The following is a 72,089-nucleotide window of genomic DNA, read 5'->3' as shown; positions in this document are numbered from 1 at the left end:
GCTACTTGATTTTTTGCTTCTATAATTACAGACAAGCCATTTCCCCTTCTCATTTTCTCTGTATTTGTGCCACTCATATCCATTTAAATACAACCTAACTTCACTTAGGGCTATGGTAAAGTTTCCTCATAAGAAAGTGTCTGTTGCTGACCTCAAGATGTGACTGGAACTGAAAGTCCCCTGTGGCAAAGCTGCAGAAACAGGACCTTACTTGGCTCACTTACATGGTGCAGTCTGCTTACCCTGTCACCCCTTTAAGCTCAGCACCTCACTGCAGTTCCATTTCAAAGTTTAGGTAATTAAATGTTCTTGGATAATTATGTGAGTGCATGCTGCCATTTCCTTAGATATTTCCAACAAAATTTTAGCATTCAATGGAAGTGGCACATCTGTTTTTGAAAACAATTAAATTATTAGTCACAGAGTAATTCTGTTAGCCCTACAGATGACTTGAGAATTTTGACATATAATCAATAAACCTGGAATGTGAGAAATGGAAATTGGATTTGGAAGATTAACAAAGCCTGCCATTGAAAGATTGATTTTTGCATAAGAGTTTGCCTTAATCAGAATTCCCAAGGGGCCCAAGTAAATGTTTCCCAAGGGGCCCAAGTAACAGCTAGTTAATATTGGTCAGAAAGAAATAATAAGAAAAAAAAATTGAGAAATGGAGTTCTCAGCTTCCCTTCCAAGGGCACCAAAAATTGTCTTATTTCACAGATTCTATTAAAATAAAAAGCATCTGTTTCCTTGTAACTATGTTGCAGGATATTGTTAATTTTTAAAGTTTCTTTTAGCCAGAGTTCAAAATAAGAGCTGAAAACACAGATTTTTAAGGGGAAAAAACCACTTCTAATCTACTAAAGGCTTAGTTTACTAAAGTAAAACAAGACTCAAGATTTCTGTCACAGGGAACATGGGACATCAGCACTTGCCCAGCATATCTTCATATTTTGCAATATTACTGCCTTTTTACAGGGATTCTTCCCAGTATTAGAACAGGACCAGTCTGTAGATTTTGATTAGGACCTCTTGCTCAAATTTGTTGAGCATCGAAATCATAGACCTTTTAGAACTATTTGTGGTGTTAATTCAGAAAACTTAATGAGTCTCTAATGGAACATTTTTAACTGCAGTATGTTTCTGTTATCATACCTTCCTCTGTGTCAAAGCATAAGCTGTTTCAGTAATAAATGATAACTGCAGGCATGATCTGGGAATGTCCAGGCTGCTGGAACCCGACTGCCCATGCTCCTGAAGGGCGAGAATGCCTTTGTGTGTTTGGGTTGTTGGAATTAGCATGTGCTGCATGCAATTTCTCAGAGCGCTTTGGCAGCTCAGGGTTTTGGGGTCTTTAACAGGCGATTTATATGGAGATTCAGATTTGGGACCAATATTTTCTGAATGTAGAGGCCTTCAGTGTACAACTGAAATGGTTTAATTAGCAGTAGAGGTGCAGTTGAAAGAGGACCAAATTACTCAATGATTTAGAGCAGAATCATTTAGTTATTTGATTTACAGCATGGAGGAATTGCTCTAGTCAATGAACAGGTTCTGAGGTTTTTTCTTCCATTTTTTTGAAAACTAATTTTTTTCAAAACTTTGTCACTCATAATAGCTATTTGAGGAAGGAATATCCTCGTCAGTCAAATCTCCATAAAAAGTATAGATTATTCTGTTAATTTTGTGCTAGACTGATAAATATGAAGGATCTTTCCTCAAATCAAAAACATATTTTAACAGATTGCTAATCATCTTCAAGAAAGGATTTGGGAAACAACAGAAAAGACTATGGTGTAAGGGCAATATTTTAAGCAGATAAACTGTTTTAAAATAATCTTCCCTTTATTTTTTCTTAATCTAAGACAAACAGTATGGGAGTTTTATCCACCAACTCTATAAATAAGGTCTCTGAATTTCTTCTAAAAGCAATCAAATTGCCTTTATTTAGCTGCCTTCTGTGTCAACAAATACTGAATTATGCATGGAGGCTATGATATTGTGATACTCACTTTTAGTGACCTTATAAAAGCCAGAGAGAAATCAATACAGATTGCAGTACTAAAAATGCTGGAAAGCTTGGTAATCTCAGTAAGCAGCCAAAGTCACGTTAAAAAAAATTCAGTGTCAAATTTCATTTTTAAGATTAAGTGAGCTGGTGCTTCAAAAACTTGGTTGTTTCTTTGTGGTCTTTTTTTTGGTTTTTTTGGGGGTTTGGAGAGGGGGTGTTTTGGTTTGGGTTTTTTTCTTCTTCTTCTTCTTCTTTGAAGAAAGATTGATCTGCATTAAAAACTTAACAAAGACATTAAAGACATTTTTGACAAAACTTTTTTACTCTTGGTCTCCATCATCACTGCAGCCTTGAACTTATCACTTTATCTTTGCTCTTGACTTAACTGATTTCCATGTTTGCCTTTGTTTCATTCCAGCACTAAGGAAAATGAAAAAAACTCCAGATACTCCAGGAAGTATTTCCCTACCAAAGACAAAAGGTGCTTACCTTTTGGGAGTCAAACTTTACCTCTGTCACAACAGTCAAATGAAAATGCATTCTGAAGGGTTTTGTTCCATTAGTTTCTTTTCTCTCCTTTCAAATACATGTTTTTTTCTTTGTCCTCCAGATCTGCTGCACCAATTGGTTCCACAATTGAAAAAGTCTCAGTGGTGAAAAGTTAATCTTTGTTTGCTTAATCTGGTTACCTTTGGATTGCAATGGTTCCTAGTTACTGTGTTGTAAGATAGTGAATACACATTCTGTGTACATTTTTCCTATTATAGCTCATGCATTCCTATCATATACTCTAAAATTCTTTTCTATTTTCTACTCAGCATTTGGTCTGTGTAAGCCATTCAATTTTTTTGATCTGCCTTTTTGCCCTTCTCTGTACTTTTACTCATGCTGTTAAATCCTTTGGGATGAGATGGCCAGAAGTGTGTTCAATATTCAAGACATAACACAGCCTTAGACAATGGCACAGTGATGTTCTGTGCTTTGTTATCTAATCCTTCAATAATAACTTACAATATTTAATCTGACAACTCATTAGCTTTTGAGATCTGAATGAAGGTTTACAATGAATTATACACAAAAAAATCAAATATATCTTTAAAAAGCTTTGTCCATATTATAATGCAATAATACTCATAGATCAGAGCTAAAATTTCACAACCACCTGCTCAGAATAGCTAATATATCTCAACAGAGCTCAATATCCATATCCATGGAATGATTTTCAAAAGTCCAGCATTGAAATAAAAGAGATACCTCATTTGATCCAGAGAAGTGAGAGGTGAATTAGAGATGGAGCTGGAAAGAAGGAAAAAAATAAAACATCACAGATTATGTTAGCTGTAAATTAAATGAAAAAATGCCTGATTTACTAAAGAGAGTGGAACATAGATGTTATGGTAAATTGTTAATTAAAATGCAAAAGATGAGTCTGACTTCAAGAAATTATGAATATTTTGAGATGATTATGATGCTTGGCCATTTGAAACCTTTGTGATTTATTCAGCAAAATTTCTAGCTTCCAGTGTACAGCTGAACTCAAATTGCTATCCTTAGACTTCTTTCCTTCCAAATGGTTCTCTTGCCAGTTGGCTGAAAAATAGATGTTGCTATTGTATTTTTTTAATGCACTCAGCACGGTGGCAAGTGCAGCCAGAGAGGAATGACAATTTGTGAGACACTCGCCTGAAGCCTGAGGTGCAGACAATGGTGACTCAGGCTGTTCCCCTGCAGCTCACAGAGATCCACCAGTAAATTCTGTGAAACTTAGTAGCATTCATAAAAGGCCTCAGACATTAAACATAATTTAAAAGCATCTCCCTTTTCTTATTTACTTTTTCCCTCATTTTCTGGCATTTTCTGTTTTTTAGGAAAAAAGAGGGAGCAGTTCAGCATTTAGGAAGTTTACATCTATCCAACTTTGATTTATGAATCAATCAATCACAGGCTTTTCTTCCTTTTTTTGTTCCCGTCCCAGAAACCAATAATCATGCAATGAGTCAGAGACCTCATTCCTTCACTCACTTTTTATTATAGTAACTGCTTTGAGTTTGGCAAATCAAAACTGTTGTAAGAGCGTGGTTGGTAGTCATTATGTAAGCAAAAGCTTTGTTAGAACAGTTCTGATAATTCTTCCAAGTAATGGTGATATAAAATGAGATATAAATAAATATGTCATAGGTAGCTTAGTTGACTATTAGAAGAATGATGCAAAAGTCCCAATTAATTGCATACAAATACTTTACTTAAAGAAAATTTCTTGCAGAAGTCTTCAAAACTTGATGCCAGGTTCTTAATGAGGATTACTAAATAAAGCAAATCTTCATGCACTTTAATTGACACCAAAAGCTTTGTGTAAGCAAATAAAATTGATTATTTTCTTGGGAAACCTGAGATGGTTTGTTTTGTATTTTCTGCCAAAATACAGTTTTTTCCGAGCCAAACTGAGACCTAACTGAATAAAATTTTTGGTGTGGACTTTTTGACTTGGAAAGAAGGTATCAAAGCAGTGATTTATCCTATGAAGGACCTTGTCTTCACTTAACTATTAAAGAAAATGAAAATAATGAAGAAGGTTTGCCATAGAGCTACCAAGGTCTGAACGTAACATTTTGAAAAGACAGATGAAGTAAACTAAGAAGTGCTTGGGTATCTTGTATTTCCCACTGTAATTATTGCTCTATTAAGGGTTTGCCTCATGAGCAATCACTGACTGCTCAGATCTTCTAATGAATATTTAAAATATATGGCAAAGAGATGTTTCAGTTATCACTAGATCTCTTTGAAGGTATAAGCAAAATAATTTGTCTGTCAAAATAGAAAATAATGGAGAAGATTGTTTTCTCCTTGCACATCATGAAAGCATTGATCAAAAAAAATGTTTTAATGAACAAGAATAACACTTACCTTGACATTTGCTGGCATATTAAAGATTTCATGAATAAATAGTGGGAAATAAACATACCTTTAAGCACTCCAATTGAACTGAAGCATGACATTTTAATTTCCTTAAACCTTGGATCTTCTAGTGATTTGCATCAATGACACATCAGAGCCTCTAGGACTCTGTTCTTGGGTTTGACTTTTCATGGTATTTTGTTTTTACGAACGACACTTTACAGTGTTTTTGAGAATTCAGTCAATTTGCAAAATCGATCCCATCAAGATTTTTCCTCCCCGTGCCAAACAGCACCATGCTATAGCACTGCTGCAGAGTGCACCAATTCCTGCAGGAAGCAGGTTGGGAAAGCTGATTGATAGAGTCAGAAAGCCTCAAGATTGGTGCATTGAAAATTCATGCAGATTAATTTGTTTATCTGGTATACTGTATTCCTACGTGTTTATTCAAGCATAGATCCCAGATCAGAGCCAGCCCTGCAGTCTGGGAACAGAGTAACACTCTTTTCCTCTCCTTACTTCCATGAAGTGTCTGGCTCTCCACCCAACATGACTCTTTGGGCCACTAAATTGGGCGCTACACTTTCCTTCACAGTTTGTCTCATTTCACATCCCTCGTCCCTCCCTGGCAGAAAACACAGTTACACCTTAGAATGATTGCATTTGATGGTTTCTTTGGGCTGATGAAATAGTGAGGCAATAGACAGGTTCCACATATTTATCTTCTTAACGTAGCACTGAGCCATCAGCCTTTGGCAATAAGAGCAATCAAGAGTCTGGCCAGACATTTGGCAGGCATGTACTGTATCAGAAGTTATACACTGCTCCAGGCAATGGAGGAAAACATAGACCAGAGAGGACATAGACCGAGCAACTGAGGAAGACATAGACCAGAGGAGTCCATCTCCAAATCCCTGATCAAATGCCTTCATTGCAAATCTTGGAGAAATTACATTGATCCGAACATATGACATCATCTTCAATGCCTAGTAAAAATATATAATTGGAGCTTTTTTTTTTTTAACTATTGAGAGAGCTGATCAGAATATTTGTAGTCTGTGGTTTTTATGGAAAATATGTCCCAGTTTTCACTACAGTTCTGGTAGTTCAAAATTAATTTGTTACTTTGGAGGGCTTTTTTTCTGAACAGCTTTTATAAATACTTTGCAGGTTCAGCATCATTCATCCTCCCCCAAGGCAGACAGGCCTCAAACTCAAATTGTTTTTATGAGGTTCTCCCCATTCTACTTGGACCCTTTACAACTTCTTTGCTTGTTCAGTCCCTAATTCTAGAAATGTGAGGTACCCCTCAGGGATCTACAGAGTGTGCAGCAATGATGTTCAGCAGAAATGATGAAGTTTCATGCAACGTGCCCTGAGAAACTGGCTTGAATGCTGAGGAACTTGAACATGGATTTTTTTTTTGTCAGCTACAAGGTTGTTTTTTTTTCTTGAAAGACACCTGTGTTTCATGCTGTCCCAGTTATAAAATGCTTCAAGATGAACATCACCTTAAACTACACATTTTTGTATTAAAACAGAGGATTCTTCAGTGCTTTACAGATTGTGACCTTTCTTCAGAGCAAATAATGCCATTCTTCTATTCTTTGTTCTCAACTTTGTTTTCAAGGCTGCATCCAAAGTGCTTGGCTTGTTTACCCTGTTCTTAAGACTCCTTTTTTGCTTCTCAGGAGATCAGAAGCACTCAACTGAATTTCCTTTAGTGATGGAAACTAGGCAGAATTTGTTGCTTTATAACAAACAAAAAACCAGAAAAAAAACCCCACCAGAAAACAAAAACAGAAAAGCAACCAACTCTTTCCATCTTTCAAAACACAAAAATAAGCTTTATCCCTCAAGGCACATATTAAATTTAATAAGTTTAGCCTTTTACTCAATATTAAAGATGTCAAAAAATTTCCTCCCTCCCCAATAAATTTTATGGCCACAGAAGAAAATCTACTTAATATTATCTAATATACCTTTTCAGAAGCTTAGGTCCTTGCTTATGTATATTACTGAAGACCATATTCAAAATTACAAGTCTAATCATCTCCAGTTGCATCTGCCATAGCATCCTCCAGCCCATATTTGTACTGATCTATCATCAAATTCTGGAGGCAGTGTTAAAGCAAATTGATCAACAAGTCCTCTAAAAATGCATTGAAATTCAGATCCTCTTCTGGTAAGTATTACCAGACACAAAACAGCACTTGATAGAACACATTTCAGCACCTCAAGGTATTTTCAATAGCAACAGTCACATTCATTTGCAGTCTCAGAATGAGGAAAACATGAAATTGTACTTCTTTCATTAAAGTTTGAAAAGGAATGATCTTTTGACCACTGAGAGTAAAACCAAGTGGCAAAATAATCCTCCACTGAGAGGGTTAAGTTCCCTGTCTTCTGCTCCATCCTCTCTCCTATATTCTCTTACTTTGTCCCCCAAAAATTACTTTTACCCTCATAAGCAATCTGCTATGGACATAAAAAATCAACTTTCAGACACACTAATGTGTGTCAGTATCCTTAGTGCAACACCAGTCAGGGATTTGCTGTATAAGCCAAAGCAGAGCGCCTAGCATTCTGCTAAAATTACTTGTATGCTCTCCTGAGAAGCTGCAAATTAAATCCATCTATATATAAATATATATATATACACACACACACACTTTTACAGCTGGAGAGAGAGAGACTGTCCTCCCCCTTTTTGCCTAAAATATGTTGGGTTTTTTTTCTCTTCACTCTCCTTTCAAAAGCAACATTTTGCAGAGACTCAGGCTGAAATGTAAACTCTTTTCTGGCTAGCAGTCTTCTAGGAGCTCTTGAAACTTTCTCAAGGACAAAGTTAAGGGTATAAGTAATTAGGCACACACTGATAACACACATACAAATCAAGATGCCCTACTGAGCAGCCTCTCTCTCCATTACTGTTTTTATCTTTGTTGAATTTAATTTGGGTAACGTTTTACTTTGTTGGTTTTAAATCATCTCCACGAGCACACAACTCCTTCAAGATCCTCAGGTAATCCAAACTGTAGCAATTAGTAGCTATCAGCTACCCATGAGGTGGCTGGGATTGATACAGAACTGAATTAGGGCTGCTAGCAAATAGGCAGTGAAATATGGAACTTCACCAATTTACAAAGAAATCAGAACAAGGTCATGATCAGTAAGGACAGCTCCAAATCTATTGACATTCTCACTAATTACCACTATTATCCATCACAATATTGTCCCAGTGTTGTCCTGAGTACACTTGTTGGAAATTTATGCCATTATGTTCTTTGCCAGGCTTTCCTTCAGTATTTCATTTGAGCTGCCCAAGGCAGGATTCCTCTCCTCCCTGCTCTGCTTGCAGCACAGTGCCCAGCACAGGAGGGTCCCAGCAGTCTGGGATATGCAAATGTTGCCACAGTACTTGAAGAGAAGAAATAACAACAGAAAAGAGTCAAGAGAAAATCCTGGTGCTCCTGCTGGAAAACACCATCTCGAAACATTGGAAGGGAGGGAGTCAAGCTACAAACAGCATGGTTTGGAGCTAGCAAACCAAAAGTACATGAGCCTATCTATCACTGAAAGGAAGAAGAGTAAGAAGAGAGAAGAGTAGGAAAATGTGACCAAAACAAGCAATATCTCTCTAATACAGGTCCACCTCAAATGTGACGGCACTGGTTGAATCCATTCAAACTTGAATATTGATGATTCCTAAGACACGTCCTGAATAGATTCACATTCACTAATCAGAGCTTTATAATTCTTTATTGCAATAGATTTAGCTTATCATTCCTGCCTTCAACCAGATTTGCTTGTTTCTAACAGCCCTCTCAAATGTATCAGGCTATTTGCATAGCTGGAGCTCAAAATTAATTTTCCAAAAAATGAAAATATTAAAAAACAAAAAACAATAGAATATGTCAGAAAATCAGTACTTATACACAAAAGGTAAAACAACTTTCTGAAAAGCAATCTCAGCTCTTACATCAGATTTCAGACCTGCTTCCATGAAAAATGCCAGACTGTGAGGTTAATACAAAGATGTTGATTTGTCATCTTTGAAACTCCCCAGCAGTAAACAATCCCTGTCTTAACATCTCTTTTACAGAAGGGTCAACATCTATCCCTGTGCCAAGTCTTTGATGACTGTAGCATTTAATTAGATTTTTAAAGCTTAGGCACCTTAGCAAAACAATTTACCACACACATAGATCACAAGATAAAATCCTATCCTCACAGCCTCCAATTTAATCCTTTAGAGGGCATTTCTAGAGGTTGGCAGCTCTGATCTTTGAGCATTGGTTCCCTGAACAATGACTGCTTCATACAGGATTCTTTCTTTTAAAGAGTATTGTGGGGTCATTTGTAGACAGGCTTGTGTTTCAAGTAAGAATATCTTTGTTCTTCTTTGACTCAGTTACTACATCAAGCCCCTGTCAGTAATGCCAGTGTGCTCTATCCACTCTTCTGGCGCCTACACAGGATTTCCAAGTGTTCACTACAGATCCTACTCTCTCATTTGTGTTAAACAGCTTCAGAGGGAAACAGACCTCATAAGACCATTCCTACAGACAAAAATGCTATTTATTTTCCACTCCTGAATGTCTGGGAAGCAATCACCAGCTGTTAATTACCATGGGAGTCCTCTTCCCTTTTCAGGGACACAGCAAAGCAAATCTGGATTCCATCCATCCCACGCCCAGTCCAGGGGTGCTTCCTCTCACCTTAAACTGCACCATCCTGTCCTGTACCAATGTGTAAAGGACTAGCAGGCCCACAGTACTCATGTCATTTTCTTACAAGAAAAAACAAAGGAAAAAAAAAATTCAAGCAAGCAACACTGCAAAACTGCCATCTTCTGTGATGAATTCTGAGTCTAACAGAAGGAGTCCAAGATAAGAAACAGGAAGCTCATACTGTAGCACAGAGAAATCAACACGGTCAAAAATACAAACTTCCTGAATTACAGCAGCAAAGCATTGGAATCAATTCCCAGGGAAAGGCATAGGCAGCCCTGCCACAGGATGCATTTAAGACACAAGTGGAGCTGATTCTGCACTGGAACAAGGGAATAGATGTCCCTGCAGTCCTGCTCTCTGTGACTTGGTGAGAAAGGGCTAGAAGACAATGCTGATCAAAATGATCAGCGGTCTTCTGTGAGAGAAAAACATTTTAGCAGACCTTCACCTGGCATTAAAGTGTAACACAAGTGCCTAGTCTCTTTAACAGCCTTGGTCATGATTCGATATTAAGGCAATATGATGGAATGTTCTTGGTTAAAAAAACATAACTATTTCCTACACACTGTGTTTATGAGCATTTTCAGAAACTGCAAGTTTTCTTTCCCCACAGGGAAGACCTGCTGTGATTTATGAACTGTAATAGTGAGCTTAATTGGGAAGGAAATATCATTGTTGACAACTTTGTCTTCACCGAGTAACTAATGGAATAAATCTGCAGGGAGCATTTATTCACTCCCCATCAGGGCTTCGGACAGTGGCTTTTGGAGCCACATAATTTCTAATGTCTCTGCAATACAGCTTCCACACTGAGGCCATTGCCACTGCATCCATGAACAGCTCTGTCCTCAGAGCCGCAGCCTCACCAGCAGCAGGGCTGCTCAACTGGACGACAGGGGCTGGATAACAGAGGGTAAAATAGCTGGACCACAGTGCAGATATCCATCTACATAATGCAATGGTGTGTCACACAGGCATCTCCAACCCTATGAACCTTGAGTCCAATACAAGGTCCAGATCAATCAGCAGATTGATCAGATGGGTCTAGGGCAATTTGGCCCAGGGATAAATAGCTTGAGGCAAGCGCTACATGAACGGGACATGCCAGAAACTGAATATGAACAGCACCAGAGACAATCAGCCTGGCTGTCTGTCAACCATATGCCTTTACTGATTCTAGCTGGGGAGGGGTGTTGTTAAATGGGTCCAGCTGGTTTGGCATTTGTTGTTTATTTAGTCACAAAACATTAATTTAGAAAGCAGATATTTAAGCTTTCTCTTGAGCATATTTTCATTACCATTATAGCTCCTGCTAGTGTACTTCCCCTCCACTATGACCAATTTCAGTCACTCAGGACTGAGTTCACAGAGCCAAGGGACCCACATCAGATACATCCATGTTATAAGAATGGGGCTCAAATGAATGGTGTATCATTTTCCCTGTCCAGAGGGACACTATCTCACCACATGTCTAGAGTCTATCAGGTTGTGTAAGGTGATGCAGAGGACATCCTAAATCAAAATTCAGTGTTCATAGGCTAGACCCTGCAGATTCTTAAGTAAACAAAGGATTCCTTGAACTAATGGACCACTCAAGCATGTAGACTCACATAATTGTTTGCATGACATCAGTCACAGGCATCTCTGAACAAACTCTGCACCACTTGTATTGACAAATGCCTCATAAATAGCACAGACTGAATGTCACTGTCATTCTGGGCAATACATTCCTGCCAGCCTGAGGGCAGAGATTACTGTCATGATCTGCAGTTCCTCTTCAGACTGGGGATTTTTGGTTTCCACTGGTTTCCAGCCTGCATTGTAAAAGAAGGCTTATACAGGATAAGTGAACTTTTACAGGGGAAGAGAAGAAGAACTTTTAAGTGGTGAAGACAGACATAGAGCCTAGAGCTTCTCTACAACCAATTTATAGAAAAGGTTGTAGAGAAGCTCTAGGGTCTATGGAGTACTCCTATAGCTGCTCTGATTCCCACCCCACTGAAGATAGGAATGCCAACCTTTCTTCATATTTGAGTGACCAGGTGAATAATTTTTCTTCTTAATGAAAGGGAGCAGAATGATTCTGTTTCATCCTATTGCATTCTGATTCCTAAAACTATCTTACTGCTCTCTAAACAGTACTGATGTACCTACTTCTGGGTGTCACAAACAGCTCCCTTTCATTATGCAATTTTTACTCTGAGACTAGGACCATTTGTGGTCATTCTAATCTTTCCTTCTCAGAAGAACAAAAAATTTTTCTTTCTGATGAGGGAAAGCCTAAAAGTCAGTTTTCACTGTTATTACCTTTTGTACTATCCTGTCAACCCTCTGAAAAATGGAAAGATTCCCTTCCATACAATTCAAGGCTCAAGGCTGACATTCTTTGCTCTCTTTTAACATCCTAATATATTTGGCAACCCAAATTCACTGATTACTCATTTTGGCCTTGAGTTTAATGATCTGCTGATATTTCTTTGGGTTTTTTTTCAGCAGAGAGTACAGCACAGAAGTAAAGGTACTTCATTGTCTTTTGATATTCCCCTTCAGTTTCTCAAGGTTGTTTCACTGTACAATTATAACAAGACAACAAAAGAAAGCCTCTTTACAGTGTTCAGAAAAACTAGAAGTAGTTTCTGTGTGATCACAAAAGCCAGGTATGGAACTCACCAATAGTTGTTTACCAGATTGAAATAGTTTTCAACATTTTTCAATTTACAGCTTCTGTGCAGACTATTATATTGCTAATTTAACTTCAGTGGCAACAGGCTTCACTTGTTTTGTTACATATAGAAACACCTAGAACCAGCCACTGGGTCCCAGGTAGAAAACAGTGCCAAATATTTGTATTTCTTGAGCACTCCTCATACATTACATGCCCCTCTTCACTATTTAGCAAAGCACCTCTCACTCCCAAGGAATTTCAGAGGAAAAAAAGCAGAATATATACATGTAGGTTAGCTACATGCAAAATGGTTGTAGTGCAACCTTTTTCTCCCTTAAAAGTGATAAATAACTGTAGCAAAAACCTCTAATAAAATGCAGGGAGACCACTGGCGTTCTATTGCACTTCCACATCCAAGCAAGAAATCAAAGGATTTCCTAGTGAAATTATATCAGAGAACTCTTCAGTGGAATTATAGAAGTTTCTTGTCCTTTCCACATACTTCTGCAACAAGTTACAGCTAGAAAATGCACATCCATTGAAAGGCAAGCAGGCAGGGGTATTAGCATTCCTTACATTCATACCAATAATGTCAAAGACCATCAGTGATGATTCAGATCCCATGGCATCCCTTCTAAGAGATTTGCCAGCTTGCACACATAATTATATACAGACACTCATGTTTACAAAGGGGACAATAATTACTCATTTGATTAGCACCTCCCCTGGATTCTCAGAGAATCTTCCTAAACAGAGGGCTGTCATCTTTCCCAGTTAGCTTTTCCTCTATCCCATTACCCTCTTCTTCCCCTGCCCTTAATCTTTATTTCAATAACCTTAACTCCTAGAAAGGTGACAGAAGCCAGTGGCAATATTTCTTTCTCCAGCTTCACAATAGGTAATTTCTTGCAATATCATTTTAATAACAGAAGGACAATAAAACATCATGTGAGAAAAAGCACAAAGAGAAGGGAAGAAAGATGCACAAAGATGAATGATAAAAAAGCAGGGTGGGAGTATGTCCCTCAAGTGTTTCTTAGGGCATTTTCTCATTTTTTTTGTGTCCATCAACCCAGTAGGGCAAGTGCCAAATGGAATTCCTTCTTAGGTCCTGAAGCTCTAGGTTCAGTAATGAGCTTGTATTTCGACAGCAACATCCAAGATGTCTCTAACTCAATGTGATATAGGGAAAATGAGCATCTCTTGTTTTATTTCACTGAGATATGGGGCATTCTGCCTGGTATACAGCAAAGCACACCTAAGCTTTAGAGGTAGCATATAAGTAATTTTCACTGAAGAGCTTAGCATCCAGTGCTAAGCTCTTCAGTGAAAATTACTTATACTTTGATCTTCTTGATTTGACTTCATCCATTTGTTATGGTCTTATTTGCAGGGTGGACTGACATCCTAATTACCCCACAACATATCAGAAAGCAATCAGTTAATTCCTCTTAATTGCTCCCTAATTTTTAAATTATTACTTAAGTATTTATAGCTGTTACCCCAGCGTAGAGTGCAATGTTGAGTGCCTCCATTTAATGGATATTTAGTCTAGATTTTTAGGGGCAAATATTAAGTGTCATTCAAAAGCCAACTTGACTTTGAAAGATCACTCTGAGTCAGAGATCCCAGTGGATTGGCTCCAAAGAGCAAAGGAAACATGTGATTACAATCTAAAGAATATTTTAACATTTAAGGTAGGTATTCCCATCATCTCACTGACATTAAGACCGAATAGCTGTAACTGTGCATACAGATTCCAAATTAATCAATATGCCCTCATTAGATTGGGATCCATGCAGCTCCTGCATCCCCCCAGCAGGGAGCCTGATGGTGACAGACACCTGTCACCCCCACCCACCCTGCAGTGCTGCCACTGCGGTCAGAATGAGCCCTGCCCAGGTCAGAACTCTCCCTGTAAATGTGTTTTGTACCTGCCTGTCTGCCCAAGGCCCTCAGCATGTTTCTCACCTGCATCACACACAACCATCATGCCTTTTTCTGTTTCCTTATCCTTGCACAATTCTGCTCGTGTCTTCTCCTGCAGCATCTAAACAGCAACTCCTGCCATCCCCATTCATTTTGATTCCTTTTCCACACTCAAGAGGAATGACTCAGACTTACCCAGCATAACATACCTCATCCTTTACTCACATTATTTCCTCACCTTTACAAACTTATCTGATGCACAGCCCAGGTTTTCATATGGTGCAACGTGTTTACCTACCTTGTATACACAATCCTAAAACAGAGAAGCTGAACAACATGCAGACAGTTGTCTTAAGACAGTAGGACCAGATATAGCAGTTTACTTCCTGGGGACTAAGAGAAAAGATTCTAAACAGGGAGCATAGGAAGGGATCATAACATCCTCTGTGATTTATGATGCACCCTACAGTCAGAAATTAATTCACAAAATGGAAACTGATGTAACCGTGTCTTTAACAATGCTTGTGTAGTCAGAAAAATAATCTCTCAAATGTGTGCAATAACTCCACCTGGTGATTCTCAACATGGTATTGTCAAGTTTAAAGCTGCTTCTTATGAGAAAGAGAGGAGCAGAGGTGTTTCACAAACTAAAGGCCTAATCTGTAAGGTTAGCAGCACAGCTCTCACACAGTACATCCTACACTCTGTTAGCCTTTGTTTGGCTTAACCTGTAGACTGCATTTCGAACTAAAACATGTATAAATAGGAATGTAGTACCCACCCTGCCCACAGAATATACTTTGTTTTATAGTGGGAACCACATACAACCCCCAGGAGATTGTTGAACACTTACTGAAATAATTTCTAACTTAAATTACTACATTCATAAAAAAAGCATCACTCATCCCTTCTTTCAAAACTCATTCTTCCTTTTCTAGGAATGGAGCATAACAATGCAGATGACATTCAAAATGCAAAGCTGAGAAGCAAATATACTAAACCTCCCCCCGTTTAAAGCATTGATTCTCAGGACTGCCCAAGTTGGTCCTCCAGAGGAAATTGATTTTTGATACTGGCACCAAAGACTATTGAGGATTGAAAAGTAGAGCATTGTTATCCTATAGATGTATTAAAAGCATTTTTCATGCCTTTCAGACTAAGAGAAGAACCATGCTAGATTTCCTGCCTCTCACATCATATTTTAAACTAAAAGTTTTCCAGGGCCTTCACAGATCTTTTCAAATAGACAGATCTAATTCTATACAGTATATTGTAAATTTCTAGTTTTCCAGCCAAAAAGTTTTGATGTGTGCACACTGACATACATATATATTTTGTTTTTGAGACTCCATTTCTCCATTTCTCTGTGAGATTCCACAGCCTGCTGGTAAGCAATGATGTCATACTCTTATCAACAATTATAACAAGACTTGCTAAAGCATACAAAAAAATCTTACCTATAAGCATTTCCTAAAATAAGTATAATAGAAGTAAAATGCACTTGAATAAGGCAAGGTTTTCAAAATATTTTCTTCAATTCAAACAAAAATTTTTCCCAGTTTATAATGGGAAAGAAAAAAAATCCTAAAGTGTTATCAAAACTCTTATAGGTTTGCAGAAAACATCAGTATAAAGTTTTTTGAGTAGAAAAACCATCTGATATTAGAAAAATAGAATCTCAAACGCCTTTTGCGAATTAGATCATATTTCAGACAGTACAGGCATGAAAATGGTAAATCATTGCAGTAAAAGATCACTGGACAAATACCTATACTGAGATGAGCTAAACAACACCTGGTTTTACCTGCTACGTGGGGTCTCTAACTTTTTCTCTGCTGGCTTTTTATGATGTAGTCAGTGTACCTCCCAGGGTAACCCCTTCAAAAGCAAGAGATCTATTCCTACTGACTGCTAAAAGATATTTCATTTGGTGCAAATATTACAGAGCTGTGATTTAGGAAAGAAAGGAGCAGGACTTCTGGTAAGTGTGTTTGCCATGAAATTAATAAAGTTACAGAAGGAAGTCCTGCTCAGCTCTGTGGCCATGTGAGTGCAAAAATCCAGTTGCGTTGCTCTGGGTTTACCTTCAAGAAGTGAAAGATCTCACCCTGGAATAAGGTGTACTGCCTCAAAGGGGTGTTTTTTCATCCTGTGTCAGGTTCAGAAACAACTCATATAACAGGCAGTCTGAAAGCCCACCCTGCCCTCTGGAAAGCAGAACACATGGCAAAACAGTCTTAAAAATGAGAGCTGTGCTAAGTCACTGCTTATTTATGACAGAGGAAAGCAAAAGGATACTCTGGGGTATCTGAACTTTATATGGGTACAAGCAGGAGCTCAGCATAAATATAGGGAGCTTGCACACTGACTGGCTAGGGAAGTGTAAAGCTGGCTGGATGGGGAGGAAGAAATATACTTAAGGAGAAGAAAGATGTTCTACTCCATCAAATTCAGGTTTCTGTTCTCTTTTTCACTCAAGGTTGTTGGTTAAATCTGCACAGGTAGTTGAGCTTAATCAAAAGGGAAGCAAGTTATGTAGAAAAACCTTCAATTAAGAAAAAGAAACACCACCAAAAAAAGCACCCAAAAAACTCCTCAACAACCAATCAAAATTTCATTCAGCTTGCTGTAGGATCCCCAGAAATATTTCTAATCTCATGTACTTGTTAGGGAGGGTGGAGGAGGTGGGCAAGAGCCAGTTAATTCTTAGTGGCACACTAAGCAGGTCCATGCAATCCCATCATTTTTTAGATGCCTGTCGTGTTCCTCAGGTGGTGAAGCCATTTATACATCTACCTGAAGTGCATTTTTCTTTTATGGCAGGGACAAATGCCTGTATTTGTTGAGCATCCTAGTTTTTGCTTCAGTGTCATTAATGCTGCCACAAGTCTCTGGTGCCTCCAAAGAGAATGGAGGTGCAGCAGATGTGTGCTTCTTGGAGCCCTGACTACACTGCTGTGAAGGAGCCAGAGGAACAGAGAGCTAGCTGAAACAGCTCTTTCAGAAAATTACTTCTTTTCCTTAATATCATACTTGAATTAGAAAGGAAAAATCAGAATATGCTTCATCCCAAATCACCCAGAAGTGTAGACGGAAGAGCTCTCTGCAGCACAGACCTGTGCAGAGACACTGAATCATGAATATTTATACAGCAGGACTGCCCTGGCTCACTTGCTAATGTGGTTATGCTGTTTCCAAGCTACGTGCAGCATTTCCCTGTTATTGCACAAAGTCATGACCAGACAGTAACTCAGAGTGACAATGCACACAGTAATCACTCTGCAGGGCTCTCAGTGGGCACAGCCATGGGCATACATTGTGTATGAACTGACTTTGGGGTACATGGCATCCTGGATTCAGGAACTCATTCAAAAGTGCTTCCCACCTTTGTCTGATGCACCATTTTCATGCAAATGGCTCTTTGTAACCAACCCACTTTGCTTCTGAATAATAGTAATAGAGATGCTCATTTTTCCCACCCCTACCAATGCCCCTTGTTAGTGCTTCTGCTCCTTCACCCGCAGATTTGTCTCAGTTAAGTTCAGCTGTTCAGAGAAAGAGCAGCAGTTTAACAGCTCACAATCAATGAAGAGAGAGAGGAGTCTCTGGAGGCTGATTCATGACAAAGACATACCTTAGGATGGACTCACTCTCTTTTCCTTCTCCCCATCAATGGCACATGAAGACTGGTATGACAATTTAGACTGAATAACTGTTTCTTGGCTTAAGACAGTTCTTGTGCAGATGATCCATGCATTTAAAACCACTATATTTTTAAAAATCATTATTAGCAGATATGAGAACTTCAGCATAACTGTTTGATGCGCATATCTACTCAAAGTGAACGTATTTTCACCAAAAAAATGGGGTTTGTTTGCTTAGATACCGTCCAATGAGCAATATGACCCTACTCTATAACAGTAAATGTATCCCCTTCATTCACAAAAAGTATTTTTGAATCATTCCACAGGTTCCACCCATTAAGAATCACCATACAGGAAGGAATTCAGTAATAGCAGTCCTGAGCACGGTGGCACTTTTCAAGGCTGTACCTCCTGAACACATTACTGTGCAAATATCATACACATATATTAAGTCTGATAGAAGCATATTTGTTTTTATGACTTGCAACAAGTCCATAATGATTCCATAAAAAGATGGAAATTGCATGCAAGGTCATTATGTCAAGCATGAAAATTTGACATTTTCTGCAGTTAAAAAAATTATTTTTAACATTTGATTATTTTTAAAAGTCATCTAGAAAAACAAAACTCATGATGTCCTTCAGCCATATGAGTTATAACAGCCCATGGAAAGCACTGAGTGGGAATGTACTGAAGAAATTAGTATTCCTGGATGGGGATGTTATATTGTTAGAGGCTGAAAAACCCACACACATCAAGCACATAGTACCCTCACTTTTACACTCATCCTTGTTTTGCCCTTCTTTTCTCACACATTTAGTTAGTCCAGCAGGAGCAAACAGGGAGCTCTGGGTTCCAAGTGTGTAGTGTCACTCACTGCCACTCCCAGCTGCATTGAGCCTGAGATTGGTAGCAATTAGTCACTAGTAGCCCTGCTAAACTCTGATTTCAGAGGAACTGCCACCTCCCACCCCAGAGTGACCCAGGGCCATCACAGCCCTGCAGCTTCTCACAACACCCAGCACCAGCAGCTTCATAGGAACTGTCAAGAGGCCTTGAAAATAATGTTAAAAGACTGCTTAAGGTCTCAGCTCCCACCAGAAAACAGCTTTCTTCTCACAAAAGTACAGAAAGTCTAGAAACTGAGAGTCACAATTTGGAGTAAAAGAGAATCTGCAAAACTTGAGGGTCCATGCTCCCACTCCAACTAGAAGTGAGCTAGAAGCAGCTGGGATTTTTGTCATCCCTAAGAACCACTGTCTTCCTCTGTCTAACAGGTTTATAATACCTCACTTAACTCCTACTTGGAAAGGAAAAAAACAGTCTGACAGATAAGAGCTTACCTGTAATTGTGCTGTTCTATTTCCTAGCTGAGCTTAAATTCACCCTCTCCTTTTTATTTATATATCATCATAGATATGCTTAGCCAGGGAAGAAATCAAATCACAAGGGCATTTTCTTTAATCTGGTGCATCCAGTTATTATTTCATCAAAGAGGATTAAATTCCAGGTGGTTTCACTATCAGGGTATGGGATGCTAACTTATATTAGTACTTTAATTCTCACACCTCTTTTGGGTTAGATTGTTTATAGACAGGTGTAATGCAGAGCTTATGAAGTTTCATGGAACAATGAAGAGTTAAAAAGGCAAATTCAGATGGGTTTTGCACTTTGCGAAACTCCTGGCAAAAATGCCTCTAGTTCAGTGGAAAAGCCCAAGCTCACCCCAGTGTGTTGAGATTATGCCTCAATACACCCTTACATTCTAAAAAGATGTTGTTGATTATCTGTATCCTTGAAGAATTACTGTCACATGCAAGTCTCTGTAATCCATTTATGTACTTTTGCTAGTTTAAAAGGTATAATCCAAATCCTGTAATCTGCTTCATGTGAGTCACAACAATTAATGTCAGCAGAAAGTGCTACTTTCATTTGAGTGAAATTCCAGGGCTGATCTGACTGAAGGAACAGAAGTGGAGAGCAAAGTCTCCTTTCCTTCCACACCCCACTTGATGTGTTTGAATTTCCAAACTGAACTATATATTCTTATATATTCCTTTTCTAAAGGACCCAGCAGTGGAATGGCTCAAGAGCTTCCAGATATGATTTGAGGACATGTTGCACAATAAAAAGAAGATTTTACCCTATAGCCCAAGGGAGCTCAAAGCATTTGTTATGTCTTCAACATCATATTGCTGAATCACCTACAAATCTACCAAAAGAATTGCAAAGGCTCTAACAGAGGCAAGTGCTTTGCAGTATTTTTCCTTATGGTTTAAAATATGACTGACCCCAAATATCATCCCCACAGCAGAGTTTGCAGAGGGAATCATGTCCCTCACTGGCTTGCCTGTCCTGTGTATCACACACAGGATCCAGAGCCTCAGGTGGAGCAGCCCTGCACCCTCTCTGCTTTTGCTCAGGTAAAGGCAGTCCGAGTCACAACTTGCTGAAAGAAATGGAAGCCTCAGAGCCAGACAACCAGAGACTGAAATGGAGCAGGAGGCGATAACACCAATTTGGCATTCACTATTATTTAATTGGGGCAAGTGTCTTCACCAATGGCTCTTTGGAAGGAGGATGAAAAGGAGGCCAAGCTGGCTGCTGTCACCCCCAGCTGATAATTTGTACTGAGAGATAGAAAAATATCAACTGCACTGTTAATTTCTACATTATGGAAATTAATCCTCTCATTTGCACAGCAGGAAGCCAAATTATACCATCACATGCACAAATAAATCTGACATTTTGAGAATTTGACATAGCACCACTGAGAGCTGGTTTCAGCAACACCTCCCACCTCACAGAGAGAGCATAAGGGTGTCTTCTCTCAACAAAGGTACTGACTGAATATCAGCCAGATCCTCAACTGATGAAATTTGGCAAAGATCTCCCAGTTTAAAGAGAACAGCTGTGATCTGCCTCCCAGAAAGCAGATAATAAAGAAAAGTACATTTTTGAGTGGGGCAAAGAACCATTTTTCTAAACTAGCAAGAGAAGTTGCCACAGGACCTACTAAACCTTCACATTCCAGTTTCAGTATATTTCCTCTCTGGGGGTTCTTCCTGTAGCTACCATAGTATTTTTTTGTACAAAAAACATAACATCTCAACAGGCAGCACTAAATGAAAGTAGTAGAAGGGGGAAAGAAAAAAAATTAACTAAAAAACCCAACTATCTGCAGTGATACAGCCTGAGAGTTAAATACTCTGTAAAAGCCACATTGTCTGTCACTTGATTTGAATGACAACTACAAAATGCCTGAGGAACATTAAGTTTTATGAAAGAGAGGATTTCAATAATTCTTAGTTAGCTTGGGTTTATTTACTCAAATGTAATTGTTACTCTGTATTTGAGAATCAAAGACTTTAATATAGATCACAGATTCCCCGGAGGTGGGGAATAATCATCTGCTGACTGATTTTCACTCATCCATTTTTCTCTCCTTTTTGATCTGTCCTCTCCATGTTTTTATTCCTAAATGTCAACTCTAGAAAGTTACTGAAAAAATACACATCAATTATTAAAAAAACAAATAACCATTAAAATGGTTGCACTTTTGCCTAAGTCACTGATTAGTGAGAAGAGCTGAAAAATTCATATTTCAGCAGCGGGTATAAATTGTTGACAATAAAGAGCCTGATTATAACCACTCAACGCATTCTGCTCATATACAAAGCACTCCTATATATTTTATCGAACTCCTAGAAACCAATTAAGTTTAAACTTTCACGTAGGAAACGTACTAAAAAGCAGACCAATCTTTCCCAGCAAACAGGAACCACACCTGCCTACTCAAGAATAGCAGGATTCCCATTCTACACTTAGGAATGGAAACAGTGAATAGTCTCACCTGGCTCCAGGATCTTGGGCCTTGGGAAAACACACACATGCTCTAAAAACAGAAACAAAAAGAGTTAGCAACATCACCTGAAATTCCATTAAGAAAGGCTGCAGAATGCCACTCCCACCCCTCATTTTCTTCCCCCATAGAAGCTATTTAAGTATAACCTTGTTTGCAGTTTGTTCTTTCATACAGAAACATAATTAAGATCTGATCTGCAACCACATGCCTTAAATAAAAGGCAGCTGCTCATATGATCTGCTCATTAAGTGCTGTATTCCAAATGCATACAAAGATGCCAAGGTAATTAACAAGGCACAAAAGCTTTGGGGACTTTGGAATAGAAACTCAGTTGAGACTCATCTTTACATTTACAGGATAATAGCTAGAAGTCTACGAATGTAGATTTCATTTTAAAATCTTTTTGCTCTCAGGGCGACATTTCAGAACTGTTCTTTTTGAAAAGTTACAATTTACTTTCTACTCTTATGGCTCCTAAGGATGATTTTTTGTGCTTCTAGGATCTGTTCCTTCTCCTTTCCTTTAAGCTTCAGGACTTCATGATAACATTTCATAGAAGGATTTAAAGATTTTGAAAGCATGAAGTTTTCCCATGTAGAAAGCCATTTTTATATCAACTACCACATCCAAAAGTCTATTTACCACCTTCTCCCCCACTATTCAGCTTCTTTACTTTTCTACCCTTTTTACTTGATAAACCTTAACTTTTCCAAAAGCCTATCATTACCTTGTATGGAACAAAACTCCATCCCATTCTTATTTCACTTGAATACTCTATTTCTTCTTTGGAGAGTTAAGCAAGCAGCTAAAGCAACTGTAATAACATAGCTTTTTCTGTAAATAGCACTTAGAGGAAAAAAGAAGCTGGTGTTTTTTGATGGTTTTCTACCCTTATTTTTAATTACTTGGAGTCAAAAAATTTTCTTCAGGAGCACTACCCAGAGGCCTAAGTGAAGGGAAATAAATCATAGGAGGAGAATTTAAAAGCCACACCCACATTAAGGGGAAATAGCTTTCTTGCTGCAGATGCAATTGCTTCACCTGTAAAAGGCAAGAGAAAAGGCTTTCTTGCAGACCAGTTAATTGGGTACATTTCACAGCTTTCCCAGTATCTAGCTTTCATTGCGCCTGAAGCCAAATCCCTGGTGTCCTCCAATCTTTTCAGTAGCAGTGTCATCCTTCCCTATTTTTTTTTCCTTATGAAATTCTGAGTTTTCATAACACAGTTGAAGACTGAGTAACTGAATTAAATGTGCTGGAAGCCAAAACTTGCAAAGCAATCATAGTGCTGGCTGGAAAATGTCCTTTTTTTTGTCTAATAATGCAGACCCATAAATTAAATCAAAATTCAGCTAAAGTTTGAAATAAGAGTTTTTAGGGGTTTTTTTTTCTTGCTTTGTGCAGGTAGAAAATTTTGGCTTTCCTGTACCTGCAGCAGACTAACCCACCAAAGCATTTACAGGTTTGGGGGATAGTAGACTTGTGTTTTCCCAGGTTCAGAGAAAGACCTTCAATCAAGTCCTTTTTGTATGTGATTGCCCAGGCTTTACAAGGGAGAAACTCTGTAAATCTATAATTAATACTCTTCCCAGGCTACAGAAAATATCTCTAGAATCTGCTCAAAATCAAAGACCATACTTAAACACAACTCCGCCACTGTATAGCAGAGCTCCTTTTACTCTGTGATGGACCATGGGCCGCCTTACACAGCCCATCCCAAACTCCGTGGCACCCAGGATTTTATCAGAGTGTGGCTGGGTCAGAGAGGGCTGTGAGCTGATGAGGTGCTCAAGCCCAATACTGATCAGGATCCTCCTCTCCATCTCAGGACTGCAAAAGGAGCCCAGCTGAATTTCACCTCGGACACAATTTTTGCAGTCATCCTCAGAAAATTATGAAAGACAAAAGTGAGCCTTAAAATCCTTTTCAAGTCTATTCATATTCCTATTAGCAAGGTGCAGTAATAAATGGATTCCATTCTCTGGACTCAGGAAGGGAGTATCACATGGAGATGAAGGCATTTTAAAATAGACCTAAACTGCAGGATTTCTTCTATTTCCTTAGGGTGCCTGGTCTGAAGGCCCTTCAAAGACTGAAACACAGTTCACAGATGCTGACTGGGCTAAGTTTTCACCTCAAAAAAAAAAGTGAGAAGAAAAATAAAACACTCTACAGTTGTATCTGCTACATAGAGAAATAATAAATATCAGATATAGATTTTTCCTTCAAGTAAAACAAAGGGAACTAGAAAAGCATGAGCCTTGCTGTTATTTCTTATCAAAAATGGTCAAAATTATCCGACCTACAGCAGTAATAATAGCAATAAAAATGATCGTGATGATGATGAAGAATCCATAAGGTTATGCATAATTTTGAGAACACCTGACAACAAAATACATACCTGAGAAATGGGAAACTTGGGGAAAAAGAAAACAAATAGCCATATCATGAAGAATAACCAACAAAGGAGATAAGTCAGCTGGGTGAACAGCGAAGTAAGGAAAAACAATTAATTTATAAAATAGATGGATTTCCAAGGGTAGAGAGGCACGAATGAATCAGCAGGTGGAAGCAACAGTGTTGGGGAGATGACCATTAAAATGTTTAGTGACCTCTGGAAGGATGACAAGCTCAGCCCTTTGTGGCAGTGTCCCCTCAAAGCCTCGGTCGGGCTCTCACTGCACCACGGCTTCCCCGCAGCGCCCGAGGAGCTGCCAGCAGCTCACAGTGGCTGCAGGCAGCCCAGGGCAGAGGGCACAGGTTTGTGCTGTCAAACAGCAGGATGCAATGGGATCAGACATACCCAGCAGCAGTCTCACAAGCCATACATATTTATGCGTTAATGCGGATGGTGGAGGTGGAAATGCAAACCCCACGGAATGAAAACTCCTTGTCCAGAGTTACTTCAGTCAAAAAGCACTTTTCTACTTGTCTAATGCTCTGACATGGCTGGTAGAAATATCACTGAACTTATCCTATTTCAGCCACACAGAATAAGTGTTCATATTCATCACTTTGGTCTTTACTTCAAGAACTCATCCCCTGCATTATATATGAGGAATTTTCTCTGTCACGGTATGTATTCCCCTGTGTCAACTACCCTTTTGTCCCCAGTGGTCTCATTAAAAAAAAAATGTTATCCTTAAGCAAGCACATTAAGAAACAGAAATGTGTGAAGAATAAAGCTGAATAATTCAAACTACTCCTTAAATCTTCATGATGATTTTAAGAAAATAATTTTAATTTGATTTACATCATCTTTAAAGATGCATTTGATTTTTACTTTTCTTATGATAGTTCCCAGATAAAGCACAGAATTGCATTGTCCATTTTAACAAGAAGAGATGCCCCACAGCTTTTTTAGTCCTGTTTTCCCAATCTCATAAAAGCCTTATCTCCAAGGGTAGGAATCCAGTTCTGATCCATCAGAGTTTCTGCAGATGGTGCAAGCTGAAATGTTGGTTTTGGCAAAGGGATATCTCATTTCTGATATACAGAAATAGACTGAAAATGCTCAAGGTATCTTGTCAATGCAACTAAATGTTCAGTAACAATTTTTTGTCTCTTCCAGGTTACAACAAAATCAATGATCTAGAAGGGGAAAACTCACAAGGCCATTACTATTTTTCAGCCCTCCTTCACTGCTTTATTCTCTCATCACTTTGGTCATTCGGTTTCCAGCATCCTCCAGAGTCTGACAGATATTTAAGAGCAGAGAAGTCACAAAAAATCTTATAATAAAACTGCTGATTTCTAAAGAAATACAATGTTCTAGCTGATGGGAGTCTAAGGCATTTCTGTAGCAATGGGTCACCTACTTTAAGCTATTTTCTCTCTTGCAGTGGGTAAAATATAACTAGACTTTGTTGAGGTTACTACCCCTGCAGTAACAGTCCTGTTTCCTCTTATACTCTCATGCCTCATCTTTGCATCAGCAGAAAATCTCATTTCTCACTTCTGTATGTCATTCCCTTTCATGAACACACAAATCCCACAATCTAAATGTGACAGATTTTTTACCTATTCCCTCAGAATATCCAGTGCTGGAGATTTAGTGCTTCGAAACAACTCTGGGAACCTTGCTGCAATCCTCCTTGGTAGGCTGGAAAAATATGTGAGAAGAGACTTGTAAAGATAAATCAAAAGTGTGAGATACTTTACTAAACTAGAGCAATTTTTATAGCATTTAGATGATACTGAAGCACTGTTAACCAGAGTGTAAATGATTGAACAGGTGATGAATCCCTTAGAGGAAAAAGCCATTAGGAGGTTTTAAATCCATAAAAACCCTCAGTATTATGTGCTATAAAGAGCATCAAGATGTCCTTTCCTTCCCTTTTTAACACAGATCTCATCAGAATACTCCTGTACAGGCTTCCCAAGGCATTTTATCAACAGACTCCAAACAACACCTGTGTTGAATTTCAATATGATTTACAAACGAGCATTGGAAGAGAAGCACTGCTGATAGTCTCCATTTCCATCCACGTGAAGATCTCAGAGGATGAGATCCAAGAGGGTGCATTTGGCAACTGCATGGGACATACTTTTCATTTCCCAACAAGCTCTCCAACTAGATTTGATTTTGCAAATCCAGTGAAATCAGCTTCTCCCAAGTTGTGTCTCCATAAGTAACAGCAATTTAGGATATCCATTTGCAAAGGATCAATTCTCTGTCCTCAGGCTGCTTAAGATGGACAAAAGATTTCAACACAAGTTTTCTGCATCTGCAGAAGAATATCTGAGTCAACAAGCTTATTAGATCTCCTCAGCTGTGTCCTTTGAAACTGTCTGACTTTGTTTAACTAATTAAATAACCACTGGAGCAATAACCTGACTTTCCTCTCGCATGCTTGACTCCCCTAACCTCTTACTTGTCCAATGAATGTTTAATTACTGAGGTAAACTAAAACATATGCAAGATGCAAGATGAGGAGAGCTTGCCCACAGCATGTGTGATAGCCAACTTATTCAGGCTGTCTGCTGAGCAACATAGGTTTAGGCATCTACTTCAAATCTTCTAAACTCAAACCTCAACTCATCCTTGAAAGTGGTCTGTGGATAATTAAGAGGAGCAGTCCTGTTAGTTTGTACTTTTTAAACTTGCTTAAGATTCTAAGAGAGTAATTATTACTTTCAACTTCACCTTCAATATGCTGGGATGATCCCATGCAGTCCTTTAGGTGATCATGCTCTGTATTTGGCTCTCAGCTCTACAGATTAACTTTTAGAGTTTAGAAGACTAGATCTCCCTCCATGAGAATCTTTTTTGCAGCCTACCTGGTATATAGTCGCTAGCGCAAAAACTTCCATCATCTGCACTGTCAGAAAATTTTAAAAAATTATATACTCAGTAGAGTAGGTATGGAATGAAAACATCATCAGTGTAGGCCTTCAGGAAAAGACAGTGCTCTTTTGAAAGAAATAAAATTTTAGACGGTAAAATGGCCTTTGGTTTCTCCTCACTGATTCTACAGGTGTTAAGGGTAATAGTCTTCCACCACAGGGACTCTTAAATCAGAAAAAAATTGAGCCATAAACTAAAACTCCATGCAGAAGAATGAAATCAAGCCTCACTCTTTGTTCTTAAATCTGAGACAGATAAAACTGTAAGGAACATTGTGAAACTCTGGGTCATTTATACTAGATATTTTGTATTAGCAGCTCCCCATGAGAAATGAACTCCTCCTAAGACTCAAAGCACAAGAGGCCAGGGCCCAGCAGAGTGCACACTGAAGCAAGAGGCACCTTTAATTGTACCTGTGGTCCCTAGGCTCTAAACAAGTTTTATTGTACATACAGAGTCCATGCAGCCCTTTCTAGCACAGAGGAGGAATGTGCTGACCTCAAGTAGCCCTAACAAAGTGTAGATTTTGTTAAAGTGGAATTAGGAACCCATAACACTGCAATCTTTAACAATCCCTTCCCGGAATATTTTCTCCTGTATCCATTAAGTATTCAGAAACATCAGTGTTGGAGCACCCTTGTCAAAATAGAATAAATCCCTTGTGGAAGTTTTCCTGTGTCTGCTGCCCACCATGCAGGTGATCCCTGACTGTGCACACTGCCACTTTTGTGCTTCAAATTCTGCTTCTCTGCTGCTTTTACAGCAACTGCCTCCTCTCACTTCTCAGGGATGTAACCAGCTGTCTGCAGTTTAATTGGGACAGTGAGAACTGCTCTAGGACTTGACTACTTCAAGCAAGCAAGCAAGCAAGCAAAACGTCCCCTCTTAGTGACCTGCTGAGGCTGCTGCTTCTTTGACTTGAGGTTTTGTTTGTTTGTTTGTTTGCTTCTCTGCCTGCTGCTTCTCAGTAGTTTCTGTTCTGTATGAACTCCGCTTGTGTGTCCTTTATAGTTTGGAAGGTGAGCTGAGTTTCTATTTTCTCCTAAGTCTTACAAGTGTTCTCTAAAATAATGCAGGTCAAGAAAATAGAAGCATTCCTATTCTGAGGCTGAACTTGAGAAGCAAAGGCTGCTTTAACCCAACCTGCCTGTCACAAGTGAAAACTGTCACAGATCATTCTGAAGGGAAGGAAAACTGTATATCAGGTGGATAGTCTCCTTGTCTGTTATCTCAGTTGTCAACTAGAAGGAAAAGGACCTATCAGAAAGGTGACAGCAAAATAATGATATTTTTAATCCCTTGCTGGATTGGGAAAAATCTGCTATAGAAAGAGAAATCTGTTGTTAATGCTAATTATTGTAAGGTTGAGAGCCACTGTTATCTTCCAAAATATCACAAACCAAGCCTTGTTGCCTGCTATCCTTTTGGATCCCATTGAACAAAACAATGAGATGAGGAGCAGGACTGACTTCACTGATATCAACAGGACTGTTCACATGCTTACAGTGATGCACACAATTAAGAATTTTTCTGAAAAAAAGACTAGACTACTTTTCCTTATTGTTTAATGTTGCTTATTATGTGTCCCACTATTTTCTGCTGTTTATTTTCTGATGATAACAGTTCTTCATCTCTGAGTTGTAAGTGTACCTGTTGCAGTGAAATTGAATTAATTAATTAATTCACATGGATGTTCTTGTCTTTACCTGATGAAAGAGGCATATTCAGTTTCAGTTTGGCATATTTTTTACTCAGTTTGTACACAAGTCATATCCACACCAGGCTGTCCCCAGATGAAATCCCATCGCATTTACTTCTCTTGTTACTGTCAGATGTTGTATTCACTGTAGAAGAGGACATGCTGCCACTCCAAAATAATAGCAAACCTACTGTAAACTACCATTTCCAGAAAGCTGTGAGCATTGCACCCAGACCAGACTAAGAGGCAATTCCTTCAGGACGTATTTTGTCCCAGCATTACAAGAAAGGAAAGCTAAAATATATCCCTGGCAAAAGACAGGTGAGGAACTGGCTGAGAGGGCAAATCCACACCCTGAGACTCGCCCCGAGAACCTGCACAGACAGCACAGACACACCCAAACAGCTCTGACTGAATGGCCCTGCCTGTGAAGGGAAGGCATTGTTCACAAGTGATGCCTCCAAAATGTCTGGCTTCCTCCAGTGTCCTTGAAGCCCATGGCACACACCAGGCATGGCCATTGGGAAATTATCCATTTCATGTTTCCCTGAACAATCCAAATACAGCTCTGACGCCTGATTTCATCACCAACAGTGGCTGAATAATCAACATCCCTCTCTGCTAGGCCAAGGCAGACATGAGTCACAGGATGCAAAGGCACTGAGAGGTCCTTCATTTCCCTCTGCACCCACCCCAGCAGTTTCCCTTGGCAGCTGCACGGAGCTCCCCTTGTCTATCACAGCTCTTGTGGCTCTCACATTTCTGCAACTTAGAGAATTGGCAACGAGGACATCTCTGATTTAGTTTTCCTCACACCTCCTGCTCCTGGACATGAAATTCCACCTTTCCAGAATGCAGATTTCTATTTCTGCTCTTGCAAAAGCGGGAATCTTCCCTTACATAAGGAAATCCTTTCCTTCCCTTCACTGAGATTTTTTTTTTGCTTTGTTATGCTGAAGAATGTTTTTCTTGAAAGCCAGAGCACCACAGGCATATTCCTAAAGTCTAAAAATATGCAGGCATTGTGTTCCAAATCAGTGGGTATGCCATTCATGATTGTTGTTCATCCATGGTGTAGAGCAACTGCTTTGAAGAGGTGCATAACCCAGGTTCTGAAGAATGATTTGTGTGAGGGTACTGAATATTTTTATTCAAGCATTCTGTGATCCTGAGAAGGGACAGGGAGATGAGAGCACTGCCATCTCCTCTGACACTCACTCTCCAGCAAGAAGGAAGAAACAGGAAATCTCCTCAGGGAGCATTGTAAAGGGGCAATGAGCTAGGTCAATATCTGACACCCGGAAACTTCTCACATTTTGAGTGAATTGTGACATCCTTCTCAGACCTTTCTAGGTCTGTGTGTGTGTGTGTTATGATTTTTGTAGTGCAGGATCAGCATGGGTGAAAGGTAGCACTATAATTAGGAAAAATAGCCCTGCTCATTCAAACACCAGTGTGAACACCCTGTTATGTATTATATATAAGGTCACTTGAGGAGTATTGTGTATTCTGGGCTTAAAATCTTCAGATGTGTATGTTGGATGGTAAATCTTTCCCCACTTTGATCAGATGAAGTGCATACAGATAAAGCATTGCATCCCATGTAGGGCTGCAGAGAAAAAAAAAGCAAAAAAATGGCTCAGCCGATTCTTCTGGTCACTAAGTTAATGCCAGTTGTGTCTTTAATGTGAAATTATTCTCAGTGTATGTGATCATTATGTTCTGCAAGCGTGAGTCCAAGAAGCAACATTTTTGCTAGGAAGGAGACATTATATTTTCCCTCTTCTTGTAAAAATTCCAATCTTTATTTCAGCTTTGTCCAGAGCTTCTGATTATAGTTTTTAATCTATTTTTATGTTAGTTTCTCTGCAACTTCAACAGTAGATTTTTTTAATTGCTTATCTCATCATTCATTTTCATGTCACTCTGCTTTTTCTCTGCTGTTTTCCAGTTTAAAATCTTAACTAAAATGAATGTGTTTAATAACCTTGCTGCAATCTAATAATCAATTAGAATAAATCATCAGCAGCTTTTTAAGAACATTTTTAAGTGTCATCAAGAAATAACACACACAAATTAAACTAAAACCAAAGGAAATTAGAAAATCAGGATAATTTTTCTAGTTGCTATATTTTGGTTATTTACTGTGGAATTTTGTTGGGGGGGTTTTCCAAGTCTTTATCTTTGCTCTGTAGGCAATAGCTTTATGAAAGTATTAGAAGTGGCCTTTTGACAGCTAAATGGGATAGAAGCAAAATTTCCATTTTATTGAAAACTGCCTTCACAAACTGTGCAATTTGCCTTATCCAGACAGTTTAAATTCAAGGCTTCTCTAGCAATATCTCACTCAGTCAAATCCTACAGGTTATTTCTATTAAAGTTTGGGGCTGAATGGACACTAACTGGAATGTTGATACTATTGTTAATATTTCATTCCAGTGGTGGAATGCAGTAATTTGGATGAACTTAAGGTGATAAAATTTATAGTATTTCTGGAATTAAAAAACTGTTTGTTTATATAGTCAATTTTTTTAAAGAAATAAAGTAAAATTTCACCTGACACCCTTGAATTACTTCTTCTCTGTAATTGCTTATAATTATTTTTAGTTATGATCTTAATGATTGGGCACTGTTGTAATTTGTTCTTTAAAACATTTTGTTATATCCTTGTATCCTGAGTTACATTTTAAATTATCAATGCAGTTGCTTTACCATTTCCTGTTACCTTACTGAGGGAAAATACGCTTTACTGTTTAAACTCATCAGGAAAATGCTGTGTATTTAACATCTCCCTGGCATCAGTTGCACTTGTTTAACCTAATATTGAGTAATTTCATTCACTGTTATTCTGCTTCTTTTCCTTTAACTGATATTCTCTGACAGGGCCAGCTTATTACTACAGGAGGGATGAGAAAATGCCAATTGTTATAGATCCTTGATTTTGCTCTTCCCCTATTAATCTGCATCTCAAGATAGACAATAACATTACTGATAACTGGTTGTTTGTGTGAATCAAAGGATATTTAAAAGGAAGAAGTGGGCTTATCCTCTGACAGGACATATGTTTTCTGCAGTGAGTGTGCAACATTAAAACATCAAAATTTAACATTATAGAAAGAGATGGGATAGACAGGAAATTTTTATCTAAATGCTATTAAAATTTTCATGTATTTTGAACATTACCATCCTGGTGGTTAACTAATCAAACATTATTTGATATCTTTCATTTTATATACATAATTTTTTGACAACTGGAATGAAGTTTACTAGCATGGAGAAGACAACTCTCATGAGACTGATGTTACATGTGAGGCTTTTCAGAGACTTGAGAGGGCAGACCTCATGTTTAAGATGGGATTTAAGCTTGGAAAGTTAAATCAGACTTCCTAATTCTTTCTGCATTGATCTCTGTCTATGGATCAATCATTTCCATCAATTTCTGCCCCATAAGATCCTTAACAAGGTACATCCAGATCCTTAATGAGGTACATCCATCCAACCACATGACCTGCTTTGTGACCAGTAATTTGCATGAATCTTTTGTCTCAGGAAATCTAAAAACCACCTTTGCAATGCAGAAAATGAAAGATGCATTTGCAAAATTAGAGTGGGTGTTTGTACACATGAATTGGAGCAGCCAAAGTAGCATGTGCAGGCTCACTGCTCAGGTGAGGATGGACCTTCTGAAATGGTGGGAGCTAAATGCCCTTTGGAAAGGATATGGAGTTTTGACACCACTCAGGGTGATTTTTGACAAGCCAACACTTACTGTTCAAGTAGTACTAATATTTAATTTTGTTGTCTTTCCACAAAAGTGATAAAATGGACACTAACATTTTGATCATAGACAAATGGTTATAAAAAAGTAAAAACCACCCTTTGTTTTGTTGCTTACAAACAGTATTTGTAAATGAGTTTCTTCTTTCCTGTTCATTTTAACTCCAGACACTATTCTTGTATTTTTATCATTTAGTGAATGATGTGCTGCAGTGTGAATTTTGGTGTAGGCCTATTTCAATTTCCTTACTGCTGACTCCTTTGCTTTTAGCTGATTTATACTGTGTACAGCTAGAGAAGGAGCTGCAAATGACAAAATGGAATAGACAACCTGGAATCGCCTTCAGGGAATATTCCAGCATTCAAGCTTAATATTTGCTATTCATGAGCATTTTTCTCCAGCTATGCTCGGCTGCCCAAGTGTTTCCAGAAAGAAATTTGGCCCCACTTTAACATGAACATTAAAAATGATATCATCAGCCTATCTTATCAGAAGACCGGATTCTATTAAAATTTCAAACATGTATAAGTGGATTTATTTATCTTGTTATTTAGTTATTGTCTTAAACAAGTTACCGACAATTAAATCAGATCTGAGTGGCTATCAAGCTTTAAATCCAGGACTGTTAGTTATCCCAGAACTGTTCATCAGGAGATGGGGAGCAGGATAAAACACAGAGACCACATAACCAGGAAAGAATCCTTATTGTCAGGATTGTACTTCTTTTTCCCTAAGCATCCAAAACTGACCCTTTTGGGGGCTCTGTCTTAGGCTATCAGTACTCCTGGTCTGACAACAATCAGCCCTCTCTTCTCATTTTCTTATAGCTATTCAAGGAAGCTAATCAATACTTTTTCTGAAGGAGAACCACATATATGTCTTTTTCAAGGCAATATATGTTTCTCAGTGGTGACTTGAGATACTGGGTGCTGTTTCAAGTGGTGTTCTGACAAAACTCCTGTAATCTCATACTACAGCCATAAATGCCTTCAGACATCATACCTGGAACCCATCTGCAAGTTCAGTAGGACAGAGATCTTCCTAGGCTTGTGTCTATATTCTGTTTTAATGAAACTCTGAGTAACCACATCAAGATAAAGCCCAGGATACAGGGAATAATACACAGCTAAGATTTTTAATAACTTTCAGCAGGCAGCTACATCCTCATCCATTCATGTTTAGGTGTGATGGATCCAAGTATCACATCAGTGAGTCCCAACAGACAAACTGCAGCCATGGCCAGTTTCAGGCAGGCAATCCCCTCAGTTTCTCCTGTCCTGGAATTCTCTAACCTGATTTCATAGTCCTGGAAACACAGCAATCTATCTAGGTGTATTGACTGGACTGAATTTACACAGGTCATTTGAAAGCTAAAGGTCACATACATACCAGGCCTCTGGACCACATTTATTAACAGCATCCTGCTGACTTTCAACATCATTAGTGTCATCTGGACCAATGCTGGAGTAAATGAAATGTGACAGAACAAAAGACTGTTGCCAAGAGTGTAGATGTACCTAAGTGATACAGAGGGAGGTTCAGCCTTACTAACCCCTGGAAAACCGCACTGTTCACCAAAGTCAGTAGCCAAAATAGCCGTTGCACAAGACACTCTCCAGCACCTTTAATTGAAGAGACAATAAAAGAGCAAATTGCTGACCTGAGGCTTATACAACAATATTTGTATAGAAGACAGAAGTTCTAAAAGGGGTAAGCCATCTAATACTCACATTTTGAGAGTATGAAAAACCCAAAATGACAGCGAGTCCCAGGTGAGTCCCAGGTAAATACATGTACTATTGTACATGTATTTATTTTTCTTATTTTTGGAAATAGTTCTGGATAGCTAGCGATTTTCTTACAGTTGCCTGAAATCTGCATGTCTGATTCAATTGTCAGAGGCTGAGGGGCTGCCTGCAGGAAATATGTGTCCAAGTGCAAATGTTTTCTGATTACAAAAATATTAAACTGTCTGTGAGACCTGTATGAAATAGCTCTGAGCACAGCCAATGCTGGCATGGTATAATAAGCAACGGTTTCTTTGTAGTTCTTGTCAGGATTTGATGACAGTCAATAAGTCTGGCAAAATTGTACCTCATGAGAAAAGAATTTGGGAGTCATTTTTGTCAACATACTCTCTTAAACAAACCCAATACTAAGCTTCCATCATTTCACTCACAAAATGTTATTTCAAAACTTGAGAGTTTTGCCCATTTTATATCATGATGTTGAGGGCAACTCTGGAGGTTAGACAGCACCCTAGGCAAACACCAACTCAATTTGCTGTTAAAACTGCCCAGAAAAGTTCCTTTCTAACTTGGTCTTTGTGCACCAAGTATTAGCCAGGTCTTAAATTGTTCAGAAGTGCTGCACTGATCCAGACCCAGCACTTGCAATACACATGGACATCTCCTTGTCCCCATGGCATCTCCTTCTGCCCAGAGCACACAGAATACAGCAGTATCTCCTTGCTTTGCTCCATCATCCTCACACTCTTCCATGGGGTTTGTACTTCCCATGAGTCACCCTCAGCGTCTCAGCTGCAAGTTTCCCATATGTGCTGTGGGAATCCTGGCATGACAAACAACACAGAAGAAATGATCCGAGTGGGAAGCTGCGGCAACAGTCATGAAAGGGAAATGCAGGATACTCAAACTTCCACAAAGGACTGTCACAATTCTTCAAGAGTGAGATTTTCAAGAAAGCAGATACTTCTAAGAAGGAAAAGAAAAAAAAAAAACTCCAGCCAAAAAAAAAAACCAAATCAAAACAAACCAAAATAAAAACCCCAAACAAACAAAAAACCCCAACTTTTAAGGACTTTAAAAAGATATTCCAGAGAAAACTTTCCAGGAAAACTTCCTTCACTTTAGAAAAGGAAATTCTTTCTCCTTTTGCATTCCAGACACAGAGTGCTAAAGAGAAGGCCTCCCAGAGAGAATAAACACATGCCAGTGCAGAAAACCCTGCCAGAAAGGATTTGATTTTTTACTGAGGCTTCTTCAGATTGCAGGTTTCACAGTGCCCATTCAGATACACGTTCTGGCTGAGAGCTTTGTTTAATGCATGCTTCAAAAAGGAGCTTTTAGTGCTCCTCCTAAAAGCAAGATTCTTTTAGAACTTTGTAAAGCTTATCATTTGAGCACCATGCCACTGAAAGGTAAGCAGAAGGTTCAGTTCTCCTGGACAGCTGAGGCTGGGACACACTTTCATTCCACCACAGCCCCCATGTGTTTCCTGTAAGAGCAAATCACAGGTGGGAACTGAGGCTCACCTCAAACTGATACCTGCTAGAAAATGCTCTTCTCCCAGAGGTGAGCTGAGGGGAGAATACACATTCTGCTTTTGTGGCACATTTTCTGTAATTTCAGTAATTTCCTGCTGGAATGAGGAGATGGAGACTAAAATGGAAGTCTTGCACCAGAGAAAATTTAAAGGAGAAAATTACATTGGCAGAGTCCTTCAGGAGCAGTGTACTCCTTCATCTTGTCCCAGGGCAGGATGGGCTACTCTTGAACCATTTCTGACAAGGACTGGTTATACACATGAAGACTCCAGAGCTGCACAGACTCAACAAGACTCTTAAGCCAGTCTCCTTTCTCTGACAAAGTTGTTTCCCACACATCTAAAGCAAATCTCCCTTGTTGAAATTTAAACTCAGTATGTCTTTTTCTAAGTGGGAACGAAGGGAACAAATTATTCCTTCCTTTCTGGCAGCTGCTTCTTACATATTTTAAGATTTCTCTCATGTCTTCCCTCTTCTTCTCCTGTCCTAGATTAGATAACCCATAAATACATTTGCCCTTTCACAGCATATTGCATTGGCTAATGAAATCCAGGAATCAATTACATAGATTACAAGGATCTTGAATGACAGCATAGCAAAATACAATACCCAGCCTGGTGTCTGAAGGAACAGCATGTGAATACTTATTCAACATGTGTCTATGGTGCATTATGGCTTTATCTAATTAATTACATTATGAAGTGCTTGATTATGATAGCAGTGAATGTCTTGCCTGCTCACTCTTATCACTTGCTTAAAACTATTCTGTTCAGCTGAGATATACATGCGTCTGAGAGCTCATTTAGATATTAGGTACCAAACACTGGATTCTCACTCCTGAGTAGGTTTATTATATTCAGAACCTGTTATCTGATGATCACAGTTACTAAATAAAGCCTCCTAATAACTTCAGCAGATCAGATTGTTCACAAGTTAAATGGGGGGAGGGATGCAGGGAGGGCAGAGGGGGGGAGGAGGAAGAGCAGCCTGAATTATTTATTCATTTCCCCATTTTCAAGACCTTTCTCCTCCCTCTTTGTGTCAAGGCTTCAAGATGTAATTGGAAATGTTAGATACACTCCTTCAAAAATGTTCTCTGAACAAATTACCAAGTACCATTCTGTGAAAAGAATGGATCACAAAGAGCAGCACTTATTCAAAGGAAAGCAGGCAAGCTGATATTCAAGTATTTGGTCTTTTATTGGTCATCATTCACTTACTCAGAACATTCTTGGAAAATGAACTATTTTATTTCCTGGTTGTTTGCAAAGCAAGATTCTTTTTGCAGTTCTCGTAGAACAATTTTAATTGGATGCTTTCATTCCTGTGTAAAGTTTCATTTTAAAGACATTCACATCTAGGAGATGCCTTGGTTTTTGCCAAATGTACTCCCATTTTTCTGTTGTGTGAACCATCACTGCATTAGGATTCTTGTTCCTCAATCACATACGTATACCAGCCTATATTTTTAACATCTAAAGGCCAAAATTAAAACAAAGAAATAAAGTTTTAAACTCCCATCAGATCTAAAAGAGAAATAATTTGGTTGTCCAACGTGAGTACATCACTCACATGTTATTTCCCGGTATCCTTAGTCATGTAGCCACAATTTGCTCGTGTGTGAGCTGAGTTACAAACTATTAATCCATAAACACAGATGTTGGGTTCAGCAGAGGTCTGAGGAAAATGTTTCATCCTTAAGCAATGAGTCTGTGAGCTCAATCTTGCGGTGCATCAGAGTGATCAGAGCTGCTGGGATCAGCATGGGTACAAATAAGCTGAGTGACTTGAGGTGCTACCACTGTCCTGACAGAGTAGTGAAATAGGCCTTATGAAGCATCCTGGATCTTTATATCAATTATGAGATTAAAATTATGTATCTTATATGTCATATCCTTACATCAGCACTGAGCCAAAATCAAAGAAAGGAAGCCTTCAACCCACATGGATCAGAAAATTTGGGTGTTCCATAGCAGCAGATTATGGGGCATCCACTCACACCCAGAAACCACAACTGGGAACTCCTGGGATATATTTCTGGTTGTTGGATATGAATGAAACAGAAGGATTTCAGGAGAGTGATGATTGTGTGTAAAAGGTCTCTTACAGGGCTAAGGTGGCAATTGGACTGGATAATGCTTTCACTTGAGAACAGTTTAGCATTGCTGTCATTTCCCATCTGTATGGAGCACTGTGGGGAGATGAGATTGATCCTCTCATGCCAGATGTCACTTAAACAGAAACAAGGAGAGAGATTCTGAGAGCTGAAGGCAGTTCCTGAAGAATCCATCTGTGGAGAGTCTGGACAGCATTATCTTTTGCAGACTGTGAATCACTCACAGAGGAACCAGTTCATAACCTGGAGATCACACTGATGTTTGCTCCTGAAGGCAGCAATCCCTGGGTTGTCAGAGAGTAGGATCACTCCAGATGTCTCTGTCTACCTCAAATTTCAGAATATTGACTGGCTGATTTAAGCAGAATAAACAATAGTATATGAACCCAAAATGATCTGTGCAAGGGTCATCTTCCTTCTACTGCCGGTAATAAAGCTCAAAAATTGCAGGGGAAAGACTCTTAGACCTCTTATATAATCCAGGTACTATGATGGGGTTTCTCCAGAAAGGTTATCCTCAGCACAAAAAAAAAAGAAAGAAAAAATATTGCCACATATTAAATGCCATGCTATTATTTTCCAGTTTTAAAAGTATGGTGAGGCGGAGTATGGAAGAATAATTAAATGTTGCAGTAATTATATTGATTAATACTGGGATTATGTCTGACATTTGTAATATAAATTGAAGGACAAGCCACAACATGGATATGTGTGGTTATGACATTTGTTAAAGTGCCTTGAGAGATTAAAACACTAAATGAATGTGAGTCATTATACGGTTATCTTTGTGTTTTCCCATTTTAATTTTTTTTTTTCAGTGATTTGAGAAGTCAGGGAAAGAGATGGTGTTTGGAAGCTTTTATGAAAAGTCCTTGTTTTTTTCCTGGCGCTTCAAGGATCTGAAGAGACAAACAAAAACATTCTTGTCTTCTGAGTTCAGAGCAATGCACACAGCCCTGGAACATATTCCTTTGCTTATGTGCAAATGCGGATGCACTGTCACCTTGAAATGCTCAGCCCTGGGGACCAGCTGTCTGTAACCCAAAGCCTAGTTTGATTCAGCACAGCTCTGTGACCTTGCCTAAGTTTCCTGAGAAAATTGTTGCTGAAGTGTGAGGGAGTCCATGATGTGCAATTATATAAGATAAAAAAATCAAACGCAGACAACATTGTAATTGTCTAGACAACTGTGATAATCAGGAGCTCAAGGGTTAAAGAGGAAAACTCCTGGCCAGAAAAGCTGAAATTCCTAAAGGAAAAAACAAAAAGCAAAGAAAGGTAAGAATCAGAAAATGACGAACATGCCACTGCTGGGAGTGATGGCTCTGTGCCTTTTCTCACCATTCTCATGTGTGCCTGCCCAGAAAAGACAGCCCAGGTGACTCAGCAGGGGTGGTGAGCTGGCTAATTCTGAGACTCACAGCACGTGAGTCTTACCCACCTCCTGGGCACTAGCAAATAACTTTCAACTGGAAATATTATGTGTGTAGTAGCAATCACACTGTAGTTGTGAAAATCCAAGGATACAAGCAAGGAAAGTTTTGAAGGAAGAGGAATATATATTACTAGAACATAAAAATCTCAGTAATAATACTTTTTTTTTCCCCTTGACCACTTCTGTTACACATCTGAAGAAGCACTTGTGCGCTTGAAATTTTGTCTGTTTTGGTTTTTCTCTCAGTTACATCAACTGATCTAATAACATATTACTCTTGTCTGCAAGTCTTCTTGTAATAATATAAATGCTTCCTATCTATTTCCTATCTGTTTGTATTCTATACTCAGGAGTGAAAAAGGAAACCATACAGATGAGGTTGCTGAAAAACGGGTGATACCAATATTTCTTATTAATTTATACAAATTTTTCAAGGTAAAAACAACAGCAGAGGATGTTCTGAAACATCAAAAAATTCCGGGCTAAATTATTCTAGTAATCAAACTTAGAGATTTTTCAGTATTTAGCTTCATATTGTCAGCATTGGCTCTATTTTACAAAACCAAGTGTCTAAAATTAAGGTATAGTTTACTATTCTGTTTTTTCCACTTTTCTGTTCTTCCAAGATTTTTCTACACACAAAGAAAATTTAGATCCACCCAGATGCAGTGAATTTCTGCATTTATTTATCAGAACTGCAGAAACAATAAATTATTGATTATTCCAACAGCTCAAAACCTCCTCCATATGGGCAAGATAATATTTGTGTCTGAAACATTTCTTCTGTGTACAGGCCAGATCAGATGATCCCCTCCTGAGAACATATCATGAGATATGCACATTTACTTATGAAAGCCCTTCATTGTTCTCAAACTGTCAGCAGTTTTGTTACACCATACTTTTTCTCCCTGCAATTTATTTCCTTCTGGATTGATGTGCAAATTCTCTTACTGAAGCTGAAAAATGCTGGACTCTTATCAAAATGTGAAGCATGCTGGTATAATGGTCTACAGGATAAGGGGATAAATCCATGCATATTTGGCTTGGTGTGTATCTGTTCAGGTTTGTGGAAAGACTGGACAGAAGCAGCTGTTAAATAATCATCTACTTCAAAAAGAATATTTCATCATTTTCTTGGTAAGATAAAGAAGAGAGCTAGAGCTCCTCATGATAAATATTACACTTAGTAATTAAATTTTCATATTTACAAGGTCTACATAGTAAAACTTCTAAACTAAATAGTCTTCATTTGCATACATTTCAATCTAAAGGGCATTGCTAGAGGACAGTATCTCCAAGACAATAATGAGCTGTTTTCATTAACCATGCCCTAATGATTACAGCAGGCTTGTACTTCAAGGCAAATAATTGTGTGTCTTTAGTTATCTCCCCTTCCATGTAAGCCACTAAGTTAGAAAACTATTTCCTGCTCCTGGGTTGATGTACTCACAAACCTCTTGAAAAAGATTTAATTTAACTTGGATATGGTGTTGGTAAAGGATCGGGAAATGAAGTCTGATCTCAGTTATAGCCCTGGAAATCTGGAATAATGCAAATGAAGTATTGTAGGAAGAGGCAGACTTTAATTTTTTGCTTCTACAATATTCAACATAAAGAGATCTCTAATCTGCTTAATTCCTCTTACTGTTGCCAGTATGTTTAAAATTGCATTTTAAAGTACCATAGGAATTGTCATGCTTTTTCCTATCTTGCAGTTGTCCAGTTATTTTTGTATATAATCTTCCCATATATCTGTCATCACAGTATAGGAACTTGGAAAATTACATTGGACAAATTTGCTATTCAAATGCGACAGATCTTCCATACCACGTGATTTATTTCCATGATTTTCTATCAAGAAACAATATGTGATACTTTTTGCTTCTGTCAGGTCTATCTGATTCAACTAGTACATATTATCCTGCATACTGCTAGCAGTTATCACCAAATAGTAGAAAATAGACCTACAAAGGTCTTCAATCAAACATATTATTTACCTCTTGCCCTTCATAGATCAACTACATCTTTGTTATTGCAGATCACCTTTTGTCCAGCTTGCTCTTTAAATGCTTTAGTGATGATGGAGTTTCCACAACCTCCCTAGGCAGTCTCTTCCAGTATCTAGTTATCCTTACAGTTACAAAGTTGGTTTTTTTAATGCCTAAGTTAAATTTTCCTTGCCACTATCAAAAAGGCCATTACTTTCTGTACTATCTACAGTGGACATGAAGGAAAGATTATTCACTTGTCATTTCCAACAACATTTTATATATTTGAAGATCACTATCATGTTCCTTATCCATCTCTCTCTCTCTCAATCAAGTAATTAAAAAGTTTTCATATGGTATTCAAGAGCTATGTTCTCAGAGTTGTCTTACAGCTTCTATGTCGCAGACGTCCTTTTTATGAAAAATCCTTTCTTAGGATTTTTCCTGCTGAAGCTGAGAAGTTTCAGCAACGAGATGTAAACAATGGTTATCTGCAGCTGTGGAATACAACAGGTCCGTCTAGATTGCCCCATCTTAGATGTTTATAATTAATGGCCAATCAAGAGCCGAGCTCTCTCAGACAGAGTCCGAGAGAGCTGCCTTTGTTAATATTCTTTCTTTTCCTATTCTTAGCTCAGCCTTCTGAGGAAACCTTTCCTTCTATTTCTTTTTAGTATAGTTATAATGTCATATATATATATATATATATATATATATATCATAAAATAATAAATCAAGCCTTCTGAACATAGAGTCAACGTTCTCGTCTCTTCCCCAAATCAAGAACCCTTGTGACCACTGTCACAATTCTAGGTTCTTACATCATTGTTGATGAAGTGTGGATAATCTTCAAATGGTCTGTACATTTGCCAAAATTCTGTGCTTAAAACAGAGCACAGAGTTACAGCTGGTGCCTCAACATTCATACAGTCACACAAATAACTTTGGTGGTCTTTGGGCAGCTGAGCCATTCTGAGTTGCATCTTTCTACCTCCATTTGTGATTCATATGTCAGATGGCGAGGGAGAGCATATACACTTTAAACTAGGTGGTTATTTTTACCCCGTTGTTCAGTGTAGGGGATTTGGAGCCAGAATTAATGGCATGATCATGGGCTTTGTTCTCAGGGAATAGGTATGGGATCTGCTGGGATCCAGGAGACTGGAGTGTAGTGAGGACCACACTGCTACAATGGGAGCCTCCACCAGGAAGGAATGTTAGTCATAACTTGCTCAGGCAGTGATTTTCTCAGTCCTCAGCTGGTCTTTCCTCTAATCATCAATTAATACCTGCCACAGCACACTTCACAGGGGTTGATGAGGACTGAGGTTCCGGCAGGTTGTCAACTGGACTTGGGCTCAGAAGCTAATAACGGATATTCAGAGCAGAACTGTGACGTCTCATGCTTGCAGCACTTTCCCTTCTAACCTGATCATCCAGGAACCTTGGGATGATATTTGTCTCAGTGCAATCCTTTAAATAAGCCAGAAAACCACTGGAAAGGCTCATGTACACAAAACCCCGCTAATAATCACAGAACATGTTAACTAAGTTATTTAAATTTTTGCAGTATTCTCAAAGCAACAATTTGGTGGGTTGTTTCTCCTTTTCTCTCCAGATGATTCTCCCAATATCATCTCAATCTCAGCATAAACTCTGGTTTTTTATAGGTTACAATGCCTAGGGTTTAATTCATTAGTTTGAATTTAAGTACATGAGCAATTTCAATAAAGTTTGCAGAATGACATTAACCATATGTTTCACTGGATTATTGAATCTGAGCTCTTGCTTCATCAGCACTGAAGAAAGCAATATCTACACAGAATACCTACATAAAATCACCAGATCCATATGACCAGAGATCATGGTCAAAGCAGAGTGAGAAAAACCCAAATGAACTGAAGCAGATAAGGCCACAGATAAACATAAGCCTAAAACAATACAGGGCTTCATCGTCAGTAAGTTCTGTCAATAACTCAGAAGTTTGTGTATTCCCTCTGAAATATAAATTTACACCCCAAGTTTCAGGTAAGGGAATAATTAAAATACCTCTCTAGCACCAAAGATATGATGTTAAAAATTAATTATTTTTAAAATGCAAAATCCTCTCAGAATATTGAATTTTAAAATTCTATTTTAAAAAATATCAGAAAGCGAATGTGGAGAACATAACAAAAGAGTTCATTTTGCATTTTTTGGTCATTGGTACCCTAATTCTGTATCAATAAATATATTTGCATAGTAAATTTATATTTTCCTGAAATATCAGTCTACTTTAGAAACAGTGTTTGAACCAATAGTAAATAGATATACCTGTTTTGAAAACATCAACACTTATTTCTGTAATTTCCATAAAATTTCAGTTAAAATACGAAGAAAAAAAAAGCCTGGGGAGTGGAGAGGGGTATGGGGGCGAAGAAACATTTTTAAAATTCAGATCTGTGGCTAAGAAGCTTTTAACTTTTTGTCTTGACAGCCTTAATTATCTGCCTTTTTGGCTGAGATCAGTGTAAGTATCTGTATGTTTAAAATAAATATGCAACCATATCTAGCTGATTCACGAGCTCTTTCGGAACAGCTTTTTTCTTTATTCTTCTCCATCTGTTTCAGGGATGAAAGGATCAAGGACACAAAGTCCATACAATGGCTTAAAAACCATGTTTTTTACTTTCTTTCACCTTAATCTGGTTCTGCCTCTGATGTCAATTCTTTATTATAAAGACTAATATAAAAATCATAAAAACTCTGAAATATTCTCCTACAGTTCTTGCCATTCTAAATGCTGCTACAGCCTCCTGTTGAAGGTTTTATATTAATAAATTACTCTTTTAATTATTGAAATTGCTTTCATTATTTTTCTTCTCTGGGGGTAACTATGTAAAATAAAACAAAAGAATTATAATTGATCAGGAGATAGGATCCCACCTAACTTGAGATTTAAGATTGTCTCTAATGTAGTCAAATGAAAATCTATTTCCATTCCACTGTGACCTAATGCCAAAGAAGCATATAATTGGAATTAGAGTGAATATAAGATTCACAGAAGTATCAGAGTTGGGATACTTATTATATTATCATGGTATTTGTCTTGATGAACTATAAAAGAATATGAACACGTCCATCAGACACATTACAGAAAACATGACAGGCAGTTTCTTTTTATGGATTTAATCCTATATGGCCCAAAGTCCATGACAGAATGGGCTGGAGGCATGGCTATAATGCTTTTTTTGAATTTAGAAATGAGAAATAGTAATAAAAAACTAAGATCTTGTAGCAGGTCCACTGTGAATATAAATCAGTAGAGCTCTGCCAAAGTAGAGTAAGCTGTTTTGATTTACAGCCGGGAGAACTGTACCAACAAATTATATGTATGGCAGAATATGGGAAAAGAAAATCAGAGAAAGCAAGACAATTTGCTTTTAAATACAGAAGTATGTTAATTAAAAATGTTCAAGTCTGTCAGTTAAAATTTACAGAAATCCTTTTGGGAGGAGGATGGCAAGCCATGATGCAGCAAATAGCTGTTTTCCATCATTTGTTTGCTTCTTAACTGCCCAGAAATCTGGGAATTATCTTTATCATCACCTCGTGAAGGGACGGATAAAACGCTCCATCATTCACTGATCATGAGTCGTACATGGGCTGTAAAGACACCACCTAGAACACATATTCAGTTATGAGGATAAACCTGATGTGGCTCATAAGGCAAAAATATAATAAAGTAAAATAACTTCTGCATAAAAGCTAAATAAACAAAAGTTGCACACACTTGATGTAGTTCCAAGATAATAACACTGAGGAATCAGCTGGTAAAAAGGTATTTATTCTTTATATTCACTTCAATGGAATAAAGAGAGGTCTTTTATTTGTCACATTTTCATTTCTTTTTAGTAGGTTTTCCAGGAGTAATAAACTTACAGTTCAATAGCACTTTGTAAATTAGAACCAATCAAGTTTTATCTAAATTATAAGAATGGGTGTACAAAATACATGATGAGTGAAAGAGTGCAAAATCCCAGAAACAGGCTAGTACTTTTCATGCCACTGTAAATCAGTTTTCTGAGGTAATTTTGGTATTTTCATAAAATTTAAAGATATTTTTCTGGTTTTGTTTCTGAAATTTGTAAAGCTAGCTAAAGAAATGATAACTTAAAATTTTTCTTTCTAGTTCAGTGTGACTTTACAATGTCTGATCATCCAATTCTAAAATAGCCAAGCAGAACCTTTTGCCACTAACTAGCTTTGATTAATTTGTCAGTTGATCAATTTTTCCATACATACAATAGCACTATACTCTACTACACACATATTCAAGATTTTTAAATTATTTATCTTAAAGCTGGTCCCAGGAATCTCTGTGCCCCTCTGCAGCTTTGCCCAGGAGGGCACTGCAGGTGAGTGGGGAGAGATGTAGGCTGAAGGATCTGTTTCATTCAGACTTGGAATGCTTCACACCATTTCACAAAACAATAAAACAAAGCTTGTTTCTGTTCCATGGTAGAATAGGAACAAATTTGAGAGTTTGCTCCTCACAGCTCCTCTTGATGGGAGCTGAAGTGATTCCTCAGTGAAAAGGGGGATGTTGTTGAACATGTCAAAGCTACTTTAGTTTATAGCTATACTATCTCAAAAGATTACAATTTTAAAAAGATCCACTTGCGTGTTTACAGTTCTTTTTTTTCATTACTTTAAATAATTTACTAATCTCTCACTATTGGTGTAAAATAAAATTATTGTTTAGAAAATTACTGACTCTCGAAAAGCGTGTAGCACAGATTTAGAGATATCCTTTCAGAGACAAAATCCTCTGAGTGTCTGTCAGAGGTCAGGAGACACAATGCATAGAGAATTAAGCATTAATAAAGTATTTAATTAATTATGCACAAAGTCAGTTCCAAAATTATTTTTAAAACCATTAGAAATGAAAATGCTCCATAAAACAATTTAAAAATGCACACCTTCAGCATATCTTCCTGCATGATTTAGACATTGTTTTCCTTCATAGTCACATTGTGTTAGAAACTTAGACAATGACTAAGTTTCTAACATAGATTTATATTGTGGAGTGAAAGATCTAAAAGAAACTTCACTTTTTCTGGTCTGTGATTAGTTTTCTCTTAAGTACTACTTTATTTGAAAAACCAAAAAGTAAACAAACAAACAAAAAAAAGCCTCACAAACATTTTTCTGAAAAATTTTAGCAATTACTGGAAATCCAAAATTTGCTGAATTCTCAACTGCCTTATTCAAGAACCAAGAGCAAAGATAATTTTTACAGTCCATATAGAACTGTTTGGTTTCCTTAGAATTCAATCAGGTTGCAGTTGTGGATGAAAACCAAATTTCCTCTGTCCTGCAGTAAATGTGGCTTATAGGAGCAAACAACAAAAGAAAGAAAGTGCAGTGACACTCTGTGTTTCCAGTCACTTCATTGTTTTGGGAGGTGGGTTGTAATCACCATCATATTGCAATTATTACATGGTGAGCCAAACTTGGTTCAATCACAGCTGCTTGAAAGAAACTCTTGGATATTGAAAATAAGTAGACAAGGGAAAGAAAAATGTTGGCAACTTTCATGGGTTTATATTGGGTTCCAATTTTTGTCTTTCCAATTTTTGCCTTTCCACAGTGGATATCTTTCTTGAGCATCTAGTGTGGGCTGGGAGAAGAGGGTGTGTCTAGAATAACTCTTACTAACTTTTTTAAGTGGGATTGCAAAGTGAATGGAAATGCAAAGGTTGCAATAATACAAAGAACATCAAGAGCAAGTCCTGATAGTAGCACAGCAGCTGTTCTTTAACAGACCTGCAGAAAAAGGGTTGCTGAGAAATGCAACCCAGTCTGGGACACATAAGGAATCAAGCTGCTGGGAAATTCAGTGCAACCTGGTAAGAAAATCATTCTATTCAGTTTAATGCAGGGCAGCAGTGCCAAGGAGGGCTTCAACAACCTAAGGTAAGTCTTTGCTTCTGCTGCTCTCCTCCATCACCTTTCAAAACAATAAATATGATTTCTGGTGTGTTTTTACACCACATCACAACACACACTATAGAAGTCTCTGTCTCCACCTAGTCCTCTGAATTCTAGCGTTCAACATTTGATTCCTTACAATGAGAACAAATCAATGTAGAGCAGCACAGGTTCAGTCCTGCAGAGGCAGGAGTGTCAGTGAGCAATGCAGTCAGCTGGGCTGGATTGCAAGTGTGCAGCCTGGAGGGGACAGGTGGGATTCTGTGCTTGAAAAGGGACTTGTTCTGCTGCTTATGGCACAGCCCAGCCTGGCAATGGCCAAACACAACAAAAACACAAAGGATGGTCTGAGTGCTTACTGTGGAGTCTGTTCCAGGCAAAAAGGACATCTATTTATTCATTTCCCACTAGCCTGCTCCTGTCAAAGGAGATGACACTTGTCTTGAACAGGAGATGAAATTTGCCTGTTGGTTGGTAGGTTATTGAATTGACCTCTGATTTGCAGGGATACATTTGGAAATGTTGCTTCTTAAATGGGATTTCTCCTAAAAGAGATAAGAAATCCCTCCAAGGATATTTACAGTGACTGGTTATCTGGTGTTGACATTAATTGTGCTGTCATATTTTGCTGAACAGCCTCAAGTGTAACATTAGCTGAACTGTAAGACCCTTCCATATATAACAGTCTAACTTAATATACTTCATAGATGTAACCTCTGTCTTGTGCCTATCTCTCAACTGAAAGAATCTGGGCAATTTTATGCAGATGTCTGGTGGGCTGAGCCCTGCAGGTGCATACATAATTATTAACGACGTACTTTTTTATTTGCAGGAGATCTGAATACACAACATCAGCTTTTTTTTTTTTAATAAATCTGGTCTCCAAAGAGAATAAATAGCTTTTCAGCAAATATATCATAAAACCAAAATATCCAACATCCTACAGCAGGGCTGAAAACTTTTCATTTTTTATCAATTACCAATATTTAGTTAATCACTTAGAGTGCTATCAATCAAAAGTGTTTGGCATGAACTCTGATGTTAAAATGAAACAATACTTAGGCTGCATTTTTTCAGTTTTGATCAGTTTAATATCTTCTTTTTCCTGTGGTATGGGACTGTACTCTTTCTGCTCCAGAGAGCTCAGGGTGCTGCCACTGTAAAAAGTAAAGTCAATTTACTTGTGGGGGAGGTCAGTGGGGACCAGCACAGTTGAGTGTGACCACAATGGCATCATGTCACACCCATTTCTGTCATGGGTGCTGTGATGGGGTGGTGAGGTAACCGCATAAGGTCACAACCTGCAAGTTGTAAGTGCTGGAGCTTTTATGTTGGCACTCACTAGCAGATGGATGCCCCTTCTGCAGATTCCCTTTTCCTGTGTCTGGTAAAGGTTTATTGAGCTCTATTAACCTGGTAACATGACAGTTTTATAATTTATTGTTGATAATACATTATAAATTTATTGGGTTATTGATATTAGCATGTTAACTGAATAAATGGAATGCTTGTAATTAACAGGTTGAGCACCTACAACTATCAGCTAAAAGAGATGCTCCAGTTTAATAGGACGACACTGTGGTTTTCCAGTCTATTACAATTTTTCTCTGAGCATTCACTAACTGGCCCTGTGAGAGGAGCAGTGCTAGTGCTGGTGATGCGTGGGTTTGACAGCAAATAATGTTATTTTCCTCATTTCTTATTAACAACAACTAGATAACAGGACACAACTGACACCAAACATTCTCTGTTGTAATCTGTCACTCAAAAAAAATAATAGCCACATATCACACAGGGAGACATGAGCATGGCAGATCATTAATATCATCTACCAGGCAGCAAATTGCTTGTCATGCTTCCTTTCTACTCATTTATGACTAAAGAGGACTGTTTGAAATGAGAAACAATGAATATTTTTCACACAGCCTCACTGGTTAATAAAGATGAATTCCCTAAGTTTCTTACAGCACTGACCAGTTGAATCAAAGGCAAAAAAAAAAGGAAACAAAAGAGTAATATACAAATTTATGATCAAGGAAGCTTCATAGACTTTGACAATTAAATACTTGTTTTAAAAATTTTTTGCATCTTATATATTTTATTTCCATCCAGAGTAGGATGATGTCATAATAAAAATTAATCATAATCATCAAAATCCATGTCAGAAAGTAGCAGATGTCTAATTGAAGGTAGGCATCAATATTTTTGTCACTGCAAAAACTTCATATCATTACAAAAAGAAGAGTAAACTGCACAAATCAATATCTTACATATTATCTTGGGATATTTCCACCTCCACCTCAAGAATTCAGGAGTAGAATTAGGAGAATTCACATTTCTTTTTCTTCAGCTTTTTTTTTCTTGTTTCCATCAGTGAAGTACCAGAACATACTATGGGTTGGGGTGGATTGGTTTCAGCCAGTTTCTCCAAGAATGATTATCGCTAGGAAGAAGGCTGGAATTTAGTTTAAACTCTTTCCATGTTCAAGACGCTCACCTTGTCAAAGAATGCTCCCTAGATGCCAGTACCTTTTGCCTCATTTAATGTTGGAGACATTTTAAAGCACTTTCATGATGAAAGGATGTATTTTAACCAGCTCCATTCCTCTAAGATTACCAGATCATTTTGTTGGATATAATTGCTTGCAATATTCTGTGAAATAAATAAATAGACCGTGAGTCCAATGCAGGAGCAATTTCAGAGAAGTAATTAAGACTTTGAGAATTGTCTAATTCTCAATGTTGCTGATTTTTACTCCTCTCTTGCTTCTTCTTTTCCCTTTAGTCCTTTTTTGTGTAAATTCTTTTCTTCCCTTTCTATAACGATATTATTCCCACTTTTTTTTTCCTAGGAGCTTTACTTTAGATGTGAATCTCATGGGGTACCTGGCAGCTTGTAGTGGTCTGTTGTAGTGTCAGAATGCTTTTGAAGACATCTTAAGCAGAAAGTCTTAATGCTTAGATCTGTGGAGGAATAATTTCTTTCCTCCTGTCCTTTCTGGAGCTGGCTACCCATCACTATTATGATAAAAGTCGCCAAAATAAAAAACAAAAAAACGTGGGGATCCATCAACACTTGCCACCTCATAGACTAAGGAGAGTGTACATCATTAGCAAACCCCCCAAGCTTTTAATCCTCATTCTCCAAAAGTTTAAACTACTTCCAAGTAACACAAAACTGAAATTCAAGAACTGATTCATATCCCTACAAAACTGGAATTTTCTTTGAGTTCAAAGGGAGTACTGTGAGTGTGACAGGTTGCCAAGCATCCTAAAATTGATGTACCAGACACTCTGCTGTTGCAATTGATTCTGTTCCATTGATTCCACTAACAATAATCCAGTTTAATGATGAAATAAACGGGCATAAGGCACATTACTTATGTTATAGTCTGATGAATTGATTGGCTTCTATCAATGTTATTGGAATTGGTGAGGAAGAACATCAATAACCTAACTCACAGAACTGAGATTAATTATTTCTTGTAGTCCTGGCTCTACCTTAATGAACTTCAATAAATAACAATTCCCTCCTTTGATTTTTTTTTAGAAATGCCTCTCAGAATATTGTTGGAAAAAATGTGTGTACAGTCCTGGTGTTAGAGTTTCTAAGAGAGATGATAATGAACAAGTATGGGTGCAAGATTGAGTTATAAAATTATGTCAAGAAAGTTTTGCTATATTAATCCCTTTATTTCAAAAAAAAAATCTCCCATTACCTTAGTAAGCTACAGATCTAAAAGAAAACCCTTGTTTCAAGAACTGTTTTAATAGATTATATAGATTCTTTGAGCCATTCTCATAGACTTAAAGTGGCATACTAATATTATCATATTATGGCCCAGATTGAGCAGGGTTTGTTGGGGATTTTACCAGACTATCCCCAGCAACCTCTTCCTCTTACAGGCAGTATATGATTCTATCTTTCTTCATTTTCCACAAAATCAATTATTATTAGAAATATCAGGTGACTGTAATGCTATGTTTCTTCCAAAAATGTCCATGTGTAAGAACTGGGGAGGAGGGCGGTGTAGAATGCTTCAAAATCTAACAACTATACCACAGAAAAATAAAAAAATAGGTATTCCATAACTTTATACCACCTTAATTAGTTTTAATAGATGAACATAAAATAAACTCCACCAGTGGCATAAGGTAAAACTTTTACTGGAATGACAGTATAAGATAGAGCATGGACTACTCATATCCACTGAGAACAGGTACTTTCTGAGGCACGATCACAGTGGCAGAACAGTTCAGGGTACCATTCTCCCTGACATCTCCTGAGAAGGCACAACTTTAGAGTCAATAGTTAACTGATACATCTCCTTGGCTTGCTAAAATTCCTGGCCCTGAGTGACCCTGGCACAGCCACATACTATAGTCCTCCACCATACAGGGATTATTACTTATTTTTTGACTAAATGATGTACAGTGGAGGTAGCTCTCAGTGGGAGCAAGACAAGCACAGCACTGCACTGATTCAGCTGGACTTTCTTCCAGTCCTTAAATAAGCTCACTGAGCTCTGACAAGGCTTCACTGATATAGACATGCTCCCAAGTCAAAAAGACATTTCTACAGTTGTACATGCCTATAGTTATATAAATATGTATATAAAATAAATGCATTTTTATTTAGACTTTCCTTTAAGTCACATTGAACTACTATTCAGAAGAAAAAAATGGCTTGCTTAAAATACTACATGACCAGTAATAATCTCTCTATTTATCATCATTTGCCTTGTGTCTAGAAGTGTGGTGCTGACACACTTCTGTCAAAAACATCCTCTGGAAATTAAGTCAAAACCCAACAGGAATTCTATTCAGCAGTAGCTCAGCTCACCACAGTACACTGGTCTGATTTGCTTGTAGTTATCTTTTTCTATTCACAGTGAGGATATGGACAATTCTGCATTTATTTCCATAAGGACAACTAAGTATTGTGTTTTGGAGAAGGGTAGTAGGACATACTGATAAGCATGAAAAGAAGGGCTGGTGAGATTTTATTGATTCTTTTTCTTTTTTAATTAAAATTTTATGCGATTCAAGAGCACAGCAAAAGAGAGAGCTTACACTGAGAATTTCAATTTAAAGCCACAGCTTCTAAAAAGGTCACTTTTCTTCTTGAGCATCATGACCGGTCACTACCAAAATATCATTTGGCATGTTGATGTTTTCCATTCACCAGAGAACACTTTGATAAAAAATATCTTTCCAAGAAAACCTCAATGTAGATGATAATATCTTGAGGAGGTATCAGTTTTCTAAATTCATTAACAAGTCAAACTTCCTACCACTCCCCAAAATGCACAGCACTGTACAGAATAAAAGACTGAGAAACAAAAAACAAACATAGGGCCAACACAATACAAACAGAATTTATTGATCATGTGCCCAATCTAAGTAAAGATGGCTTTGTTACCGACAAAATGTGACCAGCTCCTCCATATCTTTGCTCTTGATCAGGAAAAATATGTTTTACACTCAATACTGTTTCTTTTGGAGTTTATTCTTTAGGTCATTACTCTTCATGCTGGAGACTATTAAAGCAGCACATCATAGAAGGAGACATGTGCCTAGCACCAGACAAATCTCACCTTAAGTACTGCATCAAAAGGGCTGGATTTTAAAATGGAACCAGAAGCAAAATAAACCTAAACCCCAACAATCTAGATTTACAGAGATCATGATTCATAGTTCTGATGCTTTCCCTTCCTTATTAATTTAAGCTACAATTCACTGCTCTACTCTCTCCACAGCAGACAATTTCATATTTCAAAGTTAAATCCTTAGATGATAATGCTGACAGCTGCTTTCTATCAATGACTGTGATCCAGTAAAGAAGTCAGGTTTCTGACCAGGGAATATTTCCTAAACACTTTTAAGAAAAAGGGATAATTAAATGTTATAAGTCTGGCAGTCAAGCCTCAGTTCTAGCTTTAAAAAAACTTCACAGTACATTCAGAAATCTTGAGACATGAAAATTAAAGGCAATGAAAGTGAGAATAGCTTACATTTGGCAGGTGCTGATTTTAGGATGAGACATGTTGCACAGCAGGATAATAGATTTTGACTCAATGAAAAAGATAATTATAAAATAGTAGAAAATAGATTGAGGATACCACTACATAGAGATCTTAAAAGGACAGGTAAAATATATGTTTGGTTTAATTTTTTTCTTCCACTTGTTACTTATTCTACCTCCCTTTTATTCACCTCCCAAAGGCATAGTTATAGCTTAATTATCCTTTCATTTCTTGCTGCTGAAAAGCCAAATGCCTTGTCTCAGTTGATCATTTTGTATGGTTTAAACCACAGCAGTAGTTAAACCATCCTAGAGAAAGAGAGATTGGATACCACAAAAGCCAAATGGATGACCCTTTAGATTTACTTCTCTTTCCTCTTTGACAAGAGAGAGAACTCTTAGACTGGATGTCTCACACAGATTTAAGGTGAGATCTATCCTATTCACAGCAGTTATTCATGAACATCCTCTTTTTCTCAATAAAGATAACATAATCGATCCCTCAGGTGAAAAGTATAAAAATCAGGAGTGCAAACCTTTCCAGATTTGGATTAGTGTCACTGTTAAATATTGCTTGCACTATGAAGTGTAATTCTCACATGAAGAGCAGCCATATTATACCCTGCTTTGGAAGAAGTATTGCCCTTGAATATGAAACTAGTATTTAATGAGTCATCATTATAAATCACTTTACAGAAGGTGGTGAAAAGCCATTCATGAAACTGCTAAAATATATGTACATGCTTCTGAACATGCACAGCAGGCAAATTCCCTATTTGGTATTCACACAGACACCTAGAAGTAGCAGCTTACCTTTCCCTCCCCCATAAGCAGCAGACACAAAACTTTCTCCAATTCAAAGCTGCCTTTAACCATTGGTTGGAAAGGGACAAAGACTCCATCTCACATATAACCCTGAGATTGGAAGTCATTTACACAATCTGTTAGATGTACAACACTGAGAAAGTCTAGATTCCTCTTTGGATGATAGACAGAAAGGGGGAATAAATTAATCATTCTATTCAATTAAATGAGTTAAGATTTCTAGAATCCAAAAGAAACTTGATCACATTCCTGTTTGCTTCAAGCTATTACCCATTATGAGGCATGTTGCTATGGAGATTTTGGGGGTTTATTTATTTGCTAATTTTTTGGGGGGATTAAAACTGAATTTCAGGGCTGACTGATTGCTCTGGCCTCAGTATGTGTGAGCAGCTCTAAGAGAGTACAGTGCCACTTCTGTTCCCTTTAGCAGATGGATGACAAATGAGAGCAGCACAAACACTTCCGAACTCCTGCTTAACCAAACTCATGTGACCAGAATCTGTGGTTTAGAAGTGAAGAAAACCTGCACCTAGCCCCACAGCAGAGGGGTCACTTCAGCAGGGCCCCCACGTCCATCAGTCACCTCATGTCACTCTTCACCAAACTGCACTGTGCCATGTCAGCTGCCCCACACAGGTGTTATACATATTTTCCTCATCCTATCACTAGCTATTATCAGCATAAATAAGGAGCTAAGAAAAGATCTAGAGATCAAAAGGATTTTAAATTTTTAAATAACGGGATTACTATTATGTAAGCTGTAGAAATGGTTTTTAAATTAAAAAAAAAACCCAACAGCAAACAAACAACACCCCAAAACTTTGTAAAACTGAACCCTTAATGGAACTTTGTATTTCTATTTCAGATAAACCTTGCAAATATAGTACACTGATGGACTCTGGAGTTGTTCTGAAAAACAGAAATTAAATCTGAGATTTCAGCAATAGTTTTGCAAATTAGTCCAGGTTGCTTTGTCTTTGTACAGAAGAGAGAAAAGACATAAAACAGGCTGTATAGACCAGGGCAGGTTCAGTCTGGCACTGACAGGATAAATATAAAAGATTTCATAGTGAAGATTGTGACTGCCAAGAACTCTTGATGGCTGTTGGAAACAGGGCAAGTGGCACTGACTCCTTCTGAATGAGATGGACACAAGCAATCATTTATCCTGTCCTAAGGTATTTGGGAGGCATCTTTGGAGGGGGATATCCATTCCCTCTGATAGCCATCTTAAATTAAGTACCTATTTTTGGGAAGACTAGAACTAGCTGAAATTAAATCAACATCTATGAAAGCATCCCTAGGACAGTATAGGTTACTATTGATAGTGATGAGATCAAATGAGGAGGAAAAGGGCATGGTGCTTAATAAAAGATGGTTTTGTGTCTATTTCAGTTCACAGAAGTTCATTTCATTACACTTTTTTTAAAACTTGAGCTTTATGAGAGTGCTGCCCCACAATGTCTATGGCATTTAAGCTCTCCTCTTGCATTGATCTGTGCAACAGTACCCTTCAAGCACACACAAAAAAATGACTGAATCATTATCTTGCCATCAAAAGAAGTATTTCAATGACTTCCCTTCAGACATGAGCTACCCTTTGTGAAAGAAGTTGTCAAAAGGCCAAGGCCAAATGGCACAATTTGTAAATAAAGCTGTCAATCAGTCCACGGGGTCACAAGAGAATTGCTGGAAACAAATCGTTTGCTTTCCACTCAGTTGTGGCAGAAATTGTTATCTTAAAGGATACTAAAGACCTGAGACAGGGACATGTACCACCTGTGACCCCAAGAGATCCAATTCTGTCCTGTCCCTCTTTGGCATTTTTCCTTTCACAAACCCAGAGACAGTCCCCAGCCAAGCATCTTTCCTGGCAATGGGAAGTGCTGCTGGACATTGGTGTCTGTGACCCAGCAACTGAGAAGAGAATAGGAAGCCCTATCAAGAGCAGTACCTTCAGGGGCAACAGATTTCCCAAAGTTTGCTCTCTTTTTTTCCCTCTTTCCCTGTACTAAATATGGAGGAAGGTTGGCTGAGTCCAGAAAGAAAGCTGGATATTTAAATGCTATAAACAAGAAAACACTAATTGTTCCTTGCCCTCCAAATGATCAGTGAGAATAAATGCTGATTTTTTTTTTCTCTGCTTAGATCCATCTTTTGTAATTCTGCTTATATTTATTTTGTGATTTTTTATTTTTTATTTTTTAAGGCTCAACAAAACTCGAATGAATGAATAAGTGAAGCTGGGAATTGTAAAACATGAAAAACACATAATCAATGAGTACAGAGCAGGTATACACTGGTTCATTGTAGTGGGGGGAAGAAATAATAGTTTCATTCTTTCCTAGCAGGTGTCTCCAGCCTTTTGCTATCTGACTAAATCACCTTCCTGTTTTTTATGCTTGTATATATTTGTCAAATGGCTGTTCCATGATCAGTGATGTGTCCACAATTTCTACGAGCATCCTGAAAAACTCATGACTTTTAACATTGGAAAAAAACACATAAAACCAAGGTTTCATTTTCCCATAGTGCTGGGTTATAGCTCCTGATCTGCCCACAGTATCTCCACAATTACTAGTTTTTAATAGTATGGTACATCTGAAGGGTTTGGAATATCCTACTGGAAAGAAATGTTAGAAATAGAGATTAGCCCAGACTTCAATCGTTTCCCAAAATGCAAATTTAATTTCAAAGTGCAGCCTGCATGACCATCCTCAGCATGTTCCACTGCATGGTGGAACTGCTATCTGAGCATATGCCAGTTGAAACCTCATTCTTCTTCATAAGGAGTAAACCCAGCACTTCTCAGATTCTAGGAATCATATCATTTGCAGAGTGTGATTTTATTTACCCAACAACTACCTGTTTGGAAAGGTCAAAGGTTTACAGTAATTTGAATGAAAAAATAGGTTTGAAACCAGATAACTTTTGAAAACCTGAAATTTTTAATCTTTTTACTTTCTTAGTAAGAAAAACAGTATTATTGGTTGTTTAAAACTAGCATTGAGTTCTTGATTCATGCTAATTTTGAATGGATTTGACAACCTTATGTAATTCAGAACTGCAAGTTTATAAAGACTAAAGTTGCATCTTGTTTATTTGATAATTTTCAAGTCTATTTTTGTCTGCTGCCTTATTGTGAAAGTTAATTCTGTTACCTAAGGGAAAGGTGAATAATCCATTAGAAATCCCATTTAGTGTGGGTGCACTGTAAGTGTGGAAGAAAAAGTAGAATTATCAAAAGTCACTATATATAATAAATGGAAATTATTCCTACAGGCAAATGGGTATACAGCTAAGAGCACAGTACACATAATCCAGTTATAAATATAAATATGACTTTCTGCTTTACGGTTAAAAAAGCAATGTTGATATTAATTCTGAAGACACCCTTTTTATACTCATAAAAAATATAGCAAGTCTTCAGTAGGATTTAATAAATAATAAACAGACAGCAGTCTAGTGGATGAAGGTGATTAATAACCAAAAGGAAGAGACTAAATACAATATTTGTGTATAATTAAAACACTCAGCTACTGCTGGCTGATTTGATTAATGACACCTTCTTAATTATAAAGTGTCTCTACTTATAATTTAAGACTACAACGGAACATCTCTTGCTCATCCAGAAGCATGAGACAGTGGAAAGATGAAGTATTTTATTATCTTTCTTGCATAAAGATGAGTTCTAATATAAGGCAAGCACAGCAACGCCAAAGTGCAGGGGAGGTTAAGGAATCTAAGGGATAGAACTCACAACTAGTAGATGGCAGTCATTTTATTTAATTCCATTCTACAAAACTATAGCAAACTTTTTTTCTCATCTGCAATTATTTTATTTTATTTTTTAAGATAGTGAGCAAGTTTTACTGAAGAAAAATAAAGTTTCAGATAAAATATTTAAAGATCTGATCTCACACTAGATATTAAAAAGAGGGAAGAAGGGAGGTTCAAAGTACTTCACAACTTCCAAAATAAAATTTTTAATTTCAAAACCAGACTAGGAAACAAACAAGAGGGCAAGGCTAGAAATAAGCTAAAAAGTGGTACAGAACCCCATCTCAATTTAAACTAAATGTTTCTGGTAGACCCACAATCACATATCTTTTCATTTTGATACAAACGCCTCTAAAAATATTTTTAAGTTAACGATAACCAGTTTGCCTCCTCACTACTTTTTCAGCCAGCAGAGCTATTGCAAACCAATACAGTTTGAACTGCAGAAGTTCACCTCATTTGTTCTCCATGTGAAACTGTGCAGACAGACCCAGCCACAGGAAGGGTACCTGCCTTTGATGGTGACAAAACTTCAGTTATTCTATGCCTCATGCTCAGCCAGAACTGCAACTAGAGCTCTCACCACTGTACCTGCAGAGGGAAAATTGCAATTCTAATTTCTACTCCAGAACCCAACAACTAGACAAGGAAACTCTTAAGTTCATCAATAAGCAGCTACTTTCAGGTCACATCCTGTTGACATCTCTTGAAACATTGACAGTTCTATATCACTATTTATTCACAGCTTCTAGAGATTCCATACACTGGACTGGTGTGTCTTTTTTGGTTCACTGTGTCTTTTTTTGCTTGCACTCATGAGTGCCTTAAGACACAGTTGGTAGAACTGGAACAGTGATGGTTATTTGCAGGAGATGTGCTACTATAACCAGTATTCTCAAAGGCAGAAGAGGGCACAACCTGGCCTTAGGTTTCATGGCCCCAGGCTGGTGTCACCTTTCCTGGAACATTGATGCTGCTAGCATGGAGCTCTGGACACTGCACAGGAACAATGAGAAGAACAAATGCAAACAACCAAGCTGACACATCTTTTTCTACAGCATGGTGGGCTTCCAGTGTGCTCTTTTTTAATTTAATTAAAGTATTAAATAGATTATGGTCTATTTACTAAACTTCTTGGTTTGGGGGAAAAATAAAAGACAAACAGAATGAAACAATCTTGAAATAACATCTGCCTTCAGGTTTCCATAAGCTTACTCCAGTGTGCAGAGGAGACACAAATTAGTCCAATGTTATAAAAAATTATTTTGGCAGCTAGCTGTATGAATGAAATAACTTGTCCTACAGCTAAGATATTGGCCAGCCTTAATCTCTGCTGCCTGAATGGACTGATCAATGCCTGTTTGGTGGAGTTCTTATAGCAAATACCATTTCATGAAAGGAGACTGGGAAACAAGATTCTTCTTGAAATGCTGCCAAAAAGACCTGTATTTTTATGGTGCAATCAAATTTATCCTGTCTACCTCTGGTACAAAAGTGACCTCTCATAAAGCTGAGTTTATGTCCCTGCTCTATAGGTGTTTAGGAGGATGCAATCATATTCCTTTTTTCCCCACTTCTAGCAGAGTATGGATTGGATGGAAAATTGAGGACAGCCCAAAGATTTACCTTTGCTGTAATTGACAGCACTTCCAATGAATATGTGTGCAGGGTTTAGAAGAAACAAGCCTACCTGAAATCTAGATTCAAAGACACACAAACTTTGAGTCTTGGAGATCTGAACTTTTACCTCCCTCTGTTACAATGCATAAAAGCAGAAACCAACATTCTTTTTTGTTCAGAATTACCTCCCAGTTCAACAGCGTTGAGCAAACAAAGCTGAAGTGACTGTAAAGGAGGAAGGCTGGGTTGAACAATGCAGGGATTAGGAACCCAAAGCCTCCATCATTCACCATTTCCATCTTGACCAAACCTGCAGATGACAATGAGTCTTCTGGTCAGGTTCCCCAGAGATTTGTAGGTGACCTGGCTAAGTAGATGAACTCCATTTCTTTATCCTCAGCCACGTATGCTACTGCCTCTCCCTGTTCTACCTGAAATCCACTGAAACGGTAATGGCACCTAGAATGTCAGAGAAACAACACACTGAAAGCCTGTGTTTCCTAGAAATGCACAAAGGTCTTGAATTCAATGAAGGACGTCCTGAGTTTGCTGCTGATCCACACTGTGCATGCACCTAGCTGAGCAATCCAGGGCCTCCCAGCCTGGAAATCATTGTGGATTTCAGGTTGGTGATGGTGTGGTAGTCAGGACTCAGCCTCATTAGAGATGACCTGTTGGACTGATTATACTAATATTGAAGAAGTTCAGCAAATAAATATTTTGTTCCCCAATCACTTAAGCTTGTCTTCTTTAAAGGCTCAAAAAAGCCACCCAACAAAGAATTAACTATCTGATCACAGAAGCAGTCTAGGTTTTAAGCCATGTGCAAAAAACATTCGCACTACTGTTTCTTTCCCATCCTTTCCAGTATTTCACAGAGGACTGTACATCTGTTTTGATAAAAGTGAGTAAGAATTTTGCTGCCTCTCTTAGGGAACTTAATTGGGTAGTGCTGTCTTAAACAATATTAAATACTGCTGAGATGCAGAAACTATGCCTAAAATCTTACTTCCCAGGTGATTTTCCCAATGGCACTCTGTGCTACTGCTATTGGACTGCTCAAAGCAAGCCAGCTTGGCTATCTTGAGGCAAGTTTCCTAAACATAGAGCAGAAACCACCACAACTACTCAACCTTCATATTCCAGGACTTTGGGCTGGTGAGTGTCAAAAGCCAGTCAGGGCTTTGCTGTGAGAGCCTTAGAAAAGAGTTCTCATAGCAATGACTGGAATTATTTCTTCTTAGTGTCACGTGGGAAACAATTATTGATTACTGAAGGTTTTATAAACAAGCCCACATATTGTCACTGTGGGTGGCATATTAATTATTAAGTAAACAAGAGAAAATAAATGTGTGCACAGTATTGTTATTACAAGCAGTAGGAGCCATTTATCATGGTGCCATATGAAATCAAACTGAACAGAAGTGATAATTGAATCCCCTGGTGAATACCATTCCTCTGGCAGAGAATCCCTGGGAAGCAAGACCATTAATTGATTGCCTTGCATGATTAAAAATGCAGAAATAAACCTCAGCATTATTTCACATATTTCAGTGAAATGTATCAATTAATCTATTTCAATAGTGTTATTTGGCCCAGATTAATAAAATGGATATATTGGGGTTTTAATATTAAATGTGGATTTTTTTGTAGTAAATTTTCTTTGTTCTAGACAACACCATGCCAAGACCAGAAAGAAACTCAACTTCTTTGCCACAAGACCACCCTCCTTTTTAGATCAGCATTACCCATTGCTGAGTAATGGAAACAGAGAATGTCAAGGAGGCTGGGAACCCAGCCCCCAAAAACTCAGACCAGAGCTGCTCAGACAGGATTGCCCGTGGCTGAAGACAAATACAGAGGGAACAATTGCTGTTCAATAATTTAATCTCAAACTGTTTTGCCATTCCAGAAATAACATTTCATCACTGCATTTAAAAGAAGTTAAAAATATGACTCAATAATGAAAACCACATGAATACCTTTCAAAAAAAACCTTGTATTTACAGACATTAGAATGAGATTATCTTAACAGCTCAATGGCCCTCCATCAGCCTAGATGATCACTGAAATAGAAATCTTAATGAGTCAGCTAACATGCAATGACAAGCTGTTGCCTTCACAACATTTAGAAAGGGTCTATTTATTCTTCAGGCTCTGTCAGAGGATGGGATCCATTCTATAGGAAAGAAAAGGCCCTGCATCCCAATTTTAGCTTAGTTTCCCAGTGCTATTGTAACCACATTTTCAGGGTGCATAACTGCAATTGATAATATTTTATAAGCATGAAAAAACATGAGGTTTTTTCATCAAGTTTTCAGGAAAGACTACTAAGAAAAAATGGATTCCAGAAATCTTACAAAGCTCATCAGGTCAGGAAACAGAAATAACATAAATATGACTTTTCAGAGCAATTTCCCATAATCAATAAAGACAATTTTTTTTCACTGTCTTGAATACTTCTTTCTTGTTGAACCAAGGCCTGAGCCACACTGTTTGTGCCCTCTAAGGAACTACATCTTCCCTGTCTCTCAGTCCCTGGTGAGAGTCTTTCACAAGACTGGTCTTGTCCTTCAGATTCCTGTCTAATTATTTGGCTGTAACTGTGTTTTGACCACTGTCATATTATCTTCTTTATCTGCTTCTGAGAAATTTTGGTCCTTACCAACCCCAGAGGAATCCCAGTTTTAAAACAGATAAAGCCCAATCAGGCAGAAAGACAATGTCAGTGCGCATGTGTTCCCTCCACCGCTATTCCCAACTCCTTCTGTTGGATAACTTCTCTTTCTGCCCCAGAACAAGGAATTATCCAGCCCGAGTGCTAGCACAGTTTATCTCCTTGAGAATTTTCTTCTGAAAGTCAGCAGACTTAACTGCTCCCTCATGTCTTCTCTATGTATTGTTATTGCTTGAGGATTTCTTCTCACTCTTCTGCAGAAGTTGTCCTTGCTATCTTCTCTTCCTCTTTGGGCTCCTAGACTTTTGTTCTGCTCAAAGATGCTCCATTCTTTAAACATTCTTCCTGACACTATTTACCCTGAATCACTTTGACTCAAGAAACCAGATGTATTAATTATTTACTAGTCCCAGTTACCTTTCTTTCTGTGGAAGAAATATATATATTTCAGGATTACATCATACTCATGAAATGCTTAGAAATTAAAGGAATTCCACAGACAGAAAAATAAGATAATTCTCTAGATCAAAGTTACTTTAAACAAAAATGTTCATTATATGTATCTGATAAATTTCTATAATTAGGATTCTCTAAAAGTATTTATTTATGTACATCAGCATTTAAGTGGCTTACTGGACTGCAGGCATATCATAGCAGATGAATTCTTGTGGAAATTAGTCCTACAGCTCTAGTTACCACCTTTAAAAACCCTCAGACTCAGGTTTCCAAAAGAGTTCTGCTTGTTAATTTTGTTTTCAGCAGAGCTCTACTTGCAGATAAAACATTGAAAATAAAAAAGTACAAGCAAGTAGGCTAAGTTGTATATATTTGTGTGAAAGACAAGAAATTCTAGGCTATCACTTCTTTTTGTGTCAGAATGAAAATCACTTAGACATAGCTTATTGCTTAAAAGGATCTCAGGTTTTGAGGAAGAAGAGGAGATGTTCCATTGAACAATGGGAATGGTTTCCATAAACCCAGTGTTACATTTCAAAAGACTGTCCTGAGCATACAGACTGCATTCCCCACCCCAAACATATTTGTTGAGTGCAATGGGTCCATTCTAAATATGTGCCTTTTACTTAGCCTTATAAAAAATCTGGACCCAAATCTTTGAAAACAAACTCACTGCAAGATTAATTAAATCATTTTGAGACCCAAAGCGGTCATCATCGCCCACATTACAAAAGGTCAGCCTAGTTTTACTAACTCCTATGTCAAATTTACCCTGTAGCAAACTTAGCACCTTTATTAAGCTGAGCCAAAGAAAGCGAATTGCTGGCAATTAGCCAAAATGAAGTGAGAGCTACTCAGTTCCTCCATCATTTTAATAGTTGCATTTTATTGCTGGTGTAAATAGGTTTATAACCTTCCTCTGTGAAGCGCAGACATCTGTTCAGCTTAGCACTAAACATCTGGTTATTCCAACAAAGCATATAATTATATTTAATGGATGAGAAGTGTTTGATGGATTGCATCCAAGTATCTGAATAAGACAGTTATGCATAAAGACTATTTGCATGGATTAGCTTGACAGGCTAACAAGACACAGTAGAATATTATTTTCTCTGATAGTTACATTGATTTCAACTGATGTTTTGCATTGCAGAGGCTGCCAACATTTATTCTCAATCACAATTCTTTTACTTTTATTTAGATTGCCACAAAAGGTAGAGATTTTTATTTGCTTGGTCCAACCCCCTAACACTGTAAGACTCCTCTGTGTTGTACTTTCACTGTGTGTTGTGTTTTTCAAACTTAGCATTAAATATTGGAACAAAGAATCCCTCTAATTCTTGCCCTCACATTCTGTTGTTATCCTCTAGAAGAGGTTTCTGTCAGGAAACATTCCTTGCACAGAAAAAAACTGGATGCTTTTCAGCTACTTGATGTGAGCAAGCAGCTCACCAAAAGTGATACAACAGATTGTCTTAAAATGAGAACTATTGTTCTAGAAACATTAGTTGTGGAATTCCTCCAGGATTACTTATTTTCATGGCAAATCATGGTACAAAAATGGGAGTGCTCAACTCTTAAATTGAAAAGCATCATTAATAGAAGATTATCAGAGCACTAAACAGGAAGAGCTGGATGACCTTGAAAATGCAAGGAGAACTGGGATAAAAAGTAATTAGAACACAAGCTCACCTTCTTGGAGACTGCTAACAGGCTATAGGCCTTGAGGTCAGGAACAGGAAATCACAGAGAACAAGACAGACAGTGGGTATCCTGGACAACATTTCAAACTACATCAAAAATTCAGACACAATTCTTCTATTATGAACTGAGAAATCTGAACTGCATGATATGAGGTGTTTTTCTGGAAGGTTGGGGACTGTTCTGGCCACCTGCATTCAAGGAGTACAGGATCTGGCAGGAGACACATGAGAACACCAGTAGGTTGACTGGGGGCATGGAAGGCTTATCTTGTCACACACAGATAGGAGATTTTGTCCTTTTTGCACTAATATAAGACAATTTGGGAGATTACTGAACTGATCCCTATAAACACATCACAGGGAGAAAATAAACCTCCAAAGAGAAAGAGCCAAAGGAGCTCTTCAAACTGAGTGATAATTTGGGACCATTAATACATTGACAGAAGCTTGCCTTGAATACATTAAACTTTTAAATCAGCAGACTTCCTACCCACTTACTAGGTTATCAAGATTGTACAATTGGCTTTCAGGAAAATCAGTGCATAAGCAATTTTAAAACAGATGCTAATAATTTTTTAAGGGAATTACCTGGCATTGCTCTCTATAACACAGGCTGGGTTCAGTGGCAGAAGATGTCTTTGTAAGCCACAGGTCTTGTGTCCCAGTGAAAGCAATAATGAATGGAAGTGCATTACTCCTGAATCACCACAGCACTATTACCTCCAACCACTGCTTGGTTATTGACATTGAAGAGATAAATTGAGTAATTCAATGAGAGTGTTTGGCAAATATCTTTTGAAAGCTGCATGTCACTGTTTAATAATACAGTGCTTTATGTGTTAGATATTTTTGTGCCAGAGGTAACGAAAAACATTGTGGACACTTTTCTAAAGGGAGGGATTATAAATGTGATTTACCTTGTGAGATCAATTGAATGACTGACTTATCCCATGACACTGTGGACTGTATGTCTGGAAATAACTCCAGCAAATGGTGTCAGTGTCAACCAGGTACAGGGACTTGCTGAGATTAATTCTTTCCCATTTCTTTCTCTGAGATAGGGTAGATACTTGCTGCCCTTTATTCAACACACATGCTAAGGCTACATTAGTTCATCTTTTACAGGTGAAGGAAGAAGCAAAACAAGCTCCAAAACCACAAACATTCAAGAAATAAATCTTGCATGATATGTTTTCCTTCAGGAATGTTAGTTCATCCAGATAGATAAAAACATTAGGTGGAGATGTATCCATGTTGACTGGAATATCTTCCCAAAAAGCAAGCACCAAACCAAACAAAATTAAAACCAAGTGAAAGCCCTCCCAAAACCCACCATACTTAAAATGCTGTGTCAAGTTAAAAATAGACTTGCAAAAACTTAGTTGATCCTGAACTAAAATTTTCCTCCCTAAGAAACTTCGCTATAATTCAGTATCATCTTCCTCCCTAAGAAACTTCAATACCTTCAAATAAGGTTCAAACTGAACCTTATTTGGAGCAAAAAATAACTTCTGAATCACAAAATCTAATTGCACATTAAAATTCCAGTTCCCTTATAGCACCAATTAAAACATAAAACTGAGTGCACATGAGTTCAGATCTTCATGGAAAACTCCTGATCTTCTACAAAGACACAAAGTCCTGGATTTCCCATTCCAATTTAGAAAACTTTTTCTCATCAAGATTTGCATGTGATAAATGAACAAGTGATCACTTTAATTTGATGACTCACAATTACTTTCCATTATAGCTGATGTAATACAGACAGCTTTTTAAGTTTTCCTTTTCTCTCAGAGTTTATTAAGAAACCTGTGTCTTTGCCTGAAAATTACAGGCCCATCTCATTTTTATGAAGTAATGAATTTCATAGGTCCTTCCTGTTTTTGCAGGCAAAATTTTTTTTTTTTAAGATAATGTTAACAACATGTGCTCCTGACTAAAGGTCTTTGGCAATCAGTCTTTTGAGGAAGAAATACATCTTGAAGAGGTATGATGTGTAATAAAACTTGTGTTAACAGTTAAAAGTTTAATGTTGGCTAAAATGCCTTGTCAAAGTACTTCTGTACAAAATCAGAAAGTTGAGCCTTGAAGCTAATACGCTTCTATAGACAAACCTCTGATGATTAAAACTTTTTGGCCAATTATCTTGTCAATGGTTTGTGTCAAAGCTTGAGCCATAGCCCCATGTTCCCAACAAAGGAGTCATTAATTAGTCTTTACAACTGGAGGGAAAAACAGGTTACAAAAGGAATGCAGAAACAGCAGACACAGAGTGGCATAGGAGAGATGCTGCTATAAGACATTTTAACTGAGGTAACTCAGGTTCTATGACACTTTACAAATTCAAGGTTCAATCCTGGCTTTGTTCACACGCTCAAGATCTTCATGAACTGGAGAGAAGGCAGAGTGAGGCGATCTGAACAGTTTGGATTTCTATCCTGAATCTGTCACAGCTTCCTTCTGTCACCCAGCAAATAACATTGTTTCTTTATGCTACTGCTCCTATCCATGTGAAAACAGAACAATGAAAATTCATATTTTCCATTGCTGTAACAATCCAGGGCAAACCTATCTTGAGCATAAGGCTATCTTTCACCATCTTTTTGATAAGACACACAGTACAAAACCATTTCCATGGGTTTGGTATTTCTTGGTTCTGAAATGATGCAGATTATATGTTCACATTTTCCTGAAGTTCCTTCATTTGGTTCTGAAACAGGCACTTCTTAAAAGACAAGTTGTTTTCAAAAAGTGCTGTAAGACACCTGCCCACTGCAGGGTTGTTGGAACTAGACGACTTTTAAGGTTCCTTCCAACCCAAACCACTCTATAATTCTATGAAAAATTTTTAGTCATTTACCACAGGAAATGAATTCTAAAGAGCTATTATTGACAGTTTATGTCACAAATGAGACAGCCACAAATGAGACAGCCACAATACTCAGAGCATCACCATCCAATAACAGAAGGCCCCAACCCATACAGAGTAACACCATACCTCATCAGAAGACTTCATGTATCTGCCCATACAGAGTAGTATCACCTCCAAAGGTTGCAAGCATCTGCCCTTCTTGTTCTTTAGCCCAACCTTTTATAGCCTGTTATTCGTGCATTGTACCTGTGTGCCCTCTGTTCCCTTTGGTGGTTGGTCAGTGCCCCTGGACACTCCATGGCTCATTGCTGTCAGTGCTGCTCACAGCTGTACCCATTGGGGTGAGGCTCTGCCACAGCCCCACTCCCAATCACCACAAACTGTGTGCCTAAATGATGATATCTGTGCAAGACTTTGAAAAGCTATCTCAAAATAGGACAATTTCTAGAACAGTTTCATCAGAGACACCTCTTTTATTTCAATGGTGCTCCAGCCCTTCTGAAGCCAACCAGTCTAATCATTAAATTAAAAAATTAAGGTCACATAGATACTGATACCAGTCCAGGACACTGTGACATGTATTTTAGTAATAATAACAAGAATAGGCTGGGAACTACAATATGCTTTTTTTGGTAAATTGGAGATTTTCCTGAGATTAACTGACCCTTGCAGCACCCCATCGATGACTAGGGCAGATCTGCAGTAACTCACCTTTCTAAAATGTTGTTCATCTAAACAATGACTTAATCCCAGGCAAGTCAATGATCTGTGTTATTGCAGAGGTCATACCACACAATAATCTCTTCTACAGGCCTGTGAGTTTTTCATATGCAGACCTTCCATACTCACTGAGAATACAAGGACACTTTTTAAAAAACAGAACAGGATATTGTGCTGTGGAACTGACCTGGCTTAGCAGATGTTAAAGACCCATTGTTATAAAAGCTACAATAATTGAAACCAGCTTCTTTTAAAGAAATGTTTCTCTGCTTCTGGATAAAATAAATGGATGTAGGAGTAGAGAAAAGTGCATCTCTCTCTTTGTCTGTAGGTCTATACCTGTGAAAGAGTTTCCTTTCAGATATGAACATGAGATATAAACATTTGTTTCCTGGAATAGAATTGTATTCCTTTCTGTAAAAGCTAGCAAAGCTTTAGTAAAAGCTAGCAAAACTTTAGTAAAAGCTAGCAAAAGCTTTTCCATGATATTCTGTAGCCATATATAAGGTCATGAAAGTTCCAAGAACTTTGCAGAGAGATTCATGTAGCACACATGGCAGAGTATGACAAGGCAAACCAAAGAGTCCCATGAGTTGCAGGAGTGGGTGTGGGTAGTGGTGATAACAATCCTCACTTTCCCTCAGACACAGGGAACTCCCAGCAGACTTCAGTTAAATGAGAGACCTGAACCCTGACTCCTGAGGTGAGAACCCTGAGCACATGGGAAAGGGAAATATGTACTGGAAAGAGTATTCATACTTGGCAAACTGATTTATCCTTCCCATGCAACAAAATCAGTGGCCAGGCACAGACCATGCCTTGGGTGACATCCCACCTTGTGTAATGTCCTCTGCACACAATGCACAAGGCAGTGCATCCTGTCTGTATGCAAACCAGTTTAAATTTCAGGTGTCCTGTGCTAACCTCTGATGCCCTTATGGCATATTCTAGGGAGTTCTGTCTGGAAAGTACCACACTTGACACTGTCAATATTCACACATTTCAAAAACAAATGAGCTATATGGTGGTAGGCACAGAGCAAAAAAGAAAACACAGAGGTTTTTCTTCTGTGTTCATACTCTTACCTCAATGCTGGCTCAGCCTAAGATATGCTTAAACCTGTGTCTGATTAGAGATTTACAGCTATATAGAGTAGGTGTGAGATAAGCTGGGGGAGAATGGAAGCAGTCAAAGCATGTCTACCACATCATGCAATAAAAAAAGTACCAGAAAATGTAACTAAGGATTCATAAGCAAAGCCATATGTCCTGTGAAACAGCTCTTCTTACACATAATTCAGACAAAGTTTGATACAATCCCTTTGCACTCTCTGGGGGGAAAAAAATCCTTATTGTCAGGGCCTGAACCACATTTTCTGTGAGACACAGCTGTCTCATTCCAATAGTTCACACAGCTGCCCCTGTGGTATCTGTGGGAATAATCCTGCAGAAGTGACCTGTGTTCCACACCAGTAACTGCACAGCTCCTTTCAATCCCTCCACTGGCTTTGAGTTTTGTTTTATTGAGACAGTACCTCCCAAAATTATTAGAGCAGCACAAGAAGAGCACATAGAAGCCGTGAAACCCTGAAATCAAATGCAGGGGAAAGTAAGGAAGGAAACTGTGTGGGGCTAGGAGGTGTGTGCACAGAATGGGTAACAGAACTCATCATAAAGAAAAATAAAATGTTTAGAAATGCAACACCCTAACTGTAATGCCACCTGTCTGCCTGAGGTGCCCACTCCTCTCAGGGCCACAGCTCCAGTGAGCAGCTGTTGTCCCATTACAGAAGGAGAGCACACTGAAGAGAAGCATTCTCTGCAGAAGCAGCATGAGTTTGATGTCACACACCATGTGTGTGACAGACCAAACATCCAGTCAAGTTGAAAGGCTTTTTGCAGTGAGTAAATATGTATGGGTTAGCATGTGTGAAGAATAATGAGTGAAGGTTCATTTTCTGACTTTATTGATTTTCTACATGAATATAAATATTTTATGCTACCAGATGGACTCTACCAGTTGACCATAATCTGAAAGCAGTTTGGGGGTCCCTCTGCTCTCTCAGGTGCCTTTTTTCTTGAATTTCTTTAAATAAGTAGAAAACCAAACTGCTTCAGAACACGCTAAATCCTTAGCCATAATTATATTAGATGGAAGATCTCCTTTAGTGGTCCCAAGGTCTCTATTCCCAACATATAAGGAGTATAATGGAATAAATTTGTCATCATCACTGAGTTAATTTCATATTTTTCCCCAAACAGTATCATCAGGACGATGAAATACATTTTCTGGAAATCAGAATGAGCAGTTCCCACCGTGAAAACCTTAGATAACAAGGGCCAAGGCACATGCAAGGGGGACAGAGATGCCTCAGGCCCAAATTCTCTGTAAGAGTATGGTATGCTCTGGGAGATGCCTCATAAAAAAATGAAAAAAACATGAAATTGCTCAGGGGATTATCATGGCTAGAAGCAAAGTATCTGAGGAAGATACAAGTGGAGATTAAAGAGATAGGCAGGGGCTGAAGTGTAAGGATCTTTGCTATGGGGGAAATACACTATCCCAGTGTAAAAATGAGAGATGCTTTTTCATTTTGAACTAGAACTTGCCTGCACTTCACAGGGTCATTTTAAGGATTGTTTCATCCTAAGAGAACACACAACCATGAGGAAAAGCCCTTGGAGGAGGTGACAAAGCAGCTAGTAAGAACAGAAGTATCTAAGAATCAGAGGTGATAAAGAAGTAGAAAAGAGTCATCATTCTTCTAGCTCCCTGGATAACTGAAGTTGGAAAATTCATAATTTGAAACCCATTTTATTCACTGAAGACTGTCATAATTTCAAAAGCTGCTAAGCATGACAATAAGTACACTACGTTGTTGAATGAACAGAAAAATTTGCACTTTAGTAAGAGAGTTATTGAACTCCAACATTAATTACTCAACTGGTAAGACTAGGTCCAATAACTTGTTAAAAGAATACATGTATTGGGCTGTCCATGCAAGACAAACAGGAGAGAAGTATTACATCAAATAGGAGAGAAGTGGCATGTCTAACACAACTTTACATTAGCAATCCTTTCAATATATTGTCATTAAAATTTTAGAAAAATTTCTACTTTGAAATAAATTGGAATGTAATAAAACTATACCACAAAGCAAGTACCAGTATTTTTTTTTGAAGGGAAGAATATACTGTGTGAGGTTCCCCAGGAGTATCCCAGCCTGAGTTATGAAGAACCTGGATGATGGAATGAAGAACAGATCAGCAGGTAATGTCATGCTGGGAGTAGGTTTAGTTTAAATGTTATGAAGTTATTCTCTACTGTGGGAGTGATGAGGCCCTGGCACAGGGTGCCCAGAGAAGCTGTGGCTGCCCCATCCCTGGCAGTGTTCAAGGCCAGGTTGGATGGGGATCTGAGCAACCTGGCCTAGTGGAAAGTGTCCCTGCCCATGGCAGGGGGGTTGGAACGAGATGAACTTTAAGGTCTCTTCCAACCCAAGCCATTTTTTGATTATGTGGTTCAAAGGGTTATATGTCAAGAGCTGGAAATTGCTAGTGGCTTCTTCATGTCTCTGGTAATACTGTGCTAACTTGGAGACTCAGTGAATGATGGGATTTTCCCTTGTTCTGTTTTGCTTTGAAAATTATTTACAATTAGTATGTATATTTCATTGAAGGAAAAAAATATTTGTTTTGTTTTATTTTGTTTTCATCAGAGGGTAGAATTTTAACTTTACTAGCAAAAATTCAGAATCTTGATTCTAGAATAAGCAAGGTCAATTATTGGAAATGTTGGTATATAATAAGAAGCACATTCACACCAGTGGAGAAATAAACTATCAGCTTACTTTTCCCTACAATCATGTAATTTTTTTCCAGGCCTTGTATTTTAATAAAAAAATATATGATTGACAAATTAAAAGAGAACTAACAATATTCTGTTTCATTTTCACAAAAAAAAAAAGAAAATTGATCTGAACACATTGGCTAAAATCAGGATGGCCATTTACAAAACAATATTTTTATGAGTACAGTTTCTGTC

This window comes from Camarhynchus parvulus, chromosome 7 (assembly GCF_901933205.1).
Source record: "Camarhynchus parvulus chromosome 7, STF_HiC, whole genome shotgun sequence".
Lineage (NCBI taxonomy): Eukaryota > Metazoa > Chordata > Aves > Passeriformes > Thraupidae > Camarhynchus > Camarhynchus parvulus.
The sequence above is the reverse complement of the archived record's forward strand: the minus strand, read 5'-3'. Positions refer to the sequence as shown.